The 72089-nt window shown below is 33.5% G+C and overlaps 4 protein-coding genes and 2 long non-coding RNA genes across 14 annotated transcripts; 4 read left to right on the top strand and 2 right to left on the bottom strand.

Moving 5' to 3' along the window:
- Positions 1 to 2163: 2163 nt before the first annotated feature.
- LOC146934641 (endoglucanase 8-like) lies at positions 2164 to 7034 on the bottom strand. The gene is made up of 7 exons (XM_085706557.1): positions 6761 to 7034; positions 6273 to 6686; positions 5780 to 5872; positions 5225 to 5386; positions 3430 to 3541; positions 2933 to 3096; positions 2164 to 2710 (listed from the first exon to the last, which is right to left on the bottom strand). The coding sequence occupies exons 1-7, from the start codon at positions 6971 to 6973 to the stop codon at positions 2384 to 2386; spliced, it is 1485 nt and encodes a 494-aa protein (XP_085562683.1). The 5' UTR covers positions 6974 to 7034; the 3' UTR covers positions 2164 to 2383.
- Positions 7035 to 17230: 10196 nt separating this feature from the next.
- Positions 17231 to 33199, top strand: LOC146934639 (RNA-binding CRS1 / YhbY (CRM) domain protein). 8 transcript variants are annotated; one of them, XR_015007837.1, is made up of 6 exons: positions 25128 to 25282; positions 27887 to 27962; positions 28377 to 28827; positions 29814 to 30215; positions 30629 to 30751; positions 30899 to 32090. XR_015007837.1 is itself a non-coding variant. In XM_085706549.1 (6 exons), the coding sequence occupies exons 3-6, from the start codon at positions 27904 to 27906 to the stop codon at positions 32908 to 32910; spliced, it is 1044 nt and encodes a 347-aa protein (XP_085562675.1). In that variant the 5' UTR covers positions 25128 to 25282; positions 25411 to 25532; positions 27887 to 27903; the 3' UTR covers positions 32911 to 33199. The 8 variants fall into 8 exon arrangements, 7 of the variants coding, with proteins under 7 accessions (XP_085562676.1, XP_085562675.1, XP_085562678.1 ...); XM_085706549.1 differs by lacking the exons at positions 30629 to 30751; positions 30899 to 32090 and adding exons at positions 25411 to 25532; positions 32779 to 33199; XM_085706552.1 differs by lacking the exon at positions 30629 to 30751 and adding an exon at positions 25411 to 25532.
- On the bottom strand, positions 23747 to 25006 carry LOC146934640 (uncharacterized). The gene is made up of 3 exons (XR_015007838.1): positions 24669 to 25006; positions 24230 to 24293; positions 23747 to 24116 (listed from the first exon to the last, which is right to left on the bottom strand). It is a non-coding gene; the product is annotated as an uncharacterized LOC146934640 (long non-coding RNA).
- Positions 33200 to 43353: 10154 nt separating the features above from the next.
- LOC146934638 (Plant invertase/pectin methylesterase inhibitor superfamily protein) lies at positions 43354 to 44498 on the top strand. The gene has a single exon (XM_085706547.1). The coding sequence runs from the start codon at positions 43480 to 43482 to the stop codon at positions 44128 to 44130; it is 651 nt and encodes a 216-aa protein (XP_085562673.1). The 5' UTR covers positions 43354 to 43479; the 3' UTR covers positions 44131 to 44498.
- A 14228-nt stretch (positions 44499 to 58726) lies between these two features.
- On the top strand, positions 58727 to 68625 carry LOC146934637 (tRNA synthetase class II (D, K and N) family protein). 2 transcript variants are annotated; one of them, XM_085706539.1, is made up of 14 exons: positions 58727 to 58884; positions 59263 to 59899; positions 62733 to 62844; positions 62957 to 63028; positions 63636 to 63727; positions 64300 to 64420; positions 64765 to 64887; positions 65068 to 65275; positions 65371 to 65558; positions 65656 to 65727; positions 65836 to 65934; positions 66033 to 66113; positions 67503 to 67560; positions 68255 to 68625. In XM_085706539.1, the coding sequence occupies exons 2-14, from the start codon at positions 59283 to 59285 to the stop codon at positions 68419 to 68421; spliced, it is 2010 nt and encodes a 669-aa protein (XP_085562665.1). In that variant the 5' UTR covers positions 58727 to 58884; positions 59263 to 59282; the 3' UTR covers positions 68422 to 68625. The 2 variants fall into 2 exon arrangements, with proteins under 2 accessions (XP_085562665.1, XP_085562664.1); XM_085706538.1 differs by having other exon boundaries at positions 62724 to 62844.
- A 487-nt stretch (positions 68626 to 69112) lies between these two features.
- On the top strand, positions 69113 to 69622 carry LOC146934636 (uncharacterized). Its single transcript, XR_015007836.1, has 2 exons — positions 69113 to 69214; positions 69490 to 69622. It is a non-coding gene; the product is annotated as an uncharacterized LOC146934636 (long non-coding RNA).
- The last annotated feature ends 2467 nt before the right edge of the window (positions 69623 to 72089 follow it).

Raw genomic sequence — 72089 nt, 5'->3', positions numbered from 1 at the left:
TTAAATAAGCAAAAGAAAGGTTTGGTTGTGTCAACGTTTATGGTTAAAGGTTTGAGCAAACAAATTATGTGCAAGAGAGAAGAAGGTCTTCAGCAGAGAAGGAAGAAAGAGAATGAAGGAACAGGAAAAGCTCTCGAAAAAAATAAATGAAAACTACTTTTTTGCCCTTCAGTTTTAATATTCCTAAAAAAACAAAACAAGGGTCTTTGTGTCCTAATGAAAAGGTGTTGGTTGCTAAAATAGACCTTCCTGAAAATGAGTGGGTCTATTGTAGCAAACCCATATATATATATATATATATATATATATATATATATATATATATATATATATATATATATATATATATATATATATATATATATAAAGAGAAAATATAATTTTGGTGTAATATATTTCTTTGATTTTTTTTACTATAGTTGTTCACAGGTTCTTGGATCTTACCTATGCGGAAACTATAGTGTACGAGACTTTATGGACAACTAACCTTCTATTATCTTTGGAGCAACCGATTTGAGTTTTTTGTTTTTTGAAAGAGTCGACCTGGGTTTTGTTTTCATACTTTTAACATAAAAAAAAGAATATGAAGCAATATAGATTGTTGGTCTTCATAACAACCTCAGTTGGCTATAGTTCTTCTTGTACACATAGTATCAACGTAGTCTGTGTAAGGCTCATACGCAACCATCAATAGTCAAATAAAGGAAAATGGTATATCAAGCGAAAACTATCCCACGAACCGGTCACGAATTTGTTTGATTGGCTGGTCAACACATTCACCAGCATGTTTTCCACTATTATCGGAAGGAAAATGCTACTTCTCAAGAAAAATAGTTTCAAGAATTTTTCAAGACACAGTTGGCAAATTTTAATTGGATGATTAATTTGTCCACTTCCTATTTTTCAGCCACACCTCCTTGAATTGTGGCAAATAGTGCATTGTGATTGACTATTCTTTATTCTTGAAGAATTCTTGATGTTATTTTTCTAGAGATATAACATTGCTCTTATCGGAATTAAAGCACTATCTCTCTTTTCTGAAGCAGTACTACATCAGCATCGGGATAAATTCGGGATGTTTTTTATCGCATTATATAGCATTGCCGGTCAAATAAATTACAATTATTTTATCATTATATCTTAGCAACAAACCATCAATGATCAAACATGTAATTAACGACAATTCAAACAGAAATCATAAAACAAAGGTAAATCAAAGAAAAAGGAAAATATGTGTAGTGACATGAATTTACTGAAATAAAGACTCGGTATACATTGTACCCCAAACAAAAAGAGTCGGTATACTAGTACTCCGCATGGTCTAGATTTGTCAATCATTGAGTTTGTGAGAAAAATATGTGTAGTGCCATGAATTTATTTCTAAGAATCATTCATTAACATAAACATGTCCAGCCACTAACCAGCTAATTGTCCACCGTGATTTGCCGCTGATGCATGCCTATAATTGGTTGATTGCAAAATCGTGATGCCTTCGTGGGAAAAGTAAGTAGTAGTATTGCTCTTGTTAAAATATCTCAGTAACTTTTGTTGATTGGGAAGGAAGTTGCTCTTAACGATCTTATGCAATGGTTGCCAATATCAAGTGTTGTCAAGAATGAAGAATCTGTTTCACTATGGATGTTTCTATAAACTACCAATGGCCTGAAATCAAGAATTGGGAAGGAAGTTGCTCTTAACGATCTTATGCAATGGTTGCCAATATCAAGTGTTGTCAAGAATGAAGAATCTGTTTCACTATGAATGTTTCTATAAACTACCAATGGCCTGAAATCAAGAAAATGGAAGAAGAAAAGGAGCTAATAGTGATAGAACTACTTAAACAGATTTTATTTTTTTTGTACTGTCTTTCTTAAGGTTTCAAAGGCTAAACGTGGACAAGGAAGTTGCTCTTCATGATTTTTTAAGAAAGTTACTCAAGAAAATTAAAAAACAAACTTTTAACCATGGTAGATAATTAACTTTCGGGTCATGTTAACTTGTGCCCTTAGGGCACATGTTAAGCAACCCAAAAGTAGAAATTGTTTCTTAAATTTTGTGCATTTAATTAGTTAAAAGTCAAAAAGTTAAATTCAAATACATTAATTACAACAAAACATTTCTATTTTTACTTCTGTGCCTTGATGGCACAAGTTAACATTAGCCTTAACTTTCATATAGACTTGCCACTTCATAAAATCATCATCAATTAGTATACAGATTGCAATTTTGCTACACTTAATTGATAGAAACTAGTAAACAACCTCAAATCATAATAACTAGTAAACATTCTTCCCCATTTTCTTTTCCCTTTTCAAGAACAATAGAGGGTGACCATTTTGCCCACCACATAGATATATTATATTAGATTATACAATGTGCAACATCAAGGATGAGCTGAAAAGAAAGCGAGCAGACCCACAAGTGGTGCATTGATATATGTCGTGGGCTCAGACTGCTGATAGAAAGGCCTGGAATCAGGGAACGAATCTGTAGTGTTGGTAGGCCCACCAACTACAGCTCCAACCAAGACATTTGGGTTAGGGTTTGGGCTGAAGAAATATTGAGATCCAGCTTTGCATCCAATGTGGGCTGGATGGGCTGAAACTGAGGGAATTGAGCTTCCTCTATGGTGTATCCTCTGTGGGTAGCGTTTACCATAACCAACCATGTAGGACATTCCCAACGGGTTATCCCCAAGAATGTAGTTAACCTAGTAGTAAATGAAAGCAACGTTAGCATGTACATTCACATGTAGTGTGAATTATTAGAGTAACGTTACCAACTTTGTGTATATATCACGTGTTGATGTCATTTTATTTTACTTCAATGAGTTCAATGTCATAAAGACAAAAAATCTAGCCGTTAGTTTTGTCTGATGTTGAAAACAAGAAATTGGTCCCAAAGAATTAATCAACGGGGAAATGAAGCTGACCTGGCGTTTGGCAAGGCTTTTGAGTAATGCAGGGGTGGCAGTGGTGTCACCACATGGCACAACCTTATTGGCATGGCTTAGGTAATTGGAATAAGCTAGTAACAGGAAGGACAAGGACGTTACATGTTGCATGTTACTTCCACCAGCCTTGAAGATAAGCCCACCTTTTTTACATTGTTAACCAACAAAAGAGGAAGTTTGAGTTATTTAGGAAAGAAACAAACAAACACTGTGGCTACCAATATTGCCGTCTATGCAATAATAACTGTGCACAATACTAAATAGGGAGAACATTGTAGTTATACATACAAACACTCAATCTAAGGCTTTTCCTTGCAAAAAGAAAAAACATTAATGATGGCTTAGGCCTTTGGTCATGGACACATGGGTCTCATTAATCATATTCATTATTTAAATGCTATAATCACGGAGAATCACCTTTCTCAAAAGTCAAAAATAAATGGGCAAAACAAAACACAATGAGGGAATATATATACCTGGGGAATATTGAACTTGTGCGTGAGAAAATCCAGGCAATGTTGAACAAATAAATTCATCTGCATTTCGTTTGAACGAAGAAAAATAATTTGCTCTTCCCATTAACACCTCCTGCACAAGATAAAATAATATTCATATTTTATTGATGGCTTTTTATTTTATATTGCACAGGTTAATAGTAGGAGTAGTATATAATGTTGTGTATGAGCTGAACCCGTGTCTCTGACCTAACAGAATCCCGTACAAAACCCAATGACTTTTTGGATAGATAACATTTTTCTAGTATTTGCTTTTCTTAAAGAGTACAGTATAATGTACTAGTAGTATGTGTAAAATGTACTGTACAATGCATGTATAAATTTCACAGTTACAGCAGTGACAGCAAGGGAAAGGTTGATTAAAAAAAAGTTACCACAATGGTGTGTTACAAGAAAAGGATGCAAGAAATATGATGTTGATGGGGGCTTAAAAAAGGAAGTCACAGAGTACTCTATCCCTGATAGAAAGTGAAATTGTGCAGAAAATAATGGTGAGGAGCACATGCATAGTGCAGTACTGGGTGGGAACCATCCATTTCCAGAACTAAAAAAAATTAAATGAAACTAATTAAGGGGTGAGACTTTTTGTTCCAAATGTTTACGATATGGAGGGCAAAGAGTTTGGCCACCCAGTTTGGTTCAGATTAAAGCGACAATACATTCCACCCAAATTCTAGTCCTACAAGTTTTAAAGACAAATTTGCCCCTTGATATCAATCAATCTCATAAATAAATTCAATGGTATAAGCATAGACAATTTAGATCCAAAGTTCCAATTATCACGGAATGTCTTGCTTGAATAATAAACAAAAACGGTGCCCACATGAAACTTAAAAATGAAATTCTCATCATGTGCAAATTCAATTATCAGCATTTCACACTCCCCTTTTCTCATTGCTATCTTGACTTTCAATACCAATCACCAAACGGATAAAGCTTTTTCTAAAATTAAAACAAATAAATCCAATCTGTACTCACATAAACATTCCCTTTCTTGTTGTACCATGCATATGCACAGTTGCACACAACCTCTTCATCGTGTCATAGATTCCATGTGACCCACCAATTAGATAAAGTCAAATTAAAAATACTTTATTCTCTATTACATTATTGAACCTGATTTAATTTTTTTTTAATGGAAAGACATAATTGAACATGTTTTAGTTTATTTAATATAACCGGTTTACTATAAGCGGATTACTTTTTTATCTAATCAAGTTTAAGATAAGGATTCATATACTTCATACTTTCAGCAAAAAACATTTTACAGAAGAAACACAATGCATGTGGTGTGAAAATAATTAATGGTAGTATTAAGTGAAGTGCTCTGTTTTGGTGTTTTGCATATGATTATACTATATGATTAATGTATGCATATTGGGAATGGACCAATAGGAATAATAGAGTCCTAATTGGAGAAAGTGCATCACATTGCACAAACAGACCACGTGATAAGGGAACTTTATCACTAGATTGGATGAATATAATGAGCAGTTCTATCACACTGCGCACCCACATGCCTAACGGGGAATGCAAGACAATAGGAACAAAAACAACACATACAAGACAAACTAAACTTCGATAAGTACCCACACACATAGTAACAAATAATACTAACATATTAAAATAACACACTTCAATTAAATAGTAATAACAAAAAATACAAACATTAAATGACATTTCCTAAAATACTGTAGTACTTAGTATTGCTGCTTCAATGAAATTAACAGGGAGGATCTTACTAAAATGAATGTACCTTAGAAATGAGGACATTAATCCCAGCATGCTTGTTGTCCCAACCAAACTCATTAATGGTGTCACCAGCTCTCAAAACAACCTCGTTACGAATAATGTATTCTCTGTATAGACGTCTACGCGAGGCCTTGTGCAACCACGCTGCAGCCCAAAGCAACTCATCCTAAAACCACAAGTGATTTTCCAATTAATTAAATTAAATTAAAAATTAAACATATTTTTATTGTGATGATTATAACAAACCAAATACTACTAATCTTAGAGAGAGAAAAAAAGTAATATAGTAAGTATTAAGAGGAATGATATTTTGACATCCAATTTTCAACAACTTTTTAAGGACAACCTTTTTCCTCCATTATTATTGGACAATAACAATAGAGAGAGAGAAAAAGGAAGAGAGAGAATAAAGGTATGTAATGAGAGTATGAAAGAGAGTTGTCACAAAAGTTGTTGAAAATTGGTTTTTAAAATATCATTCCTGAAGTATTAAATACTCCTACTGAATAGTACCATCAAAGAGGTATTGTTCTGTTATGTTACTCTCAAGATACAGTACCTGATAACCGTTTACATCACAGTAAAATGGGCACACTGCCCGGCGTAGGCTGTTACTGTATGCACCACGATGTCTGTCAGCAAACTCAAACACCTGCACACACACTCACCACCATCAACGGTCATTTTCTCACCATATCTTAACGGAAAATTTTATTAAATGCATAAATAAATGTACCAACTAACTCCGTGATTCATAACAGAAAAAAAAAGTCGTAGTAGTAAAAGTAAAAAGTGAAATTAAATTCCCGGTAAAGTGCTTGGAATGGGCACAAAAAAAGTGATTTCACAAACCACTTTTTAAATTTACCACGGTTTCGCTAGTTTTCTACTTTTCAATTTAAAGCCAAACAAAATTGCTTTTTTTAGTTTTTCATCATTCATAAAAATAATAATAAATAATTAAAAAAATGAAGAAAAGAAAGGATAGTGAAAGAGAGAGAGAGAGAGAGAGAGAGAGAAGATTGCATGGAATGGGAATGAAAGCGACGCACCGTAACGGCACGATTGAGAAGCAATTTAGAGTAAGCAGGATCACGTGATCTGAACACGATGGAAGCAGCGGCAAGTGCAGCGGCGGTTTCACCTGCCACGTCGGATCCTGGATGGGACCCATCGATCTTGTAAACTGTGCGTAACGTATCCATATCTTCCGGTCTCTCCCAACAGTTGTGGTCCGATAAAGGATCACCGACTTGAACAAACACCACGCCGGAACCTATATTTGACGTCGCCTTTAAAAGATAGTCCGTTCCCCACCTCACTGATTTCAACGCGTTACCTAGCTCAGGTCCCATTACTCTTCCAAAATCAATCACACTCCAAGCTAACATCGTCGTTGTAAACGCCAACGGAAACCCGAACTTTATGTTGTCGCCGGCGTCGTAGTAACCTCCGGTCAAGTCCACCTGAAACAACCACAACAAATTAAAAAACAGAGCAATGTAGGTTAAAACAGAGCACTATGTGAAATGAGGCTTACTCCGGCGGTGGCACCGTCGTGAATTCCAGAGTCACGGCGCCAGTGGAGACGCTGATCAGACGGGAGTTTGCCAGAGCGTTGTCCTTCAAAGAAAAGAATGCTCTTACGGAGAGCATCGTGATAGTCGTGACCGGCGGCTATTGTTCGGAGCAAAAGGAGGAGTATGGCGAGGACGCGAAATGTGGTAATAGAAGATAAAGCATTTCGCGCCATTTTTCTGTTTTTTTCTTTCTTCCAACTATAACCCTGTGGGTGAAGAGTAATGTGTTTGAGCAAGGAAGAAGAAAACCGTAGAGGTAGTTAAATAAACGAGAAACTGAGAAAGTGTCCTTGGATTCCAGCAGGTTCTCCAATTATAGATTGCCACGTGGAGATAGATACTGGTTTATTTTCGGAGCCCGATGCAGAAGTAGCTTGACCGGGTATTGACTGTGTCGGGTCGGGTTGAACTTTTTAGGAATATTATAATGAGGCACATGCGTTGGGTACCGCCAATGAATGGGAAACACGTGGAGTAGGAGGGAAGAGGGATGGGGTGTGTGGGACCCAATAAGGTTACTTTTTGGTGGGAATGGGAGAATGATTGTGAAGCGTCAGATGAGGTTTGACTGTTTGTGTTGAGTGATAGTATCTGTATAGGGAAGAGAGAAGCATGTGACTTCATCTTTACTGGTTGGATTCTAAGTAACTAGACTAGTTGCTAATTCCCGTGGTTTTTTTAGATAAGTTGAGTTATTCACGTGATTGGTTTTTTTTTTTTTTTTTTCAGATAGTCTAGTGGGTAAAATTCATCTTTTTGAAGGTGAATAAATGGGGTGTTCGGGGTTCAAACCTCAGCCCTTACATATAACAATGTATTTTCCTACCAACTTATTTATGCTCACAGGGGCACACGTGATTGGTTTTCTAATAAAGAAGACTTGTTTAAATTTTGTCACATACTCCCTCCGTCCCTTAATGTAGGCCTCCATTGCGTTTTTCACATTTTTTAAGAAAAGTTGTCAGTGTAATTAATGTGTCTGTTTTGTGTATTAATATTACCAAATTGTCATTTGTTTGTAGTATGTGTCTAAAATTTGGCTTTTCATATTTCAAGATAAGTTAGTAGTATTAATTAGGGATATGTTTAGGAAAATAATAATAAATGCATCTAGTAATTTGAAAAGGGGTTTACATTTAGGGACAAAAATAAAGTCAAATGGGTGCTTAGATATAAGGACGGAGGAAGTAAAATCAAATGAAAATTGGGTTTCATTAACTATTTTTTAGTTGGGCAACAAGTATAAACAAAAACAACAACTTGAGTCTTGTAAAGATAACTTCAATGCCACCATTCAGTAGCAACTAGCAATTACTCGTATAACAGTTAGCAAGTTGGTGATGCTTCGAAATGAAAGATAAATAAACTCAGCTAGATTAAGTTAGGAATGTAGAAGTAATATTGGGACAAAAGAGAAAAATATTGCTACCTTTGTCTTTAAATATAAGACTTTTTGTGAATAAAAAAATATACACCAGTTCTCTCTTAAAGGATAAAATTGTAAAAATAATAGCAATTACTAACAAATTTATTACCACTTTCAATTTTCTTAATTCCGGGTTTGTATATCCATAATTGAAATTTGAATCCAAGCCTATCCATTTGTGTGTGTGATTTTACGATGCTTTGTTATTTTGTCTATCTATTACAAAATGGTTTGTTTTTTTGGTAGTTGTCGGGGTTTGAACCGCGGACCTTGCATATGCATATTTTATGCGTTTTTCCAGCCAACTGAGTTAAGCTCACGAGGACATAGAATGGTTTGTTTAATATAAACAATATTGCACATGTTAAAACAACTACAAATAATAATTTTTTAATGAAAACAACAATTACTTATTAAAAAATTGTATATTTGATATAAAATGCACAAGTTCTAATGCAAACTTGTTATTTTAAACTTTTTAACACGTGCAAGTTTGTACATGACAGAAAAACCATAAAAAAAAACATTGATTGCATAAAAAACATTAAAAAAAATTAAAAAATTGTATATTTGATATAAAATGCACAAGTTCTAATGCAAACTTGTTATTTTAAACTTTTTAACACGTGCAAGTTTGTACATGACAGAAAAACCATTAAAAAAACATTGATTGCATAAAAAACATTAAAAAAATTGATCGTCTACAAAAATGCAATGTAATTGTTATGTTCTAATTATTTTTTAGGGTTAAATACATTTTAGATCCTTGTAATATACCAACTTATTGTCCCCGTGAGCATAGCTCAATTGGTAGCGACATGCATTATTATACGCAGGGGCCGGGGTTCGAACCCCGGACACCCCACTTATTCGCCTTGAAAAAGGTGAATTCTAGCCACTAGATTACTTGACAAAATATATATATATATATATATATATATATATATATATATATATATATATACACACACACACACACACACGCACCAACTTATTGTTTTTGTAACACTATGAAGTTTCTTCGGGTTTTAGTCCTCCAAAAAATTTCTATCATTACGTTTGATTCCCACTCTCAAGTCAACTCATGTGTTGTCTTCGTGTGTTTTTAATTAAACTTTCCAGAAACATGTAAAGTACTGTAATAATCTCTTCCAAAAAATTAGTTTTTTTTTTTTTACAACATATAATTTAATTATGAATTTTTAAGCGCCAAAAACATAAAATTTGTATTTAGCATATGTTTTGTTAAAAAAAAATCTATTTTTTTGGGAGAGACTCTTAGAGTATTTTAAACATTTCTTTAGTTGGTTCTCCTTCTATGGGTCCGTCACTCTCATTCCACGAGCCTTTGAACTTTTTTTTGTGAGGAGTCGTTTGGAACTCATCATTAGTTATTGTTGATAACAGTATTGAGATGCAAAATATATTACTATACCTATAGTTTAAAACAAAATTTTATGAAACCATTGTTCGTAATTTATGTGCATTAGCGCAGTAAAAACAGCAAACGGACGAGTACAGAGTATCTGTCTAAATGCTAGTAGGAATAAAACAACATAAATCCAAATCAAGCAATATGATTTAAGTTAGATATTTTCACAAGAACTCAATTCCTTAACTGGACAATTATTGATCAAACTTTATTTACTTAGGACTGAACGGATAACACTTGTGTGACATAGCTTTTGGGGGTTAAGATCCTCTCCATTTAAAAAAATAAATTGAGATTACCACTATGAAAGAGATAGACACGTAAAATGGGTGGTGAGTCCTATTATTAAATGGGTTCCACCATCATTAATATTAAAGATTTTTTGTGTCTTTATATCTCAAAATAGAAGAAATGGAGAAGAGTTTAAATGAAGAGGATCTTAACTCTGCTTTTGGTGACATTGTTCTTATCTCTATCTTAATCAATCATCCTCTCCCATCGAAATAATTTATTTTAATCATTCATCTATCTTTCTCTCATTTAAAATGCACAATGTCACGAAAGTGAAATACTAGAGCCATTTTCTACGGGGACAAGTGAAATACTATCCTATTTTCTCTTAATTATTCAACCTATAGTAGGAAAAAAAAATCAATTTTTAGGATCATGATTGTGTGACTTTTTGGATGCCAAAGTCATTAAACTTAAATTGGCTTAATACATGCTTTGGTCTCTTAACTTATTTTTGAATTTCATTTTGGTCCCTTAACTTTAAACTGTCTCAATTTGGTCCCTTAAGTATCTCTTCGTTTACCAAAATGGTCCCTTCCGTTAGTTTTCCGTTATGTTTAATAAAAAAAGTTAAATGTGATACACGTGTCACTTTGTCATTTGTTGAGAACTTTTTTTTTTGTTATTTCCTTCATCTTCTCCATACAATCCTTCATCTTCTTTCTTAAAAGAAATGAAAAAAACGCAGAATTCCCTTGCGTTCTTCATCATCTTCATAGGATTCATGAAAAAATAAAACCCAGAAAAAAAAACATCATCAAACAAACAACACACAACATGTCAACATTCATTCATCTCAATAAACACACTGCCACGGATCATCACTGCCATCAACAAACAACAAACACACATGACACAAGATTCATCATTCTGGATGATTTTTTTTTATAGTTTTTGTTACCCTTCACAATTGTTGTTGTTGTTCTGCCTCCAAAACCCACCACAAACAACACCAAAATTCAATTTCTTAACCAATTCATCCTAACCACCAAACCACCACCACCGTCCTCTCCAAACCCTCTTTCACTCACTTTTTCTCTCTGTTTTCAACCCACAGCCGTCGATCTCCCCAACCACCACCGTCCTCTCCGTTTCAACCCACCACCGTCCAACACATCAACCACCACTCTTCTCTCTCCAGAAGCTTCCTCTCTCTTCTGTTTTTTGGGTGTTTTATTTTCTTGGTTTGATTTGAGTTTGTTTGGGTTTCAAAGGCAACATGGTTATGGAAAAGGGAAATTGAGGGAGGAATTAGGGATTGCGGTAAAAGAAGAAAAGGGAAATTGAGAGAAAAAGAGACTGAAAGAGGGAAATTGACCAGAGGGAATTGAAGAAAAACAATGAGATAATTGAAGAAAATTTTATGTTTGGGTTGTTATTGTTGAAAGATTGGTTAAAGCAGTGAAAGGGGCTGCACGGTATTGTGTAATTTTGGCTCTTAGTGTTAGCACTTTTACTTCTCTTGAGATAGTGATTGAGAAAGGGGTTGTCGGGGTTTTTTTCTTTGAATGTTCATGTTGTGTTCGTCATTTTTTTAAGAAAGAAGATGAAGGATTGTATGGAGAAGATGAAGGAAATAACAAAAAAAAAGCTCTCAACAAATGACAAAGTGACACGTGTACCACATTTAACTTTTTTTATTAAACATAACGGAAAACTAACGGAAGGGACCACTTTGGTAAACGGAGAGATACTTAAGGGACCAAATTGAGACAGTTTAAAGTTAAGGGACCAAAATGAAATTCAAAAATAAGTCAAGGGACCAAAGCATGTATTAAGCCAAGTTAAATTTTAGGCTAAATTGGTTCATTGGTCCCATAATTACTTTCTTGTTTTTATCTTGGTCCCAAAAAACTCTCGTTTAGACCCCTAAAAAATGTATCTGTTAGTCAAATTAGTCTCATTCCATTAATTTTGACATCAAATGTCTAAGGTGGATCAACATGGTAGGTGGTCCACCATAGACCTGGTTAATTTATTTAATTTTTGCCCCTTGATCATTTTGAAACAAAATAGACAATTGAATCACGCAAGACCATTAAATCTTGTAATAGACAACAAATGCATGTTTTTTTCATTCTTTTCTTCCTTTTTTTTCCTTCTTTTTCTTATTTGTCTTCATCACCTTCATCGATCTTCATACTCATTTAAACCTAACAAAATAATAAAAAATTTAAACTAAAAAAAAAAAACAAGATCATCTATTCTTTTTCCATGAAAAAAATTAAACTCATCCTCATTCATCCATTCTTCTCTCAGATTAATCTAATCACTACACCACAATCATAACCAACAACAACAATTTTTTAACGAAAAAGAATCCTTATATCTAGGAAGCACAACATCATAATCCATTTCATATTTTTAAATCAAACTATACAGAAATTGAAATCAAAAATCAAAATCGAAAAAAAAAACTTTGTTATCTCTTTCGATATCAACTATAATATCTTCCATCGCCATATACTTCTCAATTCACCATAGACAACACCAAAATTCAATTTTTTCACCAATTCATCCTAAAATAAACCCTAATTTCAAAATCAAACCCCCCAAATCTCTATTCCTTTTTTTCCAATTTCAATTTCTCCCAAATTTCTTAAACCCAAAAAATGAAAACAATGAGAGTTAAGAGTTAAGGATTTCTAGGTTTTAAGAAGTGAACTAAAAGAGGGAGATAGAAATTGAAAATCAGAAGTGAAAAAGAAACAAGAAGAAAAGCAAAAAATAGTGAAAAGATGAGGATTTTTTGCTTTTATTTTCTTTCTCGACTACGAGCTTGTCTCTCGATTATGTTTTTTCTCTCTCTTTTACTAACTGCGTTTTGATGAATAAAATACGATGGGGAAATTGATATTGATTAAGATGTGTTGTTGTTGAGGGAAGTGATTGAGGTTTTTGGGATTTTTTTTGAAATTTTATGAATATGATATGACGACGAGGGAGGGAGAAGATGAAGAATTGAAAAAAAAGATTTAGCTATTTATGGTACATCGTAAGATATAATTGATCTACATGATCCAGCGGTCCTTTATATGATAAAAAGATCAAATGATTAAAATTAACAAATTTAATAAGGTCTACAGTGAACCATCTATAACGTTGATCCATCGTAGATTTTTGAGGTTAAAGCTAACACATGAATTTATTTGACAAATGGAGGTGAACCTGAGGGACCAAATTGAAAGTTTTCGAAGTTACGAGACGAAAATGAAAACAAGAAATTAATTTGGGGACCAATGAACCAATTTAGCCTAATTTTTTTTATATTTAAAGAAAAAGTTTGGACAAACAATTATTTTCTTATTTAAATGTGTAATGAATAATAACAATAATATTTTAATATATCTAAATTTTTAAATAGTCTTTAATTGTTCATTTCGTTAATCACACTAATTTCTGATGTTAAAATAGTTCTCGATGAGGATAATAACTATTTTTTTTATAATAATTAATATGACATAAATAAATAGATGAGAGGGCTGATATGATACTATTAACACTAGTATTTAGACCCGTGCGATGCACGAGAAGTTAATTATGACGTTGATTAATAAATAAGATATTGTAACTGAAATATTAGTTGTTAGAGAGCATGAAATATTGCTTCCAAAACAAAAACAATAAAAACCTGAAGTAATTTAGGATTCATGATATCACAACAGATATAGATAAATAAAAATAAAGTCGTATCAACTCTCAACACTTGAATCGGTAAAACTCAGTTTAGTGTCCATGACTTTTGCTAATTCCAATGCAAAAATTCATCATAAAGATGATGATCAACCTGCCATGAAATAGAATAAATTTGTATGATATGATATGAATTTTTTTTAAATGATAGAAGTTATAAAGAGAAATACAAATTACATCTCCATATAATTTTCATAAAAAAGTATAAGAAAAATGCATAACATGTTGTTAATCTGTAAATCAAATTTAGTTGATAAGTTTTGATTATTATGTCAACGACAAAATTTAAATAATTATTTCTTTTAGTACCAAAGAAATACATTGTTTTAATTAAAAAACCTTAAAAAAACAGCTAGATGCACACAACAAAAAAGAAATATAAAATATTTACAAATATTGATGTGTAAACTACCTATCTTAAATTTCGAAAGACTTCTTAGTATACAACATTATAAGTTTTGTTGGAGACATGTCCTTCGTCATTGCAAATCAGCATCTTCAGCCCAACACGTGAAGGAGCGACATTTAATTGTCCATGTGAGTGGGTTTTGGAAGATATATTCCAACATTTTTAAGAGATTGTCCTTGACTCTTATTGACAGTCATTGCAAATGAGACTACAATAGGAATCTGTTTAAGCTGAAATGTGAAAGGAACTTTTGGATTAGATGGAGATAGAGTCAAAGTCAATCTTGGGATATAAACCTTTTCTCCAATATTGTTTCTTGATATTACCTTTTCCTCAAGTACGAAATTCCCCATTTGCGTAATTATAAGGCGTGTACCATTGCATATAATCCTACTGGTTGATCAATATTTCTCAACAACATTATTGGAACTCTGACCTTGAGATTTAATTCATGGTTTAGAAACCCTGAAGATTTGACGGTGTTCAGAAATTCTGGAGTGAGAATCTCATCAGGACTATTAATATTTTCATCATGTGTAGACGGACTTTCAACACATAAGTATGTTATTTTTCTCACCAGGAATCATTGATAAAATGTAATTGTTCAATGAATCAACAATATCATTGGTAGGTGCTAAAATTGCCCTACCTATTTTGAAAAAAAATGAAAGATTATCAATTAAATCAAGAGGGTCACCTTAATTCTTGATCACCGTGTCATCTGGTATTTCAATTTCAGCTTCCCCGTCATTGTTTTCTCCAATGTTTCCATCTCCAACATTTAAAATCCAATCTAAGAACTCTTTGACTTCATTGACATCAGAACAAGAAGATCCAGTTTGAAGCCTCGTTTTTTTTTGTGTCAATTTTAAGACTCGTATGATGAATTAATGCTAGCATGTACAACATCATGTCTTGTTCCCTTTGGAATGACTGAAAGAATTTTTGTTGTGGTAAAGAAACAAAAATTTAGATAAGTATAAATTTTAAGTTAAAAAAGAAGAACTCTTGCCACTTGTGTGCTTATTCAAATACCTACTTTGTAGAATTAACATCTTCGTATAATTGTGTGCATCTCGTTAAGGTTTTTTGTGTGGTTTCAAACATAAAATTTACTTTGTACTTATAACAAACTGTGAGTAATTTGTGGGTTTGAGAAAGTAAACTGTCAAAATGCAGATAATTTCAACTTTGTTGCCAAAGTGACACATTATCACCATCAACTCATAAATCATCATAAATATAAAAAATGGAAAATAAAATGGAAATCAAAGAAGAGAAGAAATGATAAAAGCTATATTTTTTAAAGAAGGATAAAAGCTATGATTACTCATTCCATTTCATTCTATCTCGTTCACTCATACTCATTAATCTATAAATCTTTCCTAACAGTTTCTCTTATAACTTTTTTAGGTCTTCTTGTACCTATTGTAATATGACTATCCTCTATTTGAATTTTGATCCACTCTTCTTACTATAGAATCTACAGGTTTTCTGTCTACATGTCCAAACCACGTAAACCTATTTTCCACAACATTTATACTATAGGTGCTACCCCAACTATCTATACAATGTTGCCATTTCTAATATTATCTTGTCTAGTCTTACCTCACATCCAACGTCAATACTTTGCTCCATAAAACATCGTTAATCTGCCAACTGTCTGGTATTTTTTGATTTCAACTTAAACAACACGTTTGTATCACAAAAAACACCCGAGTCTCTTCACCATTTCAACCATCCAACTTGAATACAATGATTTACATCTGCTTTTATTTCTCCGTCATTTTGTACTATGAACCCAAGATTTTTTTGGTTGAAAGAATGAACTTAAGATATTTAAATTGTGTAACTTGTATGATATGATCTCCAACTTTCAACTCTAAGGTCGAATTACTTTGCCTTTTGCAAAAATTACATTACATATACTATGTCTTTCTTCTACTCAAACCAAAGTTTTACACTTAAGACTTGTCTCCAAGTCACCAACATCCCATTCAATTCCTCACTCGACTCTCCAATTAAGACCACATCATCTACAAAACCCATACATCTTGGTGCTAGCTATTGGATGTGTTTTGTAAGCATATCCTAAAATAATGTAAAAAGATAAGGGATTAGGGTTGACCCTTGGTCCAATCCTTGTTCTGAAAGAATCATTGATAGGGATTAGGGTTGACCCTTGGTCCAATCTTTGTTATGAAAAAAATCATTGATAATGCTTCCAAAAGACAAATAATAAAACCCCCAAAGTAATTTAGACTTCAACAACATTTTTGGCTCCAAAATGTTTTATAAATAAGATAAAACACACGATCATTTTCTAAAAATATAAAGAAACAACAAAAAATAAGGAAGGAAATATGCAACAACTTTTTTTGGCTCCAAAAATTTGTCTAAGACACTTAAGAACTTTTATATATAAGATTCAATTCCTCACTCGACTCTCCAATTAAGACCACATCATCTACAAAACCCATACATCTTGGTGCTAGCTATTGGATGTGTTTTGTAAGCATATCCTAAAATAATGTAAAAAGATAAGGGATTAGGGTTGACCCTTGGTCCAATCCTTGTTCTGAAAAAATCATTGATAGGGATTAGGGTTGACCCTTGGTTCAATCTTTGTTATGAAAAAAATCATTGATAATGCTTCCAAAAGACAAATAATAAAACCCCCAAAGTAATTTAGACTTCAACAACATTTTTGGCTCCAAAATGTTCTATAAATAAGATAAAACACACGATCATTTTCTAAAAATATAAAGAAACGACAAAAAATAAGGAAGGAAATATGCAACAACTTTTTTTGGCCCCAAATATTTGTCTAAGACACTTAAGAACTTTTATATATAAGATACGAGATCATTTTCTAAAAATATAAAGACACGGCAAAAAAAATAGGAAGGTAATGTGGAACAACCTTTTTGGCTCCAAAAAGTAGTTTAAGACAACTTAAGAACTTTTATAAATAAGATCATATTTATATATATTAGAGATTATTTTGACTAATGTCCTATTTTAAAATTGAATATCAAATTTTTTACAACAATTTATACAAGAACTTATAAAATCACACTAAATACAACTTCAAACAAAAAAAAAAGTTGTAAAAAAATTGATGTTGAAATATCATTACCTCTTTGAAATTTATTGTCACCACATACAAAAAACCGTTCCATCGGACCCATTGCTGCTACCCTGCAACCCGCCGTCATCTTGCTGCGCCGCCACCGTCAGCAGGCACCATCGCCCCTTAGGCTTCAACACCTCTGTCGTCCCTTCCGCCGCTGTCGACCTTCACACACTGAAGAAGAGAAATGACTATTTTCTGAACCATATAAAAGGCATAATCTGCACCCTTGTCCTGACTCAAAATCAATATGTTCTCCTTTTAATAAGACGCTGATGAAGAAATTTTTGTTCTCCATAACCTGAACCATAGAAGTCCATCTCGCCGCCTGCTCTCCGCCCCACACCGCCTCGACCGTCACCACTAGTGATTCCAATGTATGTTACTTTCTATCAAGGATTTCCTTTCTTTTGTCTCTTTTATTTATTTATTTATTTATTTATTCATGATTAGGGATTTTCCGCATTCGCAATTTCGGTCTTGTTTGAACAACATATAATAATAGCCAAGGTTTTAAATAACGGTCGCGGTTGCGATCGCGGTCGCGTTAAGGTTGTCGCGATTTCGGCTGTAACGGACGCTGCGATACAAATAACTGTCTTTGCGGTGTGAATTAATCAAAATGTCTCACAAAACTTATTAAAACTATTTATATTATCATATAATAATGCATAATAACTTAGATTAATACATTTTCCATAATTATAACACTCATTTATAAACTTTGTATTGTTTGAAAATTGATATGCAATGTTTTGTTATAAATAATTTGATGCACTAAGAAATGCATGATAAAATCAATTCCAAAAATATATGACTTTAAACCTTAATTGTTTGCATCAATTTTTATGATATTTAATTCTTAGCCTAAAATGTAACTATTCTTTCATTATTGGTTCATGCTCCTTTCATGGAGATATAATATTCATAAACTATTTTATAAATCAGATTTGATGATTAAAATTGTTGAATTATGTTTAAGTTTTAAGAAGACATGTTTAAGAATGCATTTAATATGAATTAGTGTGTTCTAAATTCAAAAGGGAGCTAATGTTGTATAAAGTGAAATTTCTGAATAATATTCCCTAATTTTACATTTATTCCTTCTAAGATATCTTTATGAATGATAAATGATTCAACGTCATTTCGACAAAATTCATCTATCTGCATTCTTAATGAAATCATTATAATATTCTTAAAATGCATTTCTAAATAAGTTCTTGTTGTAAAATGCAACTTGAATCATTCTTACTTTTAATAGTTCATCTAAACTTTGTTCCTAAGATGACATATCATGATTTGCCTTGGAATTGGATCATAGAAATACCTTAATTATAAAATTTCATAACCGTATAAAATTTGATGATGTTCATAAATTTTGTTCTAGTTTACTCATTAACATATTCATTTCCTGATTCTTAAGTGATATATTTTGAAAATGGTTTTTGCAAATATGTTAATATGTATTATGAAAATTTCATTCTCCAAACATGTTTTTAAATGGATCCTAATTTAGGATTCATCTTTGAAAGATTTTCAAAAGAAACACATCATTTGTTCTTGAACTTTTTATGATGTTGAGAATGTTTTCATCACAAAGATCAATTAAAATTTGCATGCATAAGCCTAATGAATTAACACTTGTGTAAGTTCATATTTTTTAGGCAAAACTTTAAATGTATACTGATTGCATTATTAATCAATATCTTGTTATGTAAATGTCTTTCTATATCTTTTATAGAAAACGCATGCATGATCATTAATACGCTAAAACTCCATGAGTTAGTCTCTTAATCATAATGGATGATAGACGTGAGATTTATAACAAGAAAAATGTCAAAATATCATGAATTTGATAATACATTATATGTCATATGTTATTCTTACATATGTATTTTCATGAATTGATTTTTGATGACTTATCTAAAAATCATATTCAATGTATTTCAATATGAATATTTTAATTGAGTTTTATTGTTGATAGGATTTCAACTAAATAAAATAAAATAAAAATCATATTTAACAAGAGAATAATTGTGTAAATTGTTAATAAATTAACAATAAATTCAAACTTGGCATGAATATTTTGTTTAATCATTGTTGAATGTCTACCTTGTTGCACTTGCAAAATTTGGAGACAAGAATAGAGATATAAACATCAATGACATACTAGTATATGTTTGTGCATAAATATGTTGCATGAATACTTCTCTTCAAACTCATCTTATGTGTTTAGAATCTCTTTTAAGCATGAAAACTTGAAAGATAAATACCTAAGAGAACTCACACAAGCACACATACAGATAAGTTTAAACACATACTTGATTATGAACATGCGTGTTTTCCAAATTCTAAATACATGTAGTTGATTTCTATTATGATGAGAAAATCATATTGCATATTCATTTAAAGATGTTTACCTATTGAAAATATTTAGAAAAATCTTCAACATGAAAATCTTTGAAGAGAGAAATATTTTTGACATTGTGTCAAATGACTCTGATTTCATCGCTTCCACTAATGAATTATTTTCTCTCGTTTTAAAAAATTATTGAAAATGATCAATTGATCATAATTGTCATTATTCAAATGATAAACTGAAATGCATATTAATCATGATACATGCTTGATTATGTTTGATAAGAAAATATGACTTCGCAAGAAAACATGATTCTTATGTGCAATATATTTTTGTTGTTTCTTCCCACATTTGTACTTCAATTTTTTTATATATCATACTCAATATTTTTTGATAGATGCCAAAAGGGGGAGAGATATATGTGATGAGAGAGTAACATAGGATGGGGAGAAAAATCCAAGATGGATTTGATCAAAATGAATAATGTAAAGAATTAACATCTTGCATATGTTTAGGGGGAGTTTAATTAGAATGATAAGAATTAAACTCTTGTACGTGTTTAGGGGGAGCTTAATTTCATATCTATGAACATTCTTACATTTTATATTGTACACATCTATAAAACTTAAGACTTATTCAAAAGGTTTGTCATCATCAAAAAGGGGGAGATTGTTGAAACAAAAATCTTTTTTATGAATGTTTTAATGATAACAAACCTTATGGAATAAACACTAAGTTTTATGAATGGTGATCTACTGATGTCTGCACTTAAGTCTTTTCACAAAAGTTGACAAGAAAGAAGTCTCTTACAAGTGCATATATATATATATATATATATATATATATATATATATATATATATATATATATATATATATATATATATATATATATATATATATATATATATATATACTCATTGGAAGAATACCAAAACAGTACTATCACAAGCTCAAAGAAAATATAAAAAGAATATTGTTTGAATCAAATAAGTGTTGATTGAAGATTTAACAAGAAGATAAATTTTATGATCAATTGACACATCCTCGTCACCACATGGTTTTCATCAAAGCCTTAAAGATTCGAGGAATAAATGATTAAAATTTGAAAGGAATTATCTTCAAATAGCTTCTAAAAAGAGTTTAAGCAAAAGGTACAAAAGTTTCATTAAAAAGAATGATTGAATGTACCTTCATGTTTACATGCATGCCTAAACTAAAACATCTCAAAGATACTCAATGGAAAGAAACATTGTGTGCAATCACCAACATGAACTATGAGATAAATTGCATCATCAACAAAATAATTAAAGGTTAATTAACCGAGAATGTATTGTCATCCCATATAGAAGAGAACATTATCAACTCCGATGAAAGAATATTCTCATGATGAGGATGCATATTACATTAGAAATTATTCTCATCATTTCATCAAAATGATTAGAATCAGCTTTAAAGAGAAATCAATTCATGAATGAATTATTTATTAAGTCATTCATTTATGATATTGATCGGAGAATGATCAAAGAAGAAAATTCATGATCATATGCTTTGAGATTCTATCATAAAATACTTATGATGGTCCAAGAATCCTCTATCACTATTCAAGATATGATTTGGAGAACATAAATCAATCAAAGGAATTTTGACTTTGAGAAAGGTTTATCATGTTCCTACAAATATCATTTTGGTCATACAAAATGAAGAAAACATCCTCATTTGATATTTTAAAAGATAACAAAAATATTACAATTATTATTTTGTTATCTACTAGTGTGTTTTGTGAGAAATGTTTAATGAGAATGTTCTTGTTAAAGAGAAGAACATTCTAAGATTACAAGTGAAGTTGAAAACGTCCTTACCAAAGCAAATAAGCAAAAGGACATAAATGAACTTTGTGGTACAAATCTAAGAACAAAATATGTGGCATGCCACGTGGCAAAAGTTGCACAGTCAGCAACTGCCACGTGGCCAAAACCATGCCAAATCATAATTGAAGCGGGGTCAGAGACCTTTTTAAAACAATTTTTTTTTGAAGGGATTTTTTTAAATATATTTTTTACAAAGACGAAAATCAAAACGCGACAAAATTACAGGGACGAATTGCATATTTAAGCCATAAATAAGAGATGAATGCACACTTTTTTTGTTTGAGTTTAATAAATAAATATATGAATAAACAAATAAACCATCTAAAAGTAATTATTAATTATTATTAGAGAATTGCTATACAGTACGGACGCTGGCATACGAATTTTCACGGGCGTGTGTAAAAGCTCATTTTTCACGCGCTACAGTTTCTTCAATTTTTTTAAATTAGAAAAAAAAAATCGCTTCAGTTTCTCTTTCTTCGCAGCTTATCTTCAAACCACTGTTTCTCTTCCTTCCGCAGCACCGTTTAGAATCAATCAGCCACCGCGCCGGAACTATAGCTTCATGTTCGTGTTCTCTTTTCTTTAGGGTAAGTCATTTTTTACAACAAATTTACATGTTAATTTTTAAAATTGGAAAATCTCCTTCTTTCCATCTTCCCCTTTCTTTCTTTTCAGTTTGATATGGGAGATGTAATTATTGATGGTAAATCCTAAACTTGTGTTAGTTTGTTTAACATACTTCTAGTTCTATATGAAATCTTATAATTTCACTTCAAATTGTGAACTTTGTAGTACTACTTTGGAGGACGGATCGATCTGGTCCAGTTTGCAAAGATTGTTCAGGATGCTGGAATGTACTTGATTCTCCGAATTGGCCCATTTGTTGCTACAGAATGAAATTTTGGGTCTTTTTATGGCATATTATTTTTGCTATGATTTTTTCCTAGGTTCTAGAAGACCTATTGTAGGAGAGATGGATTGAGAGTCTTTTATGTATTGAGAGTACTTCCTTTGTTACATCTTATGCAGATGGAAGAGGTAATAAATTTGCTGATTGAAACTAAAATGTTGTTCCTGTTGGATGAGCTAGGACAGATTGGGAAGAGGTAAAACAAAGGCGGCTTGGCTTAGGATTTAGAAGCTTCAACAAAGGCCAATTTGATGTTGTTAGTATTGTGCATGATGTTTCTTCCTTTGCTGAAGAGTTCAATGCAACTTGTAGACGACTTTGGTTGTTTTGAAGGTTAATATTGATGCGGGATGCTTTGAAGACGGGCACACATGTTGGGGTCTGATCGTTAGAAACCATGACGGTGCGGTCATTACGACAAATACAAAGACTGAAAATGTGTCCATGTTATGAAGTCCGTGTTAAGACCATCCATGTTATGTAATAGTGAGCATTTGCCTTTTAGGAAGTCTGTGTTAAGACCATCAATGTTATGTAATATTACTCTTGTCTATGTTATACATGTCAATGAATGAAAAGTGTAGGAACATCAATTTGTGTACTTCAAGTTTTAATATTCTTAAGTAATATTTCTTTCGGCATCAATAACATGTTATTACAGTGTTTCAAAGTTTTAATACTCTTAAGTAATATGGTTGCCAGGTTTGCTCCAACCTGTTAGGCGCGGGGGATAGTGGGAGTTTTGCCTCAGCTGTTTTTCCTGTTGCTGCTGTTTTGGTTCTGTCAGTTGATGTTTGTTTGGCAGTTTGGTTTGAAAGGCTATGGCTGATAGTGAGGTGTGTGTATACGTGTGTTAGCAGTTTCCCTTGGTTGCCTGCTCTATTGTATATGTAGGCCTCATTATCCTTGTTTTTGGGAGGTTTTTATTTGGTTTATGTTTTTGGATTGGTGCCTTAGGCCTTCTGTTCTGTTATTAACAGTGGTTAGGGAGTTTGTTTTGAGGTGTTTCTTTTATAAGGCACCTTTGTGTTTTCTTTCCATTGCCGCGAGTGTTTTAGTGTGTCTTACACTAACTCGTCGAGAATAATATTTGCCGATTCAAAAAAAAAAAATCTTAATATTTCTTTCGGCATCAATAACATGTTGTTACAGTGTTTCAAAGAGCAATGTTATTACAAGTTATTACTTCTCTAAATATATTTTACAAACTCACATCAGTAACCATGACATGGCACTAAAAGTGACTTGAATAGGTTTGGTATATTGATATGATAAGATATGATCCAAACAATAATGTGTATGGTACACAAATGTGAAACATGAGAAGAATATATATAGCTTTGCGTCAGTTTCTTGTTAACACCACCCAACTTTAACATACTATGGTAGTTTATTGTTTCAATTTGTTTGGCACACAGAATTGTCTAAAATTACTCCATCTAATTCATGTTTAACATATTTGTTACGGGTATAGATTAGAGTGTCACATTTGCACACAAAAAATTGTCTAAAATTGAATGTCACTTTCAAATATACTGCAAACATATCCAAACAAACAAGCCTCCACACACTGATGAAAATAAACACCATAAGGCCACCAAAGGCCGAAACAGGGAAAACAAAACCAAACATCAATGGTATATGATTATTGTGCCATGACTGTAATCTTGCAGAACAGCAATCCTTAAACAACACAACAGCAACCCTGCAGACCCTCATGCCATGACTGTGCTGATCATTCAACTTCTATGTATATGATGATTGTGCTGATCTTTCATATGGTGTTGTTCCTACAAAAAGAGACAGAGATTGGTATTTTTTGTATTAAAATCTGATTGTATTCCCCCACAAAAAAAACCAACAGATTGTATTTCCAAACAATAAAAAAACTTCAAAACAATACCTGTAACAGGTCAGAATAAGAACTAAGAAGCATTATGATTTATGACCTGAGAATAATAAGGAGCCTACAAAGAATATATACTTAACAGTTATGTTCACGACATAAAAGTTTAAATGAAAATAAAACACACCGAATTCTGTTCATGATATTAATCAGTTGAGCATAATTCCTGTAATACTCGATAATTTCTTTTTCAGATCCAAATGACATCCCAGCACACACGGTGTTTCTTCTTCATATGTATCATTTACTTCTAAACAATCATTAGTTTCCAATTCATCACAAGACTCAAATCCTTCTTGCAATAATGCAAAAAAATAAAAATAAAATAAAAACCTATATTAATTGACTAACACAGGTAAGTAAATGGAACATCAATCAATCGACACAAATTTTCTACTAATGATATATAAAAACAACAAATACACAAAATACTTACTTGTGAGTAAAATTAAAACTGAATACTATGCTTTAGTGCTATGAATCAATGGAAGCTGTGATTGTAAGCAGAAACAGAGTTATGTGAGGATGAATATGAGACCCGATTCACAGAGGCTGGAGTGTGAAAACGAGAAAACGACCACGCCGCAATTTCACAACAAACGGGATTGAGCTCTAATCAGAGTATTCGATTCGCGGGAAAGAGGAGATAATTGGGGCGGGAGTGGTGAAGTGGGTCTTTTTTGTGTTTGGTGAACTGTGGTTTCATTTCCATTAAAGGATTTTATTATTCATTTAATTTTGTCTTGTTTCCTCTTGACATGAAACTGCAGCGCGTTTAAAAACCCCTTTTGCACGCGTCCGTGAATTTTCTTACACAAAACTTCCGTACCAAATATCATTTTCCTTATTATTATTATTAATTTATTATATTTGAATGAAGAGTAAAGCTGCGCCTACGTGTGTTATTCACCCAAAAAAAAAAAGAAAAAAAACACAACAAAATCGCAAATCGCAAACGGCAAGCAGCAGGAACAAAATCGCAAACCTGAACAAAGATATTGAAGCAAGAAACGGCAACACCAGAATCGCAAATCGCAAGCAGGAATAGAAGTAAGTAATTGATTTGTGTAAAAAAGATAAGATTCAGATTGCTTCTTCACCTGTTCTTGTATTCTTGTGCTTTTTTTTAATATGAGATTCGATTCCTTTTCTCCTGTTCAAATTTCTGAATTTTCAAGTCTGTAACGGAGTCCGTAACGGCCGCAACGGCGATTTTCCTGTGATCTTTGTTTTCGGCGTGAAAAGGTCCAAAAACGGTCACGGTGGCTGCTGATACCGCTTTGTAACGGCCGCAATCCCGGTACCGGTCCTTTTTTTGAAACCTTGATAATAGCACTCTTTAAAGAACAATTACACCTTATCACTAGAGTTTTTTTAGGGCTAAGAATTATTCTTGAAATTTTGTGATACTGATTTCTAAGCATCTTGCTGTTCCAATTACACCTTATCACTTTGTTACAGCAGCCAAATTAAACTAGTTACATATACACATACTTAATTTGAGACTGGTTTTCTATATCATCTATGGCTATTTCTTCTTTGATGAAGCATGATGTACTACATTGTTAGGTTGTTAAATAATTTTTCAATAGTAATTGGTAGAAAAGTTATTTATTTTGGTTTCTTAAATAGTATCTGACAGTTTATCTAAAGTTTGGGTTATATTTAGGAGCCAGTTGATGACTTAGCTATTAGTACTCAACTAATTATGCCAAATGTAGGTCCGTCCCGTCTAGCTTTTTTCATTTAATAGGATTCAGTTGCTATGATCATTATTATCATAGGATTCAGTTCAACCGTTCTTTAAGATGATGTGGCAATGTAGACTCCACTAAGAGATACATTTGGGTTGCACCATTGAAGACGCTCTAACTTGAGCGATTGAAAATGTAATTTATCCTATTGTTATTTATCTAAGGAGAAGGGGATGGAGGCCATACGTTCCCCATGGATGATGGATATTCGAATTATTAGTTCCTTTTGTTTAGCAGTCGCCATCGCTACAACACTCATAGAATACAGTTTGTTTATTTTCTAACAATATGAATATGGACCTGAGTTAGCCGGAAAACTTGCTACCTTTACAATACTCGGGCATAGTTGGGATTGATCAGACGTATACTCAAACTTCTGGACATATAACATGCAGTGAAATTCACTTGCAAGTTACTATTGATATACATGCACAACTAGGATGGAAAACTGCAAACATAAACAATTTACTCTTAGGGTCATCATCATTATCGAATTTCAGGGATATTTTCTTCAACCATATAATGGAATGACATGATTTGGAGGGTTCACGTCTAATCTTATCAATTGGATTCCACTATTTTGTATTGATTTGGATGTCTATGATTGATATCTTCCTTCCTGATAATATTTCCCATGCAAAAACATTTCCCTTTTCAATTCAATTATGATGTTCGAACAACCTTTTTTTTAATCTATTATTTATAAAGCCTAATATAAAAACGCATGGCATGAACATATGAGTGAGACAGGGGACCTGCAGTCACAGCTTTTTGTTTGATGAGAAGTTATGGCGGTCTAATTAATCTTACAAATATAGAATCCAATTGAATCTAATAATACACTGTCTTTCTTTGACATCACGAAAAATGCTATCTTATATAATGGTTAGTTTATATTGTATAAGTTAGTATGAATAAGCATATGTTTGGTTTCAATTTTGGGAGTCAAAATTATAGAACTTATAAAATTGATTTTATTATGTTTGGATGAAGGAAAAATTTGTAGTTTTTGGCTTCTACAATTGATTTTAGCCTTAAATTCATTGTTAAAAATCATTTTTATATAAATATATTCTTAGAGCATTATATTTTTTAGGCCACATTCTTACAGAAGGATAGCATTAGTTCTTTTGTTTTTAGCTTAATGTTTTGAAAACCAATTAAATGATTAGGCTGAAGCTGTAATTTTAATGCATGGCTTTTTAAATCAACACAAATCCTTTATTGAAAAAAATAACACACCCAAAGTCTTAAAACATGAAACTTCTGATTGAGCATATTGTGGCCGATGTAAATTTAATTGTTTCAAGGAAATTTATTCAACGTCAAATGGATCAATATTGCACCCCTTCATATTGAATTTTGGTTTTCAAATGCCGAAATTATTTTTAAAAATTGAAGGCTAAAACTGGTATTTAAAGTTTAAAATTAGGTTTTGCAAATCAAAACCAGTTTTAAAAAATGTAAAACCGGTTTAGAGCCCTAACACTGGTTATAAAACTAGTTAAGGATATAACTGGTTTTGCGAAGTCAAAACCAGTCATGTAAATTGGTTTCAAATTCCAGTTATAATAAATGGTTTCTATATGGATTGGTTATGTGGATATCCTATCCACAAGCATCCTAGTCAAGGGTAATGGATTTATGGTTTTATAAGGGCTGTAAAGAATTTCCATAGCTCCACTTTGTTTTCTGGGTGCAAATTTCATTTCCTCTTATTAATTTATTTTCTTACTACAGTTTTTCCATACCAAATGAAACTTTGAGCCATGCCATCGGCTATTTTTGTTTAATTCTTCACAGTTCACTCACCACCGAGCCCTCAGGGAGACTTCCACACTTCATAATTCACCCCATTTCCTATCTTTTTCTCCTTACCCTTATCTTTTATGATTTCCAGCTGGATTCTGGACTTTTATGTTTTCTGCAGCTTCAGTCCGAGGAGCAAAACATGGGTTTTCCTTCACATTCAATAGGTATACTTTCCTCACTTGAAAAAAAAAAAAAACATTTCTTTTATCGGATTCATATTTCTTTCTTTCTCTATTTGTATTTGTTCATTTGTTCAGTAATGATTGCCATATTGGCTTTATCTTTTTATTGTCTACCTTCTTACTTCCCAGTTGAGTGGAAATGGGCGAAAGCATATTTTGTTTTCATGAGTTTATTTGGGCTATATATCTTTTGGGCTACTACTTATTTGGATTCATATCTTCTCAACTTATTTCTGCAAAATGTAATCCAAAAGTTAAATGTGGTTATATAGTGTAGATCGCATTTTCTCAAAAAAAAAAAAAAAAAAAAATATTAATGGTTGTATAAGATATAACCTCAGGCTCCTTTGATAGTGGTCCTGACTCCTGAATACAATTTATATTCTCGCAATGCAGATATAGCTTATTCTGGCTATGCTTAGTTGAAGAAGTTCCAACCGTTGCATCATCCCCCAGCACAGCTTTTCGATCTTTTACTCCATACAAGTCAATACATCCAAGAACTTACAGGACACCGAGACATGGTTCAAGAGCGCCCCCTACATGTTCTCCATCAGCGCTTGTTCCACAGCAGAGATCAAATATCATTCGAAGCCATGGTAATAGGGGAAACTGGCTACCTTCCAGATACACAAGTAATGAGTCAGTTGAACTGAAGACCCAAAATGATGTTGTACGGTTCTCGCTATACAAGCCTGATGATATTGGTTCTGCGAATAAGAACCAGAATAAAAAGAAAAAATCAAGAAAGGCCAAGCTAAATGAGCTCAGATTCTATCGTTTGAAGGCAAAACAAAAGATGTATTCTCCTAATCCAGAAGTTAGAATTCGCTATAAGCTTGAAAAGGTTGGATTTCTTTGTAATACTAATAAGTTCAAAGCTTTATTTCCTGTAGCGATTGCTTGTGCTCTGCTTCAGCTGCTTGGTTGTTGTTACCGATGATTTACTTTTATGATAATTTTACCCGTTTGCTTGTATTCTTGTACGACTTTGTATATGTTTGGTTCCACTTCTAGAGGAACCAAAATTGATTCTGGAGGTCTAGAATTGATTCTGAGTTCTGACATGTCTGGTTGTTGTCCAGTAGAATTGATTTTGATTTTGCCTCCAGAATTGATTCTGCTTGAAGTTAGGATTTGTAGTTTTTGATTCTAGAGTTGATTTTCACACATAATTTTATAGTTCAACTCGCTTTTACATGAATGTATCCAAACACAATTCACTTTTAGTCGGAATCGGAATCACTTTTAACCAAAATCAATTCTCCCCATTGCACTACCAAACACACACATGTAATTGTATATTCTCTAGTTTTTTCATGAATAGCAAATGTTAGTATCAGGGTCGGGATTGAACCCTCTCCCTCCTTATCGGTCCATTCCTTAATTCCCCCATCCCAACCTTACATTTTCTAGTTCTGTAATAATTGTATGAGTATTGTTCTGATAATGTGCGAAGTTATATTTTTCATGAAAACATTTATTCTTTGATGCTTGAATGGAAGTTAGTTCTGTTAACCTTGCTTAGAAATAATATAATAGTATGGAACTGCCCTCCGCCTGGCATGGAATCTCTCATCCTGAGAGATAAGCTTGGAACTTAATGTCAACTTTCCCTCTTTTTTCTTTTTCTTTTTGCCTCGTTACATTGTAACACTACCAAAAAAAAAAAAAGAAATAATATAATAGTATATTCAGTTGGATATCAGATATCTTTCTGTTTTAACTTAGTTATGGTATATTCACACGCATACATTATTTAGGCCTGATGTCTTTTACCCTTGATTTTTCCTTTAATAGTTGGGATTTTAATTTTAACTCATATATCTTCAGGCCAAGCGAAAGGAAACATGGTTGATCGAAAAACTTAGGAAATTTGATGTACTGAAGCTCCCAGCAGAAACATTTGATCCTGAAATTTTAACTGAGGAGGAGAGGCATTACCTGAAGCGCACTGGAGAGAAAAAGAAACACTATGTTCCAGTTGGGAGACGAGGAGTGTTTGGTGGGGTAGTTCTAAACATGCATCTTCACTGGAAGAATCATGAGACTGTAAAGGTTATATGTAAGCCTTGCAAACCGGGTCAAGCTCATGAATATGCTGAAGAGCTTGCTCGACTGAGCAAAGGCATTGTGATTGACATCAAACCCAATAATATTATCATTTTTTACCGTGGGAAGAACTATGTACAGCCAAAAGTAATGTCACCTCCAGATACATTATCAAAAGCAAAGGTAATTTTGACTTTGCATTAGCTACTCATTAGCATAACGTATTTGATGATGATGATAAATACAATACAATATTTTTTGTGAAATTATGTAGTTTAAGTAAGGAAGGAGAAGAGTAGGAAAAAGAGTGATTGTCATAGTGTAGTAGATGAAAGATTATGATCAAAATGTGTTTTTTAAATTATAAGCAATCACAAATTAGTTTCTACTTTATATAATATTTTTAAAAAGAATCACTTTTCATACGATGTGTAAATTTCTTTTTTTAATCTGAATCAAATGAGTCCGAAAAGTGTAGAATTATCTGCTTGAGGTTGGTGTTAGATATAGGACTCCTAAGGGCATAAGTTATAGAATATTAGTTGTTTATTTATTATATTAATTAGTAACTGTTACATAATAACTGCTATCTGCAGAACTTCTATGTAACTGCTATAGTGAGTTAGGATTATAAATAAAGATGCAGAGGAAAAGGGAGGACATTGGGTATTTTGTATGTGGGTTGGTTTGGGAGAGACTAGGCTCTCTAACTCCTAGAGGTTGGTTACCTTTCTACAGTTACTTTCTTATATCAATAATAATACATCACGTGCATTTCCTTATTATTATGCAATAATCTCCCAAATACCATAGAATTATCATTTGTATTTATACATATCTGAGCCAGTATCTAACACTGGTATCAGAGCATCGATCTTGGAACCGTGGTATGTTATGGCAGAAATGGAGTTTCGAGTGTTTGAAGGCGAAGAAGACGCATATTGGTGGTTACTTTGCTTCGATAAATATTTTGCTGCAAAGAATACACCAGAGACAGAGAGATTGGCAGAAGTTGTGACTGCGTTGCGTGGATGTGCTCATCAATGGTGGTTTTGGTGGCACCGCCGTCATCCACATGCAAGTTGGCAATCATTCGTCACTGCCTTTTTGTGGCGTTTTAAACCAGAATATCGAGACGTCTTGCCTATACATGATGAAGAAGAGGAGCATGATATTCAATCGAAGTCGTTGACGGTTCAGGGTTCATTTGATGTTCAACAAGGGACTAACCAACGGAAAAACGTTCTGATTGAGTTGGAAGAAGACAAGGAAAAAATTCAGTCAGAAAATGAAGGAAAAAGAAATGAAGGGTCCATTGCAGAACCATTGAAAGGGTGTTTGAAGGACACGAGAAATTTCAGATATAGAAGGGAAAATGACGGTTATCGATGAAGATGTCGAAGAAGAAGTCAAGGTTCAGGATGCAGAAAAGATGAAGGGGGAGTTCCTCGCTGTGAACCTTAGTGTTCGCCCTATCATCATTGCCTTGCCGGGTCCTTTCTCCACGGTCATTTCAGGATTCTGCTGTTGGAATTCCGACAACCATTTTGAGGAGGGTGGCCAATGTCTTTTGATGGAGAAAAGGCCTACTGCTTCCTCACTCTCTTTCTGGGCCAAAAATACTACTCAAAACAGAGTGTATGATCCAGGCATATGTTTTCATGCTCCACACCTTGATCTGTCACTCTACTTCAAGTTATGGGATCCTGGAGGACACTTATGTTATCCTTCACCTTGAGGACAAGGTGAATCTTTAGGAGGGGAGTATTGTTAGATATAGGACTCCTAAGGGCATAAGTTATAGAATATTAGTTGTTTATTTATTATATTAATTAGTAACTGTTACATAATAACTGCTATCTGCAGAACTTCTATGTAACTGCTATAGTGAGTTAGGATTATAAATAAAGATGCAGAGGAAAAGGGAGGACATTGGGTATTTTGTATGTGGGTTGGTTTGGGAGAGACTAGGCTCTCTAACTCCTAGAGGTCGGTTACCTTTCTACAGTTACTTTCTTATATCAATAATAATACATCACGTGCATTTCCTTATTATTATGCAATAATCTCCCAAATACCATAGAATTATCATTTGTATTTATACATATCTGAGCCAGTATCTAACAGTTGGCAGTTATCAAGCATGAGTGCCTGTTAGTGTCATATATATTATTGCAATATCAGAGGGTTGAGATTATACAATCATTTAACCCATTCAGTTAAATACTTTCAAGTTATTACAGTGATAATAGTTTTTTGTTGAGCTTAAACTACACCGATGAGAATGATCTGTATCATTTATTGTATTCTAATACTAATTATCAATATTTCATAATCATAATGTTCATTAACTTTTTTTTCTTCATAATTCTTATGTTTTTTAAATCTTCACCGTTTGATGAATGTGGTTAACTACAGAAGTTATACAATGCAATAAATTTATGCCTCTGTGTATTGCAATTAATCGCAGTGTTAGGGACTGCTACCCTCTCACAGGCCTCATGCAAATTAGTAATAGAAGCTATGATTTTTTTTCTTTTGAGGGACTAATCCTCAGAAAGATAAACATGTATTAGTAAGTCATGTGACTATTTTCAGATAAATAAAGCACTAGTGCTTTTGTAGAGTGGACGAGTTAACTTTGAATTACTGATTATGCCTAAGTTTATCTGGAATATGTTATGTTGAGAAAGCATTTTGTTCTTCTAGCATATAGCTTATGTTTTTTAACTTGTTAAATCTCTAGGCCTTGGAGAAATATCGGTATGAGCAGTCCCTTGAGCATACTAGCCAGTTCATTGAAAGGTTGGAGAAAGAGCTTGAAGAGTATCACGAGCATGTTGCAAAGTTTAAAAAAGGGAAAGAGGACACAACTTAAGATGTCAGAGTGTACATTAATATGTTATTCTCAATTTTATTTTTTTTCTTTTGCAAATAATGTTGGTTGAGTTGGCAATAAAAATGTTTGCAAGAAAATTCATTATGTTGTTTTGTCAGCCGACCCCATTTAGTGGGATAAGACTATGTTGTTGTTTTGTAGAAAAAAAATGCTAACAACATGCTTTTTAACATGTACTTTCCGAACATTCTTTCCAACACAAACTATTATTGAGTGAATTTCATGTGAGACTCGCTCGAAAACACGAGTTCTCTCGAGGTTGCAGTTATTTTGTCATGCACTAAGGAAGCTTGACTATATTTTCAGACAACAATGTCACACATAAGTCTTGGAAAATTGATTTTGTTTGGCCTTTTCATCTTTCTTGAAGCTTTAGGTCGGCAGCATAACTCCTGCTGGAGATGTAAAGTTGACAAGTTATAATGTTACAAAGAAATGGGTTTCCCATTCCTTATTTCCGGTGTCTAGGTATTGTGAAGACAATCAACATTCTAAATATCTTTTTAAGTTAATGATGGTGTTACTTAGCTTATGCTTTTATAACTGAAATTTCCTCGGTTATGTTCCTGCATATTTGTCCCACCACTGTGGGTGACATTTTCTCATTTTCCTTAAATATATCACCGAGTTCTATGTTTGACTTGTATGGATATCATGGTAGATTTTGCAAGCAATGCCAACTTTATTATTTTTAGGATATCTCAAAAATATTGCTTTTCATTTTTCACGAGACTTTCTATATATGTAATGTCATTATGATGTATTGTTGCTTAATTTGCTATCTAATATCTGGTTTGATTTTTTCAAAAGAATAGCTAGTTCCTGTTCCACTACTGGACATTTTCATCAGTTACATAATGTGGCAGAGTGTCATGCATCAGACAGATTCTATAGCAAGGTCTCAGTCATTAGTTTAGAATGCCAATTATTGAAAAAGGATTGCTCAAACCCGTTACTCGGTTGTGCCGAAACAAAGTTCAGTATAACTTTGTAACAGATTTTTTGTATCCTTTCTTTCTAGTAGAACCTGTTTAGAAACTGCTACTGCATTTAGGATTAGGATGGGTGAACTGAACTATCAATAATGTTATTACCCGTATGGCCATTCATTCTCATGATAAGGATATATATCCAATGCTTATGGCTATCTGATTGTCCTCATGCAAGTGCATGGAATCATATTATTATAGCAGCTTCTCAATTCACATTGGTTATAATGACTTGTCATAACTCATAAAAGGGTCTTCCATATCTCTCGCTCATTTGTTGGTTCAATGGAAATAGCTTCAATTGAGATTTGAGGGAGTAACTTTTCTCACCTCCAAAATCACTTCGGATATACGTATCATAAAAAATATAATTTTTTGTGCCGTCTGAATGTATACTTCCGTACAAAATTTTAGTTTTTGTCATGTTCGAAAATATAGGGGTGGACAGAGTTGTTTTCAAATGGAAAGATATTGCTTTAATTAAAGTTAGACCCACTAGTTGGACCCAAAGAAAAAAGCTAGACCTTCTTAAGGATTCATACTCAACCAAAAAATGATTAAAAGTGAGGTTTTGTAATTATCCCTCATTCACGGAGTTTAATTGGCCTACCCAAGATCTTGTTGTTTTGATAATGACGTTCATGTGTAGATGAGGACGAGTCATACCAAACCTTTTCTTAGAGATCAACACGAAAAGGTTTCTCCATACTTGTCCCTTCCCTTCACAGTGTTTGGTTGATACAATATTTTACTTCATCTTATTATTTCATTCTTTATCCATAACAGAACTTAATCATGTATTTTTTTTTTTATTATTACGTACAAGGTACAATGCACTAACAAAGATAGCAAAAGTAAACTATCAAGCCTTAAAAGCTAGTTTTGAACCTGCTTAAACTATTAAAATCGTTTTGAAATTACACTCCTTAAAAATAAATGTTTGAAATTACATGGCAAGGTAACGTCCAAAATACCCAACATATCCAAACCATTGCCTTGTCTTTCCTCTTTCTTATTATGAGAAGATAATGATATAGCACAGCCTCTACTAATCGAATTGGGTGTAGTCAAGTTTAATGTTGACTTGGATCCTTAATTATATGCGGTCACTTTAAAGCAAATTTATATATGTGTCCTTATATTACAGTCACTTTCAACCAAAGATCAATATTTATCCACAAACTTTGAGAGTTGAGACTAGATAGAGGATTTAGACGAGTTATTGTGACCCTTAAGTTTTGTTGTGTGATGAAATGACATAATTAACAACCAAAGTTCAAATATGAGAGGATACTTTTTTGAAAGGACGTGAGATTGTGGAGAGGAAACTTAATCATATATTACATTGAAATATATTACATTGAAAGAAATAGCAAATCTTATTTGGTCACAACCTTAAATCAAAAATATTTAAACGCATACACAATCTTAAATCAAAGGGAAAATTACACTCACATCCCCCGAGGTTTATTAAAACAACACTCACACCCCCTCTAGTTTTAAAACTTACACTAACCTCCCTTAAACTTTCATATAATAGACAAGCACATCCCTTCTTTGTTAACACTGTTAAATTTCTGTTAATTTCTTTAGAGAATTTTTCATTAATATTTAACGGAGGTTCAATGTTGTTTTAGCTTACTCCCTCTCTAGTGATCTTATTCATGTTTCTTCTTCTATGAAAGCTAATTTTGATATTTTTCTTTTTTGTTTTGGAGGCTTTTCACGTGGCAATTTTTTTTGTCAAATTCCCATCGCTAGTTATGGCAATTGGGGAATTCCAAAGCCCAATTTATCCTTGTAATCTTCTTTTGTGGTGTCTGGTTCTTGCTATGGAAAATTTGTTACATCTGGATCATAGGTTTCACATGCACAGTATAGCGTCTTTATCATTGGAACAGTCATACCATGTATGCGTTTCCAAATTCCAACTGTTCGTTAGAAACAACTTTGTCCTTCAATGCATATTTTTAAGTGAAGGACGACGAGATCAACAATGTGAACGATGATGAGAGCCATGACATGAGCGATAGCATGGTAATAACAATGATGAGGAAGGACGAGTGAGGAAGATGGATCAATGTGTTTGAAAATTAACGGAAAAGTAACGGTGTTAACAAGTAAGGGATGTGTTTGTATATTTCATGAGAGCTCGAGGGAGGTAAGTGTAAGTTTTAAAACTAGAGGGGGTGTTGGTGTCATTTTCATAAACCTCAAGGGAGGTGAATGCAATTTTCCCTAAATCAAAAACATTTAGACGCACACACAAATAAATAAAATAAAACGGAAAAAGTATTAAATGATAAAAAATGATATGACTGAATCATTTATCTCTTTTTTTTTTGCGCCAAATAATCTTAATTTAGGGTTGTGACCATGACTTGCTCTAAAAGCAAATGATTGAATATTAAACTATTGATCACCCATTTACTAACAATATGGTCAACAAGTAGACTATCACCTATATATGTGTATGACTAAAACTAAACGATGATAATATGATATGATAGGATGCCACTATAATTCAACGAGAATACCAATCATATTCGAAACGCGTCATACGTTAAATATGAATTCTATCTCTTAATTAAAATTTAAACTTTGATTCGATGTTTTGTGAAAGTTTAATTCCTTCTGTGAACTTAACCCCATTGATAGAAATTTAAACTTTGACCCTATCAAACTCAACTCTATTAATGAATACCAAAGAAGTGTTATTTCCGGAATGTAAGTAATGTGCTAAAAAAAAATAAGTACACGCATAAATAAGAAAAGTTCTCCAAAGTCGCACCCTCTCCTTTACTTTTGGATTTTTTTTTTGTCATATTACTTTTTTAAGTTTTTTAGATTTAAAGAAGAGACAACAATTACGCCGTTGAGTCCGTTATTTGGTAAAGATGTTCTTTTCAAATGGATTCAGGTAGATGCAGCAGGAGATGATTGTTTTTCAAATCAAAACAATAATGTTCTTTTTTCCTTCTGAACTAGTCCATCCGTTCAAAATGAGTGTCGCTTTAGCCAATTGCACACATATTAAGGAATGGAATAAAGTAGTCAAATGTCATAGCAATTTTACCAAATTATCCTAATCAACTATTGGTTTGTTTTTCATTAAAGAAAAAATAATACTTTGAAAGTAGTGTAACATAGTATTAATTGAAGGGTACAATTGAAAAGAAAAAGTTATTATTGCATTGAAAACCGAAAGTGACATTAATTTTGAAACAATTTTTTTGGCTAAAGCGACACTCATTTTGAAACGGAGGGAGTACCTGTTTGTTGTTTGACCTCTTAAAAGTCAAGGTTAAAGTTAAAGATTTAACTAACACGGTATTAGACCTTACTAGCTAGTTTCAATGAAGTACTTGATGTATTTTTGATGAATTTTCAAAGAATTAAGAAGATGCAACAATTCTTCCTTCAAAAAAAAAAAAGATGCAACAATTCTGTAATTATTCGAAGAAATGGGACATACTTATAGTTATAGATGTCCTTGAAACCTGTATATCTTAACTTAATTAGGGCATATATAGTTGCTTGAATGGTGGGGGATCATATAATTATTAAGTATAATTTACAAACTACCACTTTTTCTTTCATGTTCCCCTAGATATGCATGAAAAGAAGATATACATCATTTATCTAAAGCTTGACCACTTGATGCCTCACACAATTTTTTATTTCTAAAATTCTTGGAGTGTGTTTGGATGAGTAAATTTTATGAGCTCTTGTGATTTTAGAATGTGATTTAAATCTTTTAGTGTAAACTACATTGTATTGATTATAAATATGGAGAATTTAATATATGTAGTTTCTTTTTGGATATTGAAATTTAGGTGTAGGGATGATGTTTCAGTTGAAGATAAGAAAGACCTTCGAACTCATAAAATATGTATAAATGGAGGTGGCATTTAGGGTGGGGAAGAGAAAGATTTTCCCACCATGAGAAAGTTAGATTTAACCCTTAGATCAAATGAAAAACACACTCTTATCATACTCTGTCAACACTAGATTATTTTTTTACACTCTTTTCCACCACTCTTCTTTCTTCTCTCTTCTCCATGCCTCCAACCCATTCACTTACAACCACCAGTAACCAAAGCAGCTCCCACTTGAATCATGATCATTATGCTCCCATTACTATGCCTTTACTGATTCAGTTTTTATTATAATTTTCGGATCTTAAAATTTAGGGTGTAAAGTTTCAAGATCTAAAAAAATCAGTCTCAATGGAGGTTCAAGGCACTATGAAAGAGAAAGAATTCATGAGAAGAAACATGATTCAATGTTAATAAGCGATTTAACGGCGATAGAGAAAACATAAGTGGGTGGACTTGTCCTGTGATTTTCCTTCATGAATTGTTTGGTTTGGAAGAATTATTAGGAATAATATTAAAGTTGGGAACTTGAATCACATTTTTTTTTTGTGAATGCGAAAGTAAAAAAAAAAAGGAGAAGATTTTTTAAATGAACGTGAAGTGCAGACTAGGGTGGGGTGGTGGTGGACTGGTGATGAGTGATGACCGGTGGATGAATATGATGGTGAATGAGGTTGAAGATAAAGTGAGAATAGATATGGTATGGAAAGACTATAATAAGATCAATGTTGCTCTTTAATCTAATGGTAAAATATCAACTGACCTATGGTGGGAAAATCTTTCCCTCACCCACCCTAAATGCCACCATAAATGGATATGTGTTTAACTCCCTCTAAAAACTCTTGCAGAACTCTAATTCAAGGCCTCTCAAATTCAAGACTTCTTTTACCATATTACGCGTTTCATTTTCAAAGTGTATAATTCACATTGATTTTATCCAATAAAAGAGTAAGTGTTAAAAAGAGAATGTATGTATCACTAATCATATATTTATGTTTTTATTACAAAACTTTTCAAATTTTTAAAAATGGCCTAACAACGTTTAAGGATGATTTTTTTTATTCAAATTTGTAAAAATGGCATAACAACGTTTAAGGATGATTTTTTTTTTAATAAATTGACATTGATAACAAAGAGTGACATCGATTATCAGATGACAAACTTAAAAACTCAAACTCTTATCAATAAACTGACATCTCTCGAACAAACAACATAAATTACTCCCTCCGGTCCTATTTATAAGAGAAAGTTGGGTCAACAAAAGTTGATGTATCTAGTTAAAAAGTCAGTCCAGATACATTAACTTTTGTTGACCAAACTTTCTCTTATAAATAGGACCGAAGGGAGTACAAATAAAGAAAATTCAATTAAAACATTTCAATTGGAGAGTAATTTAAAGTTGAATTTTCCCCCCAATGCGGTAGCTAGTCATAGTCATGTTCACATCACAATGGTTTAGGTTTAGCCCAGAGGAGAAGTTACTTGTGAACTTTGATAGTGGAGACGGTTAACTCCCACAAGCCACAAGGAGCACAATGATTAATCCAGGAATAATTTGTATCGAAGGTAAGGCAATACATTCTTTCTTTTAGAAAAAGTATAATCAAAAGTTTCACGCATGGGGAATAGTGGGTAAGTGTGAGTAACATCAATATTATGCCTTTGTGTTGTGTGCACAGTTTATCCTCCAATTTCCTAACCAACAAGCCAATTTCTCAACCGACCCTGCCAAAAAGCGCTCACATGCATGGTTATGTGTATAATGTGGACCCAAATGCATGATGCTAAGAGAAGCACTAATAATGTTACACCTTATATAAGGTTGAAGGTTAGTCAAAGTTCAAACACAGTGTACACCCTCCGGTCACTAATATAAGCAAAAATCTACTTTTTAGATACATTCAATTAATGATGTATGTGGTCTTTATTATATGCCACATACATCATTAATTGAATGTATCTAAAAAGTAAATTTTTGCTTATATTAGTGACCGGAGGGTGTATATTGCAACTTGATCAAATTGTCCTTAAAGACATATGAACAATCTGAACTTTGTTAAATAGTGCAATGTTTTCACATTGAAACCAAGGTTTTGTCTAACATGCTTAAATTACAAATCTATTTTATACTATTGAATTCATAAATCACATCATATTTCATTTATTTTATTTTAAGAAAGTTGCTATATATCACGATAATATATCCAACGAATGTATCACGGTTGCAAATTGCTTCAGTAACAAAAATAAAAAAGTGGTCCAACATGTCAACATGGGTCAGCTACAATAAATGCATGTATGGTTTGAACGGTCATGAAATTTTCGTTAATCCACTTTTCTTTATATTAATCATTCTCCTTATTTTAATGGTGAGACTTATTAATCCAATGACGGAAACAACCTTATATATGGTGATATACTTATCTTCATTGTGCAACATAGACTTGACCCGAAAACAAAGCAAACTTGAGTTCATTCCACACGTTAAAAGGGAAAGACACAATAAAAGGGAAAGACACAATCTCACGGCCACTAACTTTTGATTGTTTGGATAAAGATCAAACAATTTATATCTCAATTTGATCAAATTAACTCAAATAAAATTTGAAACCTGGATCGTCTAATCTTTATCCATCAATTGAAATAGTGTGACGTAAAAGAATCTAAGCATTGTTTATTAGGTTGTTGGCCATTCATTAGGTTGTTGCCCATTCTTGTTTGTAGTGACTAGTGAGGCCATCACAATAACAATATAAAATAGCACAACTACAAAACGAGTACATTGCGATTTTATTTCTTTTCCACGTTAGAATTAAGCAACACCACTCAAAAGTTATTTTGGTGGAGTGAACGCAATTAAATATATTTCAGACCACAAGTACTAAATAGTGATCAAGGGACAAGGGTTATCTTAATTTTATAAGAATGTACTATATATGTTTTGTGCACCAATTATAATGAGGGATTTTGTCACGGACTAGAAAATGACATACTACGATTCTGCACTAGCCGCAAAATCAAAGTGGACACTGTGCATGCCTCAAGCCAAAGATAGAAAATCAAATTTGATGTCTTTTTTCATTGTTTATTACAAATTTCAGCTAAAAATATTGGTGAATTAGACAAAAAGTGTTATTTAAAAAGAAAATATTATCATTATTTAATTGGAAAAAGGAACGTCTCTCTCTGCTACTTTCGTTGCTTCCACTCATTGTCGTCTAAATTATCACTTTTATTATCATTTTTTATTAATAAATAAAAAAGTTGCGTCCCCACGCCAAGGGTAATATACACATGCCTGCCACTTTGTTTCTTTCGTTTTTGGAACCAAACATAATGATCCTTTATGTGTTTTTCAAAAGTAAATTCAGTAAAGAATTATACTACTACTACTACATAGACTTACATTTAATTAATTACGTAAATGTGAACTACATATGAATATATTTTAAAATGAACTTAAAGTATCTAATGTTTACAAAAAATATATTACTTGATCTACCTTCTTTGTCTTCACTATCTTAACTATTATTTTAGTGGAATTCTAGGTGGCTTCCTAGTAATGGTCAACATTTTTGCAAAAGAAAAAAGAAGAAGAAGCTTCATCCATGACTATCAACCTATTACATGCCAACAACATATTACCAAAGCCCTCTGAAAAAAAAGAAAAAATTACCAAAGCATTAGTTACCAAAACATTAGGAGATGAAATTGAAATACATTGAAGATCCTGCCACTTATATGTAATTAACGAAGTTTAATTACATTATGAAGGATTTCCTAAACAATAAAATTGGGTCAGCATGGGAGTTGAAGAATCAACCATGTTAAACTAAGCGCAACCATTTAAGTGAGTTGTTTGGAGAATTATTCACATCAAATTAACAATAACAACACAAATGAATTAGATACCATTCTTAGGATAACACTTCGGTGACTTTGAGTTTGGTAAGTTTGGTGACTTTGTCTCTATCTCTCTTAACCAATAATTCTCTCTCATCAAAATAATTTATTTTAATCATTCATTTATCATTCTCTCTCATCTAAAACACACTAAAATCACCAAAATCACCAAAATGCAAAATATTTCCCCATTCTTAACCCAAAATTTTATGCATTGATTCATGAATTATCTCAATTATACTACTATCATTTTTCCAAACAACTTGGAACTTCTAACTTTCTATTGTTACACATTAAATAAAACACTCGACCCTTACTTTCTTTCCATCCACGTGCATCTATCCGTACTAGTTATTTTAATACTCCCTCCGGTCACTATTATTAGCAAAAAACTACTTTTAAGGTTCATTGAATGAGTGATGTATGTGGTCATAAATATAGACTACATACATCATTTATTCAATGAACCTAAAAAATGATTTTTTACTTATAATAGTGACCGGAGGGAGTACGTCTCTTTTACTAATCGTACGTTACAATCCTAACCTTAAAAAATACAATGAATTTATAGACTTCTTTCAAACATTAACAAGTGGTGTACAAGAACCTGTTTTTCGTCAAAAACATTAACTAACCATACAAAAGAATAGTATTCCCTCACCTTGTTTATTTTTAATTGTAGTATTTGCAATTAAATAATATAATATATTTGTTGTTTTGAAAGTGTGATATTAAATTATTAAGATTATTAAAAAAAAGACATAATTGTTTAAAAAAAACATGATTTATTGGTTGTCTTTGCATGTATAAAACGTCAAATAACAACAATTAAAAATGATCCGAGGGAGCAATAAAAATATCAAACTAGTTTCAATATTTTCTATGCAAATAAGTGTGTTTGAATTCCCATTGATCCAACAATTTGATCTAATCCACAAATTGAAATTCTAATCACACACTCGTTGAATATCCTCTTTGTCAAAGTTTATTAAACACACACAAAATGGTTATTCATCCTTAAAGCATGCTTAAAAACCTCAAACAATTTCTTCACTAATATCCCCAATATACATTTAATACCATATAAAAACCATGAATGAACTTCTTTAAGAGTTTTATACTATAGTACCTGTTTTGATTGACACTAAAAGAGCTACTTCAATTTTGACAAAACTACACTAAATCCATCATATCAATTAATGATTTTAATTTATATGGGTCAAACGTGGCAATTCAGAATGTTTTGATTGATTGTGTGTGTAAAACTGTTTTGGACTGTTAACACACCACAATTAAACTCTATTAGATATAGTTCTTTTATGCTGCACGTTGAATAAAATTAAAAAACCAAAGCTAAACTAAATATATTTTTAGCTAGACGAATAATAGTCATCGAATATTCACACATGTATGGAAGAACTAAGGTTTAATCCTCAATTACCACATATGAGCCAACAATTCCGACATTTTTTAATAAGGGTCTTGATATATGCATAAGATGTGTTTGGTCTAGTAAGTATATTATTTAACAAACAAAAGAAAAGAAACATACTGTATAAGTTATTGTAAAAAAACAATAATATAATAAATATAAAATGATATAATGGCATTGTGGATATTAAACCAAAAGCTAAGCGACCATGAAGTAATTTGGCAAAAATCATTGCCTACAAAACCCTCACCATTTCGTTCTCCCTCTACACAGTCACAAACGCAAAGAAACAAACTCTCAGCACAAAAAAAAAATAAAAAAAATAAAAACAGCGCAGTTAACAACAATGACAACCCAACACTCTCACAGTTTCCTCCTATTATCAATCATCTTCTTCGCCGCCACATTCTCCAATCTCCGTCCAACAACCGCCACCGGAGCAGAACCTCCAACCACCACCAACGACGACGCCGAATTCATCCGTTCAAGTTGCAACGCAACACTCTACCCTGACATATGCTACACTTCCCTCTCTCGCTACGCCAATGCAGTTCAACAGAATCCCGGCCAACTCGCTCGCATCGCCATAGCCGTAAGCTTCTCCAAAGTCCACCGAACCGCCTCTTATCTCTCCAATCTCACTCGCGAAGCAGATTACAGCGGTAGTTCACGCGCCGCACTCGCTCTCCATGACTGTTTCTCAAATCTCGACGATGCTGTTGATGAAATCCGTGGCTCGCTTAAACAGATGCGACAGATTGGAGCCGTCGGAACTGGCGCCGGTGCCGGAGCAGATTCGTTTCTGTTTCAGATGAGTAACGTGCAGACGTGGATGAGTGCGGCACTTACTGATGAAGAAACGTGTACGGATGGATTTCAAGATGTAGAAGATTGTCCTGTGAAAGCGGATGTACAGAATCGTGTCTCGAAGGTGAAAAAGTTCACGAGTAATGCTTTGGCACTTGTTAATGGTTACGCACAAAAAGGAATGCCATGAATTGATCAATTTGTGACCGTTTGATTTGATTATTATTATTTTTCCTTTTCAGAATTATTGTTGAGTTAATTAAAGTGTAGTGTGTGTGTGAACGAGGAAGACGTGAAATGTGAATGATGAATGTAAATTATTATTATGGTTTTGGTTATAGCTTTGTTGTTACTTGGTAGCAAGAAAAAACAATCGCACGTGGCTTCTTCACGAGACTTCTGAGCATGAATGAAGTATCGTTTGAAAATTGTGTGTGAATAATGTATCGTTTGAAGGTAAAGGCGTTTCAGAGAGTTTTTTTATTTGTTTTGGTTGTTTTAATTGAAGGTCATAACTGTAGATGGAAAACGATATATAAAACATTCACTTTAGTGTTACCTTTGTCTGAAACGATCTTATAAACTTATTTTCAATGGCACGATTATCTTCTTAATTTTGCTTTAATTTGATAATTAAACTGCTTTGGAAAGCATGTCATTGTCCACCACATCTTAACCAAAGAGAATTTTATTCCTTAGAGCTGTTTGGTATCCGTTTTTTGAGGTGTAATTTCGTCTGTTTAAGGATGTTGATAGTTAATATTTGCGTATTAACACATATCTAAAACACAACGTACATAGAAAAACTCACTGTAAGTGACAGCGTAAATTTTTCGACAACCAAAAATAAAATAAAATTAAAATTAAAATTTAGAGGAATTAAAATGAAAAATAATTTTTTTTAATAACAACGATTTTGTTGCATGTTTTTATAAAAAGAAAAAGAGGGAGTATTATTGGTTTATTAGGATTACAATTTGCCAACAATTACGAATTCTTATCGATCATCTCAAGTATTTTCTACTATGTTCCTTAATGATCCTTCATTTGTTTTTAAGGGATATGATCCTTCATTTTTATAGCTTACCATTAATACTTCCTCATATAGAATATAGATAGTGAGAGGTCCTAAAAAACACAGCTCAGTGACTGGGCATTTGTAATTTAATAGGCCAAAATAGAATGGAAACAACTTAAGAGATCAAAATAAAACCTAAAATGATGTCACCACCAATGGGAGGTTCTTGGTTAGATTTTTAAGGAACGAACTCAATTTTTAGATCGTTCACTATTAAAATACATTGTCATTTGTCAAAGGAACTTTGATGACACATTTCTCAATAAAAGTTACAATATTCAAATGTGAATTGTAATAAAATAAATATGAATAAAATATAAATAAGCGAGTTAAAGTTATTAGACCCAATATAAGTATTTAAAAGTTGCACCGTTGAAGCAAAACATGAATGTGGCCTCGTAAAAAAAAACATGAATGTGGTTCTTTAAGATAACGTGGCAATGTAAACTCCATTAAGGTATACATTTGGGTTGCACCATTGAAGGTGCTCTAAAGGATAAAAAATGTAATTTATCCTATTGTTTATTTAATGAGATGGGGAGGGGGCCATACGTTCCCCATGTATATGATGGATATTCGTATTATTAGTTCCTTTTGCTCAAAAAAAAAGTTCTTTTTGTTTAACAGTCGCCATTGCTACAACACTCATAGAATAAAGTTTGTTTATTTTCTAACAATATTAATTAATATGGACTTGAGGTTAGCTGGAAAAATTGCTATTCCTTTACATGACTCGGGAATATATAGCTGAGATTGATCAGACATATACTCAAACTTCTGGAGATATACTGTAACATGTAATGATGATCTTGGGCAAGTGAAATTCACTTGCAAGTTACTATTGATATAGTAGGATGGAAAATTGCAACCATAAACAATTTACTCTTATGATTATCAGCATTATAGAATTTCAGGGATATTTTCTTCAACCATATAATGCAATCACATGATTTGGAGGGACCACGTCAAATTTTATCAATTGGATTCCACTATTTTTTTTATTGATTTTGATGTCTATGATTGATACCTTCTTGATAATGTTTCCATGCACAAATATTTTCCTTTTCAATTCAATTATGATGTTTGTTCAACTTTTTTGTATCGATCATTTTAAAAAAAAACTAATATAAAAACGCATGGCATGAAGATATGAATGAGACAGGGGACCTGCAGTCACAACTTTTTGTTTGATGAGAAATTATGGTAGGCTAATCAATCTTACAAATATAGAATCCAATTGACTCTAGTAATACACTATGGCTCTCTTTATCATGTACAAGTTAGTATGTAAAGACATATGTTTGGTTTTAATTTTGGTGGTAAAAATTATTCTAGAAGTTGCAAATTGATTTTATCTGGTTTGGATGAGTTAAAAAATAATTGTTTTTGACTTTCACAATTGATTTTAGCCTTAAATTTGTTTTTTTAGAGCCTTAAATTTGTTGTAATAAATAAATTAAAACATAAATCACTTTACATTTAACTTAGTTTTATTCAGACTCAAAATGAATTTTTGTCACACAAAATTAAACATACACTAAGTAGAGGTGTTTGATAATAATCATTTCGTAATTAACGAGCTTATAATATTTTTTAAACTAGTTTATAGAGTTTTTTCAAATGTTACTTGTTTGGGTTTATAGTTTGTGATATATCAATTTCGTAAGGATATCGACCAACGGAAATTAAGTTTTTTTTTTTTAATCTTGATGAATAACAATGAGTAACGTATCTTTCCTCAAAAAAAGAAGAGAAAAATAGTAACATATCGAATTGTTAGGATATCAAGTTTTTCACTCCCCCACGAGATGTGAATGTATGTCCCTAAAAATGTCAACCACATTAACCCGTAACATCTTTCACCCAGATAAACTGCATGATCAACCTTCAAGAAATAGTTATGAAAGTGACAACTGTAGACAAGGTTGGGAAATTGTATGGCTTATTTTATGTAAAGTTTTGGAATTGAGTTTGGAGACATTGGCATCCCGTGAAGCGAACGAAAAGACTGGAAACTAAGTAGGTAGTGACTAGTGAGAGTGTGACAAATTAACCATCTCCATATCTATTTATTTATTGGCATAAAAAAAGCCACGTACAAAAACGACACTTTTAGTTTATAATCTTTCCCTCATGGACAGCTTGTAGTTGCTCCGCTAGCAAGAGGTACCAAACGAAATAGTGTTGTTTCATGGTCCCCAGATGAAAATCGGACTTGGATCCTCTCCGGTGAGAATATCACTGGATGCTCTGCAGTGAAAATCTGAGCCTCTAATTACCCTTTCAATAATTATAAATGCTTGCAATTAAAAAAATTGAATGGAGAGGATCTCACTGGACTCTCCAGTCACAGGAGAGAATCCCCTCCCATGAAAATCTTGTTGCTATGCTAGTTTCACATATGTTTCTAATGATGATGAACTGTATATGCGACTTATTAATTCAATCATTGAACTTTCGTCACTTTTTCTATTAAGATCAAATCATTTTTGTTAACCATGTTATTAATGCAAAGTTTCTACTACAACTAACCAAGTTGCTTGGGCTCCAGTGGTAAGGAGCTCCTTCCAAGGACGTACCCAGGGAATATCGGGTTCGATTCCCAGGGGGAACAATGCTTGGCCAGTGCGCATGCTTCTACGCATAAGCTGGATTAGTCGTCCACCTCTGGTGAGCCGAAAACCGGTGCGAAAGCCAAAAAAAAAAGTTTCTATCTACTACAACTTAAGTGACCATTGGTGTTCATTGAAGAATTTAACTAACCATCTTCCGTAAGGAATCATCTCCTAATTATATTTTAATTAAATTCACAATCCTCAAACTCAACCATTGGTCTTCATTGAAGAATTTAACTAACCATCTTCCGTAAGGAATCATCTCCTAATTATATTTTAAATTCACAATACTCAAACTCAATATTTTATATACATGATTCAAGGTGGGTAGATTAAATCGGGGTTTTTACGTTGTATTTTATTTATTTACCAATTGACTGACAATGGTTTTGAGAATATTCTAATAATTTATTTTAAGAGAAATGATATTCATATAATTATTTTTTATTTTAAAATAATTTTTAGATCAATTATATCTCATACTCTCATTATATTGTTACTCTCTTTCTCTATTGTTTTTCTATTCTTAAAGAATAAAGAAGAAAGTTATCTCAAAAAGATATCATTGTTCCTGCCTCAAATGCATTTTCAAATTGATAGGATAATAATTGAGCCAGGAGATCGTACCTTAAAAAAAAGGTAATACAGAATCACGAGAAACATATTGCGTCATTCACAAATTTTTTTATAGATTTTTTTAAGGAATTTTTTTTATAGGTGATTCACATAATGTATTTTTTGGTTACAATTCACGTAATGTTTAGACGTACAAGAAACTGCGACAAAAAAGCTCATAAAAAAATTGGTGCCAAAATATATTTTTCTTTTTTTTTTTTTTTTTTTTTTTTGGTACAAGAGAGGGCAAAGCCCAAAAAAAAAAAAAAAAAACTAAGAAGCTAATCGAACATTCCTAGGCATGCAAGCCCCGGATAAATCATCAAAAAGGATTCTTTTGACCTCACAAGGAGGAGACTCCAACACTAGAAAATTAAAGTGATCTGTAGAAATGCTTAAATTAGCGAGCCAATCAGCACTCCTATTTCCTTCACGCCAAGTATGGTTGAGTTGAACATTCCAACTCATCTTCAGCAGCTTCCGGATCCGGTGAACTAAAACAGGAATATTCCCATTGAACTTGAAATTATCAGAGATCATGTCGATCAAAATCTTTGAATCACTTTCCACTATAAGATGAGAGTAATGTTCCCTCCAAGCCATATCCAAACCCAAATATAGCCCCCACATCTCAGCATGTAAGGCATCACAAGCTCCAATCTTCTTAGTGTAGCCTTTGATCCATCTACCGTCTGAATCACGAAAAAGGCCGCCACATCCAGCAATAACCCCCATATCCTTGCAAGCACCATCACTATTAAGCTTGATCCAACCTTCTTGAGGCCGCTTCCAACCTATATAGATGATTTCATTCAACTTTGGACCTTTACGAACAAGCTCCAGGTTACAATCTTCAATATCTTGGACAAATCTCCAAATTAAAGAAATTGGGTTGTTCGGCCTAATAAAATCAGCTTCAAAAATAGTTTTATTCCTCCACTTCCACAAGTACCAACATGTCGTCATGAAAGTTGTTTTCCAACTTAAAGTGTTCGTCCCAATGTCTTTCTTGTTGAGGTTATTGAAGAACCAATCCCTGCAATCGAAAGAGAAGAAATTAGTTATAAAATCAGATGGAACGATGTAAAGCCATACCTGAATAGCGTTGATGCAATCGCGAAGCACATGAAGAATAGTTTCATCTTCATTTCCACAACACGGGCAAGTAGGAGAGATACCACCACCCCATTTACTCCTTCGGAAATTTGTAAGAATGCGCCCATGCGTAGCCAACCAAATAAAGGTTTGGATGCGATGTGGGCCATGCCACTTCCAAATACTTTTCCAGTCACCCTCCAAAGCCGGGCAATCCTGATGCTGCAAAGAATAAGCACTTTGAACTGTGAAATGGTGGGTATTGGTTCCACCCCACCCAATAGTGTCTGGACCATCATCATCATTAGGGATCGGAAGCGCAAGAATTTGATTAACAGTGTCAGCTGGCAAGTTGTTTACGAGGAAATTAATGTTCCAATCTCCAGAAGGACTAAGAACATCCCTAACTGATAGAGTTGTATCCATGTAGGCCTGGTTACCTATAGACATAAGTGCTCCATTGTTAGGAACCCACTTATCTAGCCAAAAATTAGTATTACGACCATCCCCAACATTCCACACCATATGACCTTTAAAATCATTCCAAATGTTTACCAAGGCTTTCCAAAGAGGAGAATCATAAGGTTGTGCGCTAATGCTTGCAATGAGGTCATTAGTACGTCCATATTTACTGCGAAGAACTCTACACCAAAGGTCTTTCGGATTTTTAATCAAATTCCAAAGGATCTTCATGAGAAATGCTTCATTCATCTTATGTGTTTGTCGAAATCCAAGACCGCCATCAACTTTAGGCAGGCAACAAACATCCCAACTAATAAGATGGGCTTTCCTACCTTGATCAGAATCTCCCCAAATGAAACCCCGCTGAATTTTATCAATCTCATCACATATAGTCTTGGGAATTTTAGCATACTGCATATGGTAGTAGGGGATCGTGCTTATAACAGACTTAGCGAGAGTGATCCTACCTGCCAAACTTAAACATTGTTGCTTCCAACCATTCAACTTACGCTGAATTTTATTAACAATATGATTAAACTTGCCTCTCAAACTCCTTCCAGGATCAAGATTAGCCCCAAGATACATGCCCAAGCTATTGACCTGATTAAACCCTGTGTGATGTAAAATATCCTCGCGAAGTTGGGTATCAACATTCTTGGAGAAATATACACAAGTTTTATTTCTATTTATCTTTTGACCAGAGGCTTGACAAAAAGTATCAAGGCAGTGCAAAACACAATGAGCCTGTTCAATTGAGGCTTCTGCAAAAAGAAGAAGATCATCAGCAAAAAGTAAATGAGATATTTGTGGACCATACCTGCCTGCGCGCATAGGAATCCAATATTTCGCTTCTACCTGATCAGCTATCATATGAGACAATCTATCCATACAAATGACAAAAAGATAAGGGGAAAGGGGGTCTCCTCGCCTAATTCCTCTAGTGGGATAAAAGGTATCAGTTTTTTCACCATTCCACATAATTTTGTACGACGGAGACGAAATACAATGATGAATGATTTGAATGACTTGTGGGGGAAATTTGCACTCCTCTAAGCATTTCTCCACAAAATTCCAGTTAAGACGATCATAAGTTTTTTCTAGATCAATTTTGATAGACATGAAGCCTTTTTTACCTTTCATTTTAGACATGGCGTGCACCATTTCTTGAGCCACAATAATGTTGTGGTGTATGTTACGACCTGGAATAAAACTAGACTGGTATGGAGAAATAATACGATCAAGCAAAGGTTTAATCCTGTTAACAATCACTTTAGAAATGATTTTATATATAACATTACATAGGGAAATAGGCCTAAACTGAGAAACAAATTCTGGTTTCTCAATTTTAGGAATCGTCACAATAAGGGTATTATTAATAAAAGAAATGCGAGAAGGATTTACCCAAACCTGTTTGACAAAGTTAAACAAAGAGTCAGCCACCTTATCCCAACAATGTTGGAAGAAGATAGCAGGGTAACCATCTTCACCAGGTGCCTTATGCGGACCCATATCAAACAAAGCTCTTTTGCACTCATTAAGCTGGACATTAGAAATAAGTTTGTTATGGTATTCCCCCACAACATTTGGATAAGTGGTCCAGGAAACAATAGAGTCACGATTAGGAGTATCCTCTTTAAATAAATCCGTATAGAAATTCCGCACAAGATTCTTCAAGATATTTGGGTCATCAATCCAAGCACCAGAGTCATCACGGAGTGTCAAAATTTTATTTTTACGCCTTCTGATGATTGTTTTGGAATGATAATACTTAGTATTTCGATCACCATCTGCAATCCACTTGCTACGAGATTTTTGGAACCAAAGACACTCTTCTTGGTAAAGGGTTATAGCAAGTTGGTCGTGAAGCTCCTTCTCAAGGTTCTCAAGGAAGCTACTGTACCCATAACTGTGACTATTCTGAATCCCGTTTAACCTGGCCAAAAGTTCATTCTTCCTTTTAAAAATATTCCCAAAAGTTTCAGTGTTCCATTCTTTTAGATGAGGGGTAAGGTTAGAAATATTATGAAGCAAATCAAAGCGTTTATCCCATTTCTCATGCATCATCCTATTAAAATCCTCATGAGTGATCCAGGCCGCCTCGAACCTGAAAGGGCGATCCCCTCCATTTGATAATTCCCCCTCCGAAAGAACCATAATAGGATGGTGATCAGACTGCACTCTCGGAAGGACCTTAGCAAAACCTTCATCATATTTTAATCTCCATTCCACATTACAAAGAACACGGTCTAATTTTTTGAAAACTCTGTCACGCCCATTCCATTTTCTCCAAGTAAATTTGGTTCCTATAGTAGTGAGCTCCATCAATCTACAATCATTCATCCAATTAGAAAAATTTAGGCATTTTCTGAGGTCCGGCTGAACTCCTCCTTTTTTCTCATCAGGATTAGCAATCTCATTGAAGTCCCCCATCATAATCCAAGGTTCATGAATATTAGTAGCAAGTCCCCTTAATTGATACCACGTTGTATTTCTTTCATTCTCTCGAGGGCTCGCATAGACCACAGTAAGAAGCCAAGGATCCACACCTTGTTCTCTAACTTGAACGTGGATGAAGTGAAAATTATTCTGGATCACTTCAAAATGAATATCCTGTCTATTCCAAAGTAACCAAATGCCACCAGAGAATCCTTGCGCTTCAGAAACAATGTAATTCTTAAAACCAAGTTTCTTGATTGCCTTCCGAGCAACATTGCCGCTGCACCTAGTTTCCTGCAAAGCCACAACATCCACTTTGTTTTTTCGACAAAAATTATTGAGTGCTCTACGGAAATTTAATCCTTGAGCACCCCTACAATTCCAAGAAATAAATATCATTAAAAAATAAATAAAAGGATACAGGAAATTGATGTGTAAATACCACATCAATTCAATTGCATTTGAGTATCATGGGAGTGTCCCACGTTTTGGTCATCATCATTCATCCTTATAATGGAATCTTGATCATCATTCTTGTTGTTACTAGCACCTGCCAGCAAATTTTCCTCACGTTGATGTGAGTTAAATTCATGTTTTTGTGAAGTTTCCTCTCCAATAATACCATTAGATGAATTGCCATTCAAATCACCTTTCAATGTTGGAACGATAGCACTATTAGACTGAGAGTTATCCACTTTATTACAAGCTTTGACAGCTGGCCCTTTATCTTCATCACAAACAGACTTAGGAGTCCTCCAAATTAAAGTTGTCATGTCCCCACTTTTATTCACACCGCTCAAGCTTTTATTTTTTACCGAATTATCACCGCTAGAACTAGCAACATGAATTGGTTTCCCATTATTTATGCCTATTTTGCTTGTACCAATATCACTTCTAGTTCTTTTTTGTTTATTATTTCCTACTTTAATGCTTGCATTAGTAGAGTTAATTTGGGAGGGTTTGTAACCGCTCCTATTATCATGCATCTGATCATATTTTTCAGCATTCAATTCATTAATTCTTTTCTTAAGATTTTGGAAAGACGTACCTTTCATGTCTCCACCAGCAATGCGTGACCCAACCTTATTGACTCGTTTTTTTCTTACCACTTTAATCCACTCACCATGCAAAGAATCTGGTTCACCATTAATACCCAAGATATCAGTTTTGGACGGAATCTCCTCCATCATTATCCCTGGTTTTTCGGTTTGACCGTTACCCACATTAATGTTGTTACCGTTCTTGTCTGTGAGCGTTTCTTCTGCAACTTCCGGCGCGGTGGTCGTCGGAACAACCACTGATTCTGGTTCAGCTGTTAAAGATTTGTGTTTAGGGGTGCAATCCTTTAAAGTATGGCCATAACAACCACACTGAGTGCAAATAACATGCAATCCCTCATACTGGACATGATACCACTCTCCGTTAATTCCAACTTTTCCCACAACAGGTTTTGTGAGATCAATTTCAACGCATAATCTTGCAAACTTTCCCCTCGCCACTTGCAACGTATGCATGTCGACCTTCACCGGTGTTCCCACCATTGATGCCACTGCCCATAACAAGCTCTCGTCGTAATAAACCAAATTCAAACTCGGAATCCTTATCCAAGCCATTGTTTTATCGATCGTGGCTGTTGCTGCATTGAAATTAGGAGACCATTGACGGAATGCCAAATAATGATCGAAGATCATCCACGGACCACCATTTATCACCTTGTTTTTGTCTTCCTCCTCATCAAATTTGACCATGAAAAATGAATTTTCCACCTCCATGAGATCAAATCCTCCATTAAGTTTTCAAACTCTTTCAAGTCTTGTCTTCATCATGTTGTATCCAATCGATTTTCCGAGAAGTTTCACGATCAAACACCCTTTATACGGAAGACTAAGTTCCTCCATCACTGACTCTTGAACATGAAGCATTGGGAGCAATCTATTTCCCTTTATATGTTCGACCTGTGCAAGTTTCTTCGCCACCAGATCAACTCTTTCCTTTGTAACAGTAGGTTGCGATCCCAAGACCTTGTCTCGGAAGGATATGAGCATGGACTGTTTTGATCCATTTTTATCTCCTGCATCAAGCATTCCCTTGTCACCACTCTTGTCGGGAGGGTCAGGCGGTTTCGAAGACATGGCCGCTGGCCGTGGAGACGTGAAAGTGAAATCCATGAACAAGAAGAAACCCTAGCAGAGCTAAAAAAAAATTGTATTTGGTCAAAGACAAGTTTTTTTCTATCCATATATATATATATATATATATATATATATTAATGAAATGGTGCCACCTTGACCAAAAATAAAAGAAAATAAATGGTGTCACAATATTCCTAACATCGTCCATAATTGTTGCCAGTAATTAAGTTTGTTTTTTTTTAATAGGGATGCAAATTTATTCATTTGCGGGTCTACATCATAAAATAAAAATGGACTCGATTTGGATAAGTTTTTTTTTTTTTTGTTGTTGGAAAAACGATTTCAAATAAACGTGAATCAAATTGGTTGCAACAAATTTTTCGATTCAAACATAATCAATTGAAACTAAAGCAAATTTCGATTAAGAATGAGCAAAAACATTATCGGTTCTTCAAACACGAGAAACTAAAAACGAAGAAAACAAACAGCTAAAACACTTACAATCATTAATAACAAGGCCAAAATAAGAATATTGTAATTGATGGCTAGTGTTGACCACATTAAGAGAATCACCCTCTATAGTAATGTTTACAAAACCCATTCATGAGCAAATTGTTAATTGAAATTCTGTTTTAATGTTACCCTAGGCCATAATAATGTTGATCACATTAAGAAAACCTGATGATGATGTTAATGTAAATATATTATAAAATTGTGTTTTCAATTTTAAATTATGCCATTTTTATTAATTGAATTTGCAACTGTTATGTTTTTGACACATTTCAGATTTTATAATTTGAAACTATATTATCGAAACTAATATAACATAGTTCAAATTATGAAATTTAAAAACCACCATCACAACAAAGAAGTACCATGTTGGTATACAACATTAAGGGGTGGATGATTATAGGCAATTTTTTCCTTAGATACACATTTTCAATGATATTGAAATTATCCAAGTTACAATGAATGAAAATAGGGATGAAGTCGTTGCTAACTAGGGGTGGCAAAATGGGCCTGGCCCGTCGGGCCAGCCCGTTTAACCCGTCATTTTAGGCGGGCTGGGGTAAGATTTTAAGCCCATCTCTCTAGTTGGCCCGCCCCTGTTAAGCCCGCTGAAAAAGCGGGTCATAGCGGGGTGGGGCGGGCTGGCCCGCGAGCTTATTAAACATTCTTTTTTTACTATTAGTGACCGAATTTTTAATTTACACACCCCATAAACAATTGGGCCAAATGATATCAACCCAACCTCAAATTGTCCCAGTCTCTCTGATAGTGATAAGTGATAACTGATTCACCACTAGTCCACTACCTCTAGAAAAAAACTGATTCACCACTGCATTATATTGAGACTTATTTCATGTTGTTGGATTTATTTTGTAATTTGTTTTATGTTGAATGTATGGTGGATTTATTTTGATATTTGTTTAATGTTAGAGTCTTTATATTGAATTTATTTTTTTTATAATAGCAGTGTATTTGTTAATAACAATCGACAAAAAAATATTTTAAAAAATAGACGGGCCAGCCCGCCAACCCGCTAGTCCGCCTTTAGGCGGGGCGGTGTGTGAGTTTGAGCCCACCCCCCCAAGTTGGCCCGCCCCGCCCCAACCCTTTTTTGGCGGGCTAATAGCGGGCTGGGCCTAAACGGGCGGGCTGTGTAACGCCCGTCTTAATTATTTACTTAATTTAATGAGGATTTATATATATATATATATATATATATATATATATATATATATTTATATGATTTAAGAATTTAAATAGTTTGCATAATTTATAGATAAATTATGTGATTTTATAGATTGATGTGAAGTATATTGATGTTGTGAAGTTGTTATGATTGGTGTGACTTATTTTATTATTAAATAAAATAAGTTAAGAGAAATAAAATAAAAATAATAAAAGTGGGGCTGTGTTGTGAGATGAGCAATTTAGTAGTGAGAAGAGTAATATGAAAAGATAAATAGGGCAGACATAAGTTAGTAACAGAGTACGTACGTTTTTGGAGAAAAAGGGAGAAAAAGTCAGAAGAGGAGAACAAGATAGAGAGGGCTGCGATTTCTGCAATTACCAGGTAAGGGTGAGACTAATTTTCAATATTATTAAGGGTATAATTCTATAGGATGAATTTAGCATGATTAGGTTAAGTTTTGGTGAGAATTGAGAATTAGGTTTAGGATCAATTTTGATGAATGAATCAAGAACAGATGTTAGATTGATGCAAAATTAGTGTACAGACCTTAGATATGACTTAAGATGATAATTAGATGCTATTTGGATGAAGGAATCATGAATATAGGTGAAAAGTTGTGATTTTTAGGTTTCTGGCCGTACTGACATTCATCGCTCGCATCTGCGAGCAAGAACACTCGCAACGGCGAGCTAGAACCCAGAGCTCGCATCTGCGAGCAATGCAACTCGCAACTGCGAGTGACCTGTAAGCTCGCAACTGCGAGCAGAATAACTCGCCACTGCGAGTAAGAACTTAGGAACCCAGAATGCACGCTTTTCTCGCCATTGCGAGCAGAGTTACTCGCCACTGCGAGTTAGGCTGTTAGTTGCCCAAAATTGTCCCGATGTGATCCCTTCGCACGTGTAGTCTTGAGTTGACCTTAGAATTAAGTAAGAGAGCTGTTTAGGATGTTTTTATAGACCCTGCAGTCTGTTCAGGTGACTGAGATTAGAAGTGTGGTTGCATGAATGTTATAATGATGCTTTATGGTATTTATGTTGATGTAATTCATACCTTAGATGATGTTAACGCATTCAAATGTTATTAAATGTTGTAATCTTGCTGCTGTTCCCTGCTTTTGACTGTTAGTGTCTTGAAGTTGCATGAGTCGGTCTATGTTGTAGAATTCAAGGAGTGGTCCATGATTATGAGTCGTATGGGTTGTTTATGTTGTTGTCTAAGTTGTTGGAAGTTGAGTTCATTGCATACTCATTAAAGTTGGGGGCTTTAGGCCCGGCAGCCTTTGTGCTCATTAAAGTTGGGGGCTTTAGGCCCGGCAGCCTTTGTGCTCATTAAAGTTGGGGGCTTTAGGCCCGACAGCCTTTGTGCTCACACGTTGAAGAGCCTATTATGCTCATTTTGTTGTTGATTGGTACCACATGCATTTGCATATCAAGAAGTTTCATGATGTTTAAGTTGTCAAGTTGTTGTTGAGTTGATAGAGTTGCATGGTCAAAGATGAGTTGTGTTGTCAAGTTGTTGTTGAGTTGATAGAGTTGCATGGTCAAAGGTGAGTTGTGTCGTCAAGTTGAGTGTTAAGTTGATTATGATTTGTGATGAAAATTAGTAATGGTATTTGATGATTGTATTTGTTATGAAATGAAAAATATGATAATTGTTAATTGTTGATATGTTATTAATGTTTAAGTTGTTAAATGCATTTTATTGGATTATATGCTTAATGTATTGATTATGAAATCTCACCCTTTCTGCGTATATGTTGCCTCGACCGTGGGTAATGTGCAGGTAATAAAGATTAGAGGCGTTCGTGAGTAGACTCCTCACTTGGTGTCTAGGTGCTCTGATACGTAACGGGATGGGGGCTTGCTTTTACTTCTATTCCTTACGTGTCTCTTTTATGAACTAATTTATGAGATTTTCCAATAAGGCCTGCGTGCCAAGACTTTTAAATGTTGAACTATTTTCCGCTGCAACAGTTTAAGATTTTCATGATGTTGAATTGAAGGATAATTATTATTATCTGTTTGAGATGTTAAAGTAGTGTGTGACATTCCGTTATGAATTAAATACTCTGATTTTAAATGAAATTTTTATGTTGGGAAAACGGGGTGTTACAGGCTGGCCCGTATTGCCATCCCTATTGCTAACATGTAACTCTAAGGATTTTGTCTTGTAGTAAAAAAAAAAGACTTGAATTCAGTTTGTTTTAGGTTCAAACCTTGATAGTATTCTTAGAAGAAGGTATATGTAAATTCATTTATAAATACTTTTTGAGTCTTGACTACTTTGAATTGGAACATCATCCTCTAAAACTCTTCATTTTCTCGGATTTTACAATTCAAAATCGGCGTGCACAAGAAAGTTGGAGGGTGGGAAAAGAAATTTTGAAATTAACATAAGAAAATGGGCTTTTAAAGCAACAGAAGAGTGAGGGCGCTGGAGTTAGAGCACTCCTCTTTACCCAACAGTTATTGCTCGCTCCCAACTGAACAACCCAAAATACCCGTGCGTGAGTTAACTTACACAAGTGTTAATTCCAACTTGACTTAAGTTGCGCATGCGTTACTTAGTTAACGCAGGGGTATTTTCGGTATTCAGTTGGATGCGAGCAAAATGTGTTTGGTAAAGAGAAGAATTCCTGGAGTTATCCATCCGTTCTCGCATACGGAAACACGATTACGATTACCAAACCAACTTCTTCTTCTTCTCCATTCGGAAAGTGATTATGCAAAATCCACTTTTTCTCCATCTGAAACGTGATTAGCGAAACCCACTTCTCAGTTCTTCGTCGTTCTTATTCCACTTCCTTTTGGTTAGTGTTTTTCATCTCTGTTCTTGTTAATTTTTGTCATTTGATGTATTAGCTTCATGACACACAAAATTGCTCGAGTTAAATTTGATTCGGTAAAGATGCTAATATTTAGGATGAATTTGGGTATATAATTTTAGTATTGATGGAAGAATCAGGGTTTTAAAGTCTATGCTTTTGTTCTGATGAAATTGATGTTTTCAATTACTACAAGTTTTCTATGAATTTCATACTAAAAGGAGATAGATAAACTGTGACGATGATAACAAGGCTGCACTGCAGTGTTGTTCATTCATACCATACCATAAACCCTTTTCTATGAAATGAGTTTTTTCAATTTTTGTTATTCGAATCTTTATTGATTTTGTTTCCCTTTCTCAGTGAAGAAGAAGAAGAACAATATGTCGTCTCTATTCCTTAAAGCATTACCTTTGACGACCCTTCGACGCACCCCATCAATTTTCTTTCTCTCTAGACTTTCCAAAACCATTCCAACTTTAATTTCCACAACCAGAACCCTTTCCTCTGTTTCTGCTTCAATACAACAACAACAACCACCACTTCCTTCTGAAACAGAAACTCTCATTTCCACTGCCAAACCACTCAACGAATCCCTTCAATGGGTTTCAAGAACTCATCATTGCGGCCAATTAACTTCCAACGATGTCGGCAAAACTGTTCGTCTTTGTGGATGGGTTGCACTTCACAGAGTCCACGGTGGACTCACCTTTCTCAATCTTAGAGACCATACCGGCATTGTTCAGGTTACAACACTTCCAGATGAATTTCCGGTTGCGCATTCTGCAATCAATAACCTTAGATTGGAGTATGTGGTTGCCATTCAAGGTGTTGTTAGGCCTCGTCCAAATCAATCAATCAACAAGAAGATGAAAACTGGCTTCATTGAGATTGCTGCAAATGAGGTTCAACTGTTAAATTCTGTCAATGCAAAGTTACCATTCTTAGTTACTACAACCGATGATGCCAAAGATTCTCTTAAAGAGGAAGTCCGATTGAGGTAAGTGTTCCACGCTACTTGTCATTGCTTATTTATATTCATGTTTGTTGGTTTCTCATAGAAGTTACAATCTCACTAGTTTTAGGTTTTATTGTTTTTTCTATCAATGCTATTCTCCATGTTTGCATGTTATTAAGTCTTTTATTTACTAAATTTCGTTTCATACTTATCGTTAATTTTAGTTCAAATGCGAGAATTTTGTGCCGAGCCTATCACAATTTTCCGTACTATGCAAGTGTTTTAGTTTTAGATTCGTAGGTTAAAACTATAGTGGAGAAAAATTCCAAAACATAGAGACATGTAATATTAACAACTTCTATTTCTGGCTTCATAAGGCAAACATAGTTTAATCAACTGAGGGTAGGCAAACATATGCCAAAGCAAAACAAAGTAGAAATGTCAAAATCCATATTTTATTGCAGAACAAAAGTTGTAGGGTCTCTTTGGATAGAGGGGTTAGGAGGGGAGGACTTCCTTTTCTTTTTTAAATTATGAACACTATAAACTGTTTTTTTAAATCAATTAAGGGTGTGTTTGGTAAAAAGAAGCTATAAGCTAGCTGATAGCTGATAGCTGAAAAGCTAGCTGGTAGCTGATGGCTGATAGCTGATAGCTTATAGCTGAAAAGTTAGCTTATTAAAATAAAAATGTTTGGTAAAATTAGCTGTTCAAGTGGCTGATAAATATAAAATGACGTAAAAGGACAATCTTTTTTTTATAAATCATATATACAATTTTTATTAATTAATGTATTTCTTTTTAAATGTTTAAATTTATTTCAAAATATATTCATCTCCCAAATGATAAATGTATTTATGAATTCAATTGACATTTTTTATTTAACAAAACTTTCTTTTAATGAATTTTACTCTAAACTTTTATTGTAAATTTTATATAAAATTATTTATTATTGAATTAAGAGTATGTAAAAAAGAAAGTGAACAAGAAAATTTGAAAAAGATTGTGGGAAGTTTTTTTTAAAAGTGGGCAATTGAATAAGAATGTGAGTAGTTTTTTAATTAAAATTAAATTAAACTATATTAATAAAAGGTTAAAATTGGAAGAAAATATAAAAAGCTACCAGCTACTACCTCCGTCCCGGTATAATTGACCTACTTTGGTTTTTCATACAAATTAAGAAAAGTGTATAAATAAAGGGGAAAGTAGAATATATTGTATTGGGAATGATAAAAGTAGTATTATTTAGTGTTATATTGTATTGGGAATGATGAAAGTTGTATTGAAAATTGAAATGAGTCAGTTATTTTGGGACACTTTTTTTTAGAAAATGGGTCAGTTATTCCGGGACGGAGGGAGTATAAGCTAAAAAGCTACTTGAAATAGCTTCTCAAAAAACGCTATAAGCTCATGAGAAAAGCTTGTTACCAAACACATCACGTTTTCATCCAACAAGCTTATAAGCTAATCCAAGAAGCTATAAGCTAGCTTTTTTGTGTTACCAAACACAGCCTAAGTGTGATTGAACCATTATTATATGATCATCAATCATGATGTTCTTTTACTTTTTTAAACATGGCAAATATATATCAAAATATAGACTTAGCCCACCAACACCCCCCCCCCCCCCCCCCCCCCCCCACCCCCCCCCCCCCCCCCCCCCCCCACCCCCCCCCCCCCCCTCTCCCTCCCAAACAGACCCTTAGAAAAATTCAACATTATTGCTATTCACCAAGCATCATATGATGCTCATTATTAGACCACAATGTTTGTTAATAGTGCTTTCTAATGCTTTAGCTCTGCATTAGGTAGTTTACATGGAGGAGAAAGAGTTTCTAATTGATAGCCTTCAAAGTTCTAATCAGATTTTAGTCTAACACAGCCCTTATTTATTCTCAATCTTGTGATCTAGTGCTATTCATCCTTTACTGCCATGACTTTGAGCTAGTGTTGCACAATAGTTATTCAATTATTACATTAGTCTTGTACCCTAAAAAAAAGTCATCATTAATTGATTATTTTACCCTCCGAAAACATAAACAGCAAGGCATTTGGAAAAATATACATTAGTTCAACACCGACTGATGCAACAAAATGCAGCGCAGATCAATTTAAAATATTACAATACTAGAAATTAAATTAGAACTATTGAAGGTCCACGGGTCTGGGCTGTTCCGGTCTTCAATCAGCATACTGTCACGGTTTTTCACTGGTAAGACCAGCATTCTGTCATTGTTTTTCATGGTATCCTTTGTTGAAATCTGTAATGTCTAGGTTTTGTAAGGCATGTCCTTGCTTTGTAAGGTATTCATATCTAGGTGGAAGCTGTGATGAGTTTTTATTTTTGAAGCTTGAAATCGAGTTTTAAAGTGGAGAATTTCTTACTGTTTCAAGTTTTGGTGAAGTCTGTTAGTTATTCTGGTGGGAGGCTTTTCTTTGGTTTTATGAGTTAGGTGCGAAGGAGTTAGGTACATTTTTAGCCTGTTCGGGTATTGCCTTGTGTGCCTACTGCTGGAAATTTTGCTTGTGGGGATTTGTTCTTGGTTTTGTCTGTTCTGTGTCCAGCTTGCCTCCTTGGTTGGCTTTTGTTTGTATTGTTTCATCCTAGTACATCTCGTGCGTGAGTGTGGTTTTAGTATAAGTTGCTCTATAACTGCTTTTGGTATTATTTTTTTTTTTACCAAATGACTGCTTTTGGTATTAATTCCTCATTTGATTGTAAAATTATGCTATTTTATCAAGTTTAATGATGTGGTTGAATGTTCTTCTGACACATGTTTGATTGTGGTTGATGTTTTCATTTGTCTTACCTCCAATTGTAATTTATTGACGAGATGAGATGAGAGATTTATTGCTTACAATTAAGAATTTTTAGGTATCGATATCTTGATCTAAGGAGGCAACAAATGAATTCTAACATGTTGCTGCGGCATAATGTGGTTAAACTCATGCGAAGATATCTAGAAGACATACATGGTTTTGTGGAGGTACTATCCAGTAGGTTCATCATTTGAATTTTTGAGTCTATTGCACATCGTACTTCGGTTGTTGGTATTTGGTATCCTGTGTTGATCTTTACCTTTTTTGTTCATAAGGTAGATTGAAACTCCAATACTGTCAAGATCCACACCAGAAGGTGCCCGGGATTATTTAGTTCCATCAAGAATCCAGGTATTTAGATTTTTTCACCTATTGCATGGGATTGTTATTTCATTATATTTGTCTAACATTTTACTAGTCTTTCTTTCTCTTTGTTTGGTATGGATTTTAGTTACAATAGAGCAAATAAGTCGACAGACTTTAAAAATATTGGTCTCGTCAGAAGTTCATCCAGGCAATTAGATTTATCTTTTGCATAATCAGATCAATTAATTGTTTTTTCAAACGCTCAATTGGATATTGCGATGTTGAATTTAGTAGTTGACAGGATTTATGATCCCAGCTTCAAAAGATATTTACTACCTATACCTCAATGGCATTAATGTAGAACGTATGCAGATTTGCCTTGTGCATGTGCGCACAAAGGACATTCCTTTTATATATATCTGTTGTGTTTTGACTGTGTAGAAATGATTGCAAAAATTGTAGTATTTTCCCATAAGTAAGTTGTTTGTATCATGGCACTGAATTTTTATTTTATTTTATTTTATTGGATTGGCATAACATCTTTTATGAGAAGAGCATTGCTAAGATGAAAAGCAATATGAATGTTTTATCTATTTTTTAAGAGATGTAATTTATTTTACGTTTTGTTGATTCTGTCACATGAATTACGAAGCGAGGAACATTCTATGCCTTGCCACAAAGCCCTCAGCTATTTAAGCAAATGCTAATGGTAGCTGGTTTTGATAAATATTATCAAGTAGCAAGGTATAATATTCTTTTATTTTTGGCAAAATTACACAATTAGTCCCTTAACTTTATTTTAGGTAACACTTTTGTCCTTTATCTTTTTTTTGTCACGATTTAGTTCCTTATGTTATAAAATGACAACATCTTATCATTTTTTATGAGATTTTTTTCAAAGAAATTTGATTTTCTAGGCTTGTATGATGAAGATTTGCGTTTGTCTATGAGTTTGATGAATTTTTTTTGGAGTTTTTGATTATTTTTTTCATAAAAAAGGATAACTATGTTGTTATTTTATAACATAAAAAAGATAAAGGACGAAAGTGTTACCTAAAATTAAATTAAGGGACTAATTGTGTAATTTTGCCTTTATTTTTTATTTATTTTGAGGTTATTTGTATCCTGGCTTATGTTATGGAGGTTTGTAAAAACTCTTCCCTTTTTCCCATAAAAAAAGCATTTGGTTGTGTGATTTACATAAACCAAGAATACAGAATGCTTGCTTTTATAAGCTAAACCAAAATTACAATAAAAAGATTGTGATGTAAGTGACCATTTTTCTTTCTGGATTAAATGCAATTCACCTTTTGCAGATGTTTTCGGGATGAAGATCTAAGAGCTGATAGACAACCTGAGTTCACACAACTAGATATGGAGATGGCTTTTACTCCTTTAGAGGATATGTTGTCTCTTAATGAAGAGTTGATCAGAAAGGTTAGTTTATGCCATCTATAATCATATTCATTTTATCCACAATTTTGAAGTAATGGAAACATATATTAAATAAAAATTTAGAATGGAGGAACAAGGTATCAACAGATGATAACTTCTTTTGGTGATTTGAAATGTCAAATGATACTATTAAAGATTTAGAAGCAGGTATTGATATTTGCAGTCTCACTTATTTCAAGAAAAGATATATGTTGAAATGGGAAGGTGTTAATGTTTGTAGATTTTGTTTGATATAGATCTTTTGTGGACGTGGTTTTACATAAAGAAAACCATAAAAATTGAATCATGTATATTATGGCTAATTTTGAAGTTGGTTTTTATTGCAGGTTTTTCTTGAAATTAAGGGCGTGGAATTACCAAACCCTTTCCCCAGGCTTACATATGCTGAAGCAATGAATAGATATGGTTCGGACCGTCCAGATACCAGATTTGATCTAGAATTAAAAGATGTAATGATCTTTATTTCACCTCCTCCATAATACTTTTGTGGTTTGTAGCATATGGTAGTTTCTATGATATAGCTTGCTGTAATCCTGTGTTGAATCACTGCTTGTGTTTTAGTTTGTATTGCCATAACTTACCTAGATTTGCTTCATCTTGCTAAGATATAACTTTTCATTGGCTGGCAGGTATCTGACATTTTCTCAGGGTCTTCCTTCAAGGTTTTCTCTGATTCCTTGGAGTGTGGTGGTGTTATTAAAGTAATTTGTGTACCTTCTGGTGCAAAAAAGTACTCAAATTCAGTTCTTAAGAAACCTGGTGCACAGGGTGGTATTTACAACGAAGCACACAAATCTGGTGCAAAGGGTTTACCTTTTCTCAAGATCACGGAGAATGGTAAATTAGCAATTCCCTATCAAAACTCAATTTTATGATATTTTGAGAGATGTTTGTTATATTCCTGTGTTTATTGTGTAATCCTTTGATTTTAGGGGATATTGAGGGAATTTCTGCTTTAGTATCAAGTATGGATTCTGCAACTAGAGAGGATTTATTAAGGCGATGCTCTGCAGGACCAAGTGATCTGATTTTATTTGCAGTTGGTCATCATGCATCTGTAAATAAAACTCTAGATCGTCTTAGAGTTTATGTGGCTCATGAATTAGGTTTGATCGACCATGTAAGTTGGTATCTGCTTTTTAAATGAATTTTTTTCTCTATCTTTCTCCATCAATCATTTCACTTATGTTATCTAGTTATTTTTGTTTGAATTTTAGGCCAGACATTCAATTTTGTGGATTACCGACTTTCCAATGTTTGAGTGGAATGATTCGGAGCAGAGGCTTGAGGTCAGTTTTGCTTTTAATAACATCCAGCAATGCATTTCTTAATAAATAGGATATCTGGTTATGTTTTCTATTATTCTTTTCATTATTCTTAATTATGGGTTTGTGCAGGCTCTTCATCATCCTTTCACTGCACCAAATCCTGAAGACATGAACAACCTTGCATCGGCTCGTGCATTGGCTTATGACATGGTTTACAATGGGGTGGAGGTGATCGAGATTTATTTCTATTTTCTTTCCTCTCCCTTTAACTTGTGAGCCTTACAATTTTGCGACTGATACTCACTCAATATATTATACTTTGTCAGATTGGCGGGGGGAGTTTGAGAATTTATAAACGCGACATACAACAAAAGGTTTTGGAGACTGTAGGCATCTCAATGGAGCAGGCTAGTACATGCGACTCCATTCCTAGTCTTATTTATGTTTTTCATTTAGTTTCTATCTTTTCATATTTATTAAGTGAGTTGATGTTGGCTGGAAAAATTTAGACTAGAATTATGTAACATTGGTTTCTTGTGCTCTATTTGTTTTTCTGGCTACACTTTCCACTGTGTTGTTATTATAATAAAAAGTTTTAGTACCTTCCACTGAAGTATCTTGCTATCTTGGTGTAATATTGCAATTCAACCAAATTTTGGGAGAACAGGAAGTACCATTTTATTAAAAACAAGAAAATCAACACCAAATAGTTTTCTTGAAAGAGTTGCAGAAAGATTTAGAAAGCAGAAAAATGTTAGAGCAGGAAGGTCGATACAAGAGGGAATCATAAGAATAGATATGATTTCACAAATTGCCTAACTTCCCCACTCACCCCACTCTAACACATATGCCCTCACATGTATCCGGGAGGGTATACAACTTAGATTTGGTTACTTTGGGTGATTGGGTCTACAACTTTTCCTTGGGCTCCCAATGGTATGAAAAATACAAGCCTATGACAATTTTACTTTAGGCTTTCCCGAAAAGTAGAGAGGAGATTGTGCAAAAAAAATAAAAATAGTAAGTGGAGTTACTATACGAATGTGTTTGGATTACATCACACGGGACGGGACAATTGATTCATTCAAGGTAGTCAAAATCTTGATTTTACGCATGATCGGTAAGGTGAAGTAAAACCGTAAATTGTATAATCGTAACATTAATCGTAAGATTATACAAAACTCATAAATATCAAATATATGCACATAAATCAAAATGTATGCATGTAAATTAGCATAAGTAAGACAAAACCTTTACATCACACTTGAAAAGTTAAGTAAATTTTAATTCATACGCATAGCTCACATTGCAACATAGTTGCATAACACTTACATAATTTAAACTTGAAACACTTACGTAATTATAACAATAACACACACATAACAACAACATAACACTTGAAATACTTATGTAATTCAAACGTTAAATCAAACTCATAAGTCTCAAACGTTAATATCTATGGGAAATGCTAACAAGTGCCCTAAGGGCACATATTAAAGAATAAAAAATAGAAATATTGTCTTGGAAGTGGTGTATTCAATTCATTGAAAGTTAAAAAATTGTTCTTTCCTAGACAATACTTCTATATTTGGTTCCTTAACGTGTGCCCTTTTCAATTTTCTGACATGTTAATGCGAACTGCAGTTTTGACTTTTTTTTCTGATGTGATCTGTGCCACAGTCAATCTTACCGGTCCTTATATTTTGGAAATAGGGTAGAATGCTTATATTTATAATGCCTTCAAGGCATGCCTGGCTTGGACTGATCTGAATTATGCATTATAATTTCTTTTTCAGGCTGAAGCTAAGTTTGGATATCTTCTTGAAGCTCTTGACATGGGGGCTCCGCCACATGGTAAGTCTTCTAAAATGATTTATAGCCCCATTCCTCCCTTGTCGATAAACTGGATTATCTTATTAGAGTAGCATTTGTCTGTGCACAACCATATCGAGGAAAGGGAAAAAGGCCAGTTTTCTTTATTTATTGAAGTAGCATTTATCACTAACTGCAAGGTAGTGGCAGTTTAGACAAGGGTATTTCTTTTGCACTGCTTTCATCGCTCTTTTTGAGAATTGAAATGATCACAACACAATCAATGGCATTTGCTATTATCACTAATGCGGGAACCACGTATTAACGCTGATCCTGAAAACATGTATATGGCAATAGATATATGATAAGACAGTCATCTAACGTTTATTATAAGCCAAACTTATGTTAAAGCTACAGCTGCAGAGACAGGAAATAGTTCAAGCAATTTTATTGAAGGTGAAAGAACTTAGTGAATAGAATGATGTGGCACTAACTCTTCTAATGTTGTCTCATTTCACAAATCAGTTATAAGTATATAAGTAATATAATATTACTTTCCATTCCCACTAAACTGAAAACATTTCAATAAAAACATCTAATATTTATCAAGTTGAAATTTAATTGGCATATATTTATTTTAGCACTACTCTAAAAACATGAGGCGCACAAATTGTATCTCAATATGTTTAACAGCAGTTGATTTTATCGATGATTATTATTTATATATCAAATGCAGGAGGCATAGCTTTTGGTCTGGACAGATTGGTTATGTTGCTAGCTGGGGCTAATTCAATCAGGGATGTCATTGCTTTCCCAAAAACAACAACTGCACAGTGTGCCCTCACGAGATCACCTTCCGAGGTGGATCCCCAACAGCTGAAAGATCTTTCAATCACTACATAGATAGGCGTTTAACTCTTCATAGTTCTGTTGCTTATACCCATTTTTGTACTCTTTTAAAGAATGATTTATGGACATTTAAATAAATCAACATGTATTTTTAAGAGCGGTACCATATAAACCTACATTTCCATATTGTATCACATTTTTTTCGAGCCTAAGAAAATCATGTTGATTTTAGTTAAGTCCAGTTGGACTTGATTACAATTTTCCGCTCCTATTACTCACAGGAGGAGCGAGTGGTGGAAAAAAAAAGGAAGTCTAAGAACACCATGAGAAGTTATCTAGATAAAAGGGATATGTTTATTTGTGGCTTGTTTTAAGAGTTTTTATATCTCTGGCTTTTGAATTTAAATTTTTTTTAATAAGTGTGTTCTTTGATGAATATGCTATCCATTCATCAAAGGGTGTATGCATAAATGAGTGCATGTAGGAAATGTTACATTCCTTCATTGAGTCTTTTTGAAGAGTTATTTATTCTTTATCAAAAGGCAAGGATAGGTTTACAAAAAGAATCACACTATGTGCAGATTGAAAGCCAAACGTTTCTGCACCCAAAATCATTTTCTTTTTTCGCTTTTGCGCAAAGAGAATGAAGAAAACTATTATATCCTATAATTATACTCTGCAACTTATTATTATCAATGGTGAAAATGAATTGATTATGGAACTATCAATGAAGTGGGCTGGGAATCCTAACATTATAGTTGCAGTTAAAGCATTTGGATTGCGAGCAACAAAGAATTCAACATTCGAACTTGCATCCCAACACATCAAATGTCATTGCAGATACCAAGTGAGTTGTACTTACGGAACAACACTTCCATGTCATTAATATAATTCTTGTTCTTGACCGACTACAAAGAAATATTGCTCTCGAACGGTCACTACTATTAGCAACTTGTGATTTAGATATATTTTCCAAATGGATCACAAAATAAAATAGTTGTTGATTTAGAAACTAATTCGAAAAATCAGTCTCTAGAAACACTCAAATATTTCACTCACTAAATTGATCACAAAATACTAAAATTTTAGCATTGATATTATCTCACTTTTTTTTTTCTTCAGGAAATTATAAAAGATCAGGTTGCAAAAATGTATTTGTGGCCTAAGGCCTTAGAGGTGCAAATAATGGATCCATCAAACTATGTATCTTTGTTTCTTCCTTTTATGAGTTTATAACATTATAATTGGGTGTTAATTAGATTGGCTAATTATACTTGGTTAATTTGTTATTGACATGGAAAAACCAGTTGGAATTCTACATGTGAAGGTTGTGAAGAAAGAAAGATATAATGGGAGCATTAGAATGTTGGACCATTTTTACAAATGTAAGAGTTTGGAAAAATTAAAATACAGCTAATCTCCCAACACATTTTGCTCGCGCCCAACTGAAATACCAAAAATACTCATGCGTTACTCAACTAACGTACTTAACTAACGCAAGTGTTAAAATCTGCGCAACTTAATTCACGCTGCGTGAGTTAACTCACGCTGCGTTAGTTAACTAACACACGTTATATTCCTGCCTGAAAAATAGAGTTAGCTTCTGAAAGTCATGAAGCCAATTTTCAATCTACGATTGCATTATTTTGGCTTTTTATCTCTCGCTTAAATTACTCGAGATGATTGCTAGCAGGTAAAAATATTTATTCTTTTCCCCTTGATCTTGTACAACACTACGAAACAAATTATAGTTCTTTCCTTTTCTTTTCCCCTTGGTCAATTGCAAATATTCTTTTCCCCTCATGTCAGATATTTGGACATTCTGTTAAGAATTGTAAGTTTCAGACTCGAAAAGCTTCAGCTTCTGTGCCCAAGCACAAAATGCAGTATGTTGCCAAGCCTAATACATCAAGTTCTGAAGTAGAAAAGGTTGATGAAGTTCTCACACTTCATACAGAATCAACTCCAAACAACACTGGAGGATGTAGTGAAGTTGTAGAAGAGGATCCTCTGATTACTGATATGATTAGGTCTAAAGAGACAACGGTTATTGCGCCTTTCAACGATGTTGTCCTTCTTGAAGAGTTGTGCGAGAAAGTGGTAGCAGAGCCTATAAGAGATGTTGTCCTTCTTGAAGAGTCGTGCGAGGAAGTGGCAGCAGACTCACTTCCTTTAAGAGATCTTGGTAAGTCCATAGTGGTGACGGACCCTAACTTGTCAAATTTTAATGCAAATGTTATTCATGATATGCAAGTTTTAGGGATTATCAGTGCTCCTACTACAGCCCAACAAGCTATGAATTTCTTAAGTGATTCATGGGCTAATATGTCTCAGAATGAAGAGATCGATGATTTGGCTGATCATCAATTTCAATTGGTGGTTCCAAGAAAAAAGAAAAAGTCAAAGCTGGTGACTGAGGCTAGCAAAGGGTTCAAGGTTGGTTCTTCCAACAGAGCGCCTCACTAGTTTTTAAGGGATAATGGTCCCTCTTGCTTTTAGTTCGCTCTATCTCTTTTGGTCTTTCTTTTTGCTGTTTCTTGGAGGGTTTCGGTTTATGTCCCCCCTCTTTTTTTTTTTCTTCTGTACTTTTATCTTTCTTTTAATATAATTATGGGTTTATGTCCCTATAATCTTTTGCTTAAATTTTTTTTTTGCAAATTTCTTGGGATCTTTGGTCAATTGCAAATTCCAATATTATACAGTGATCTTCGGTTGATAAGATGCTAGAAATTGAGACGTGTAGAGAAAGAATATGTTGAGATTGGAAAATCTGATATTATACAGTGCACTTCAGAAGCTAACTCATGTTGTTGTTTTTGAGCTTGACTTAAGTCACTATAACCTACGCGAGTTAAAGCGTGACTTAAGTCACGCAGGGGCATTTTGGAAAGTTCAGTTGGGCGCGAGCAAAATATGTTGGGTGAAGAGCAGAATTCGAAATTTTACCAGGTACCCCAACACTTATACATTCTCCCTTACAAACCATCTAAAATTCCAATTTTACACCTTTTAGCATTTGACTTCACCCTACAAAAATAATTTCCAGAATTTTAGTCATATTTCACCCCACTAAAATTTCGGAAAACTTTTCTCTGTGGTTCAGTTTACCATCTTACTCTACAATTGAAAATGAAAATGAGTAATTTTGGAGATTTTTTCAATCGAGTATGGGTGTGTTTGGTAAAAATAAGCTATAAGCTATCTGATAGCTGAAAAGCTAGCTTATAGCTGATGACTGATAGCTGATAGCTTATAGCTGAAAAAATCGCTTATTAAAATTAATGTGTTTGGTAAAATTGGTTGTTGAAGTAGCTGATAGATATAAAAAGACATAAAAGTACATATCTATTTTATTTATTTTTTTTGTTTATAAACAATTTTAATTAATATATTTATTTTGAAATATTTTAATTAATTTCATCTTTAAAATGGTAAATGTGGTATTAAATTAAATTGTGATTTTTGTGTAATTAAACTTTTTAACTTTGATATAATATATCTTTTTTAAAAGAACTTTCATATAATATATCTTTTTAATTTTTTGCAAATTATATTGGTTAATTTGAAATTATAAATAGTATGTAAAATAATAGATTGCAAGAGGGTCTATATGTATAAATGGAAAAAAGAAAGTGCATGACTGTTAAGCAAACCGAAAAAGAAAAAAGAAAAAAAAAGTGGCAGTTACTTTGATAACGTGGGTTTAGTGGTCACTTATTTTT

The sequence above is a fragment of the Medicago sativa genome, chromosome 4, assembly GCF_051527215.1.
Source record: "Medicago sativa cultivar Bolivia chromosome 4, Bolivia_mono, whole genome shotgun sequence".
Lineage (NCBI taxonomy): Eukaryota > Viridiplantae > Streptophyta > Magnoliopsida > Fabales > Fabaceae > Medicago > Medicago sativa.
Note: the sequence above shows the minus strand (reverse complement) of the source record. Positions and strands in the feature narration are given on the sequence as shown.

Coding starts and splice junctions, on each gene's coding strand:
- LOC146934641 (XM_085706557.1), bottom strand. CDS start 6,973: ATGGCGCGAAATGCTTTATCTTCTATTACCACATTTCGCGTCCTCGCC. Junction 3,097..3,429: donor ACAAGTTCAATATTCCCCAG/GTATATATATTC, acceptor AATGTAAAAAAG/GTGGGCTTATCTTCAAGGCT. Junction 2,711..2,932: donor AAAGCCTTGCCAAACGCCAG/GTCAGCTTCATT, acceptor ATTTACTACTAG/GTTAACTACATTCTTGGGGA.
- LOC146934639 (XM_085706550.1), top strand. CDS start 27,904: ATGTTTTCTGCAGCTTCAGTCCGAGGAGCAAAACATGGGTTTTCCTTC. Junction 28,828..29,813: donor TTCGCTATAAGCTTGAAAAG/GTTGGATTTCTT, acceptor ATATATCTTCAG/GCCAAGCGAAAGGAAACATG. Junction 30,216..32,778: donor ATACATTATCAAAAGCAAAG/GTAATTTTGACT, acceptor TTAAATCTCTAG/GCCTTGGAGAAATATCGGTA.
- LOC146934638 (XM_085706547.1), top strand. CDS start 43,480: ATGACAACCCAACACTCTCACAGTTTCCTCCTATTATCAATCATCTTC.
- LOC146934637 (XM_085706538.1), top strand. CDS start 59,283: ATGTCGTCTCTATTCCTTAAAGCATTACCTTTGACGACCCTTCGACGC. Junction 59,900..62,723: donor AAAGAGGAAGTCCGATTGAG/GTAAGTGTTCCA, acceptor CTTACAATTAAG/AATTTTTAGGTATCGATATC. Junction 62,845..62,956: donor ACATACATGGTTTTGTGGAG/GTACTATCCAGT, acceptor TTCATAAGGTAG/ATTGAAACTCCAATACTGTC.